General features: G+C 37.1%; 4 protein-coding genes and 1 long non-coding RNA gene across 5 annotated transcripts in view; 1 reads left to right on the top strand and 4 right to left on the bottom strand.

Annotated features, from left to right (window-relative positions):
* The window catches only part of LOC137709393 (uncharacterized), a 2,775-nt gene extending 2,385 nt beyond the window's left edge, over positions 1-390 (top strand). Inside the window, exon 3 of the mRNA XM_068448485.1 lies at positions 95-390. Within this exon, the coding sequence (XP_068304586.1) occupies positions 95-175 (81 nt within the window). The 3' untranslated portion in view covers positions 176-390. The remainder of the gene's footprint in view (positions 1-94) is intronic.
* Positions 391-5,363: 4,973 nt separating this feature from the next.
* Positions 5,364-6,481, bottom strand: LOC137708582 (uncharacterized). The gene is made up of 2 exons (XR_011064812.1): positions 6,343-6,481; positions 5,364-5,830 (listed from the first exon to the last, which is right to left on the bottom strand). It is a non-coding gene; the product is annotated as an uncharacterized lncRNA (long non-coding RNA).
* Positions 6,482-9,583: 3,102 nt separating this feature from the next.
* Positions 9,584-51,055, bottom strand: LOC137708596 (profilin-like). The gene is made up of 5 exons (XM_068447711.1): positions 50,984-51,055; positions 34,797-34,844; positions 17,235-17,305; positions 12,191-12,257; positions 9,584-9,738 (listed from the first exon to the last, which is right to left on the bottom strand). The coding sequence occupies exons 1-5, from the start codon at positions 51,053-51,055 to the stop codon at positions 9,604-9,606; spliced, it is 393 nt and encodes a 130-aa protein (XP_068303812.1). The 3' UTR covers positions 9,584-9,603.
* A 3,315-nt stretch (positions 51,056-54,370) lies between these two features.
* On the bottom strand, positions 54,371-57,254 carry LOC137708137 (acid phosphatase 1-like). The gene is made up of 3 exons (XM_068447139.1): positions 56,827-57,254; positions 55,141-55,350; positions 54,371-54,715 (listed from the first exon to the last, which is right to left on the bottom strand). The coding sequence occupies exons 1-3, from the start codon at positions 57,222-57,224 to the stop codon at positions 54,538-54,540; spliced, it is 786 nt and encodes a 261-aa protein (XP_068303240.1). The 5' UTR covers positions 57,225-57,254; the 3' UTR covers positions 54,371-54,537.
* Positions 57,255-72,047: 14,793 nt separating this feature from the next.
* LOC137707633 (uncharacterized) overlaps positions 72,048-72,089 on the bottom strand; it is a 2,187-nt gene continuing 2,145 nt past the window's right edge. Inside the window, exon 2 of the mRNA XM_068446549.1 lies at positions 72,048-72,089. This exon is cut by the window's right edge and continues 846 nt beyond it. The gene's annotated coding sequence lies outside the window, so the exon portion shown is untranslated.

Consider the following 72,089-nt stretch of genomic DNA (forward strand, 5'->3'; position numbering starts at 1 on the left):
CTTTTTGGTTGCAGAAATTTTTTGGTTAAATTGAAGATGTGTTTATATCATCAAAACTAATGATTTCTGGTTGTTCTTCTATGTGTTGAATTAGACGGGCAATCAAGACGGAGAAGTTACAACTCCGCTGAGGCGATCAAGCAGACTTCGCAACAAAATGGTCACATCTCCATAAATCATCCGGGCGGAAATCTACATTCTGACATGCACAATAACACACAGCAACTAGGTCGTTTTGTAGTTCAGCATTCTTCCACTGAAGAGTGTCTGGAGAATTTTGGCTGTGTGATGCTAGTTAGTCATAGAGAATTTGATGTTTTGTAAGCATTTGGTTCTTCATTTGTATTTCTATATTTTTATTTGAATCAATATGTTCGGTATCTTCCCTTAGAAACACCCCAAAAGTTCTATACAAAAACGCTTCAATGGCTTATAAACCCCACAACGTACCGCAAGGCCAAAAACGCACCCAGAAATCCAAAACAAACTAATAAAAGCCAAGCGAAACAAATCAACTTGCAGCAAGGCCACTCAAGTGCACTGCTAGCTGAAAATAAGATTTTCGTGCTTTAGTTTAGTCCTCGTAGTTCCTCCGTCATTCCGTATCTGGAGCCCTCTTTCGTAGGCTACGAATTGGCGTTGGCCACCAGGGGAGCATGAACGAGTACAGCCACAATGGTTGGTCGAGTGTAGTGTTTTCTACAATCTTTCACCACTTTCTTGTACGAATGTTGCACATCATGATATCTCCATCCACCTCTGGATAAAAAATGGAATCATTTGGGTCGAAATTTAGCCTCTGAACGACTTCTGCATCATCCGGATACATTTCTTGATCTAGGGAATAAACCTAATGTTTACTCAAACACAATTTGCTACCTCCCTCAGCCGTAGAATCATCATCTCATTCTTTCAAAATCCCAGACAAAGTTCTGATATCTCTGTGAAAGTCACTCATCCGCACAACCCCTCCAGACACACTTGAGCACTCCACTACAAAATTCACGTCTTTAGGATAATCAAATACAGTGAAACGACATTCATGATCAGCGAATGGATCCAAACCAAGATCCAGAAAACAGCCATCACAGTGACCCGACCAGTACAACACTCCATTGTACACAAAGGCCATATGATAGAGAGTATCATATATAATTCCTTGTGGGGAAGATACAACTAACTCTCTCCATTTGCCCGTCTCGGAGAGAAAATCTCCACCTTGAAGTTGTAGAAATGTCCATCAGGATCATAGTTAAACTCATCATTAGGATGAAGAATTCTCACAACCTTGTACCTATACTTATCATTAAGGTCCACAGTGTCACTCTGATCGTCTTCCTTAAACTAAGGACTGTCGCAGATGAGTCCCATTGGCATGAAGCCCAGGGCGTCTCTATATAAAATCTTTACTCCAACCATGTTATCTAGGTTAGGAAGTCATAATGACAAATGCCGAACATGAATAGAGTTTTTTTTTTTTTTTTTTGGAGATATCAATTTAAATCATATTTTGTAAATCATATGACGTGATTGTTAATAATTAAATTGTTAATTAAGTATTAATTAATGTGCTTAATTTCTATTGATGACACTTATTTACAAATGTGATTTAAAAAATGAGAAATTAGATTCTCATCCCTCTTTTTACTATTTCATTGATCAAAACCTTATTCCATTTCAATTTTTTATCAAGGTCCTTAGGTTTTAATAAATGTCATTAATTATTTCAATAAATAAAATATTTTTTTTATTTCTAAATATATTTATTTAGTGTTAGAAATGTTACATTTGAAATATTTATATTTATGACTAAATTTTTTTTCATATATATTTTTTTAGTTTGTACCCATATTTAATTGCAACCCTTTTTAAATTTGTACCAATTTTCTTTTCATCTCTAATTTGTACCCATATATTAATTTCTTTTTATGCCCATATTTTTTAAAGTTTTATTTGTATTATTTGTACCCATTTTTATTTTTGCTAAATGCACCCATGCTAATTACATGTATTTATTTTATGTTTTAAAATCTATCATTAGTTATTTTGTAAAATGTGTTAATAATTATGTGGGTACATTATTTTTTGCTATAATTTTGTGAAGAAAAATATTACTCCAATATTTATTTTTAAGTATTTATTATATTTTAAAAATATTATTTGAATTTTTTTTAATTTCATAATTTGTGGGACATTAAATGCATAAATGCATAAGTAAAGTCCCTTAAATGATGTTAAGGACCTCGATCAATATATGTAACTAAACAAGGTTTCAGTCTAACAATTAGGTTGATCAGGAACCAGAACCAAAATGACCCTTTAAAAAATCGGTCTACCTACCATCACTCTTTTATTATTTATCGTGAGGATATGGTTGTTGAATTTGAAAGTGATTCAGTCGTGCTGTTGGCAGCCTTAGAGAGCTGTAAACAAATGATATTTCTGCGTTGGGCCCAGTTGTTAACGATGCAATGTTCTTCTTGAAGTCATTTCATCAAGTCAAGTAAGCCAGACGAAAAGTTCAGTTCTTAACGTTCCACCTGCAGATAAAAAATATCCTCATCACTTGGGTCGAAAGGTAGCATCTGAACAACTTGTGAAACCATCCGGATACATTTCTTGGTCTAGGTAGTAAACCTCGTGTTTACTCGAACACAATTTTCCAGCTTCCCCAACCTTATAATTATGATCTTATTCTTTCAAATCCCAAACAAAGTTCTGGTATCTCTGTGAAAGTGAAAGTCACTCATCCGCACAACCTCTCCAGACACACTTGGTCACTCCACTACACACGTCTCGCCTTCAGGGTAATCAAATACAGTGAAACAACATTCATGATCATTGAATGGATCTAACCCAAGATCCAGAAAATAGCCATCACGGTGACCGACTAATACAACACTCCATTGTATGCAAAGCTCATATTATCGAGACTATCATATAAAAATTCCTTGTGGGGATGATACAGCTAACTCTCTCCATTTGCCAGTCTCTGAAGAGAAAATCTCCACGTTGAAATCGTATGAATGTCCATCAGGATCAAAGTTAAATACATCATTAGGAGTTTTCCTTATAGTAAGGTCTCCTCTCGCAGATGATTCCCACTGGCACGATGTTGAAGCATTGAGTAGGGGGTGGAGGAAGAGCAACCCATTCCATGGCGTACGGATTGCGTAGGTAGTAATCATTTTGATAATACCAGCCATTGGCGCACAAAATCAAGTCATCATACGTGCCTACCACAACTGGCTCGTTTTTTAATCCATGGAAACTCTGGAGTCTTTACAACATAAGAGTTAACACTTCAGATAACAGGGACTGAACTCTGTTAAGAAATTCCTCCCCATTGCGGTCTATCAATGGGCGCACAACCAGCATTTTCTTTTCAATTCAGAGACGCAAAAGGCTGTCAATAAAATTAGGTGTGGAGATGAGAGTGAACCAACGCTTACACACAAACTTGTTTTCAACCAGCGTTTTAAAGGATTTTTATAGAGTCCATGCAAATCTGTAGGTATTCAAAAAATCCATAGATTTTGAAAGATTTCCTTCAATAAGAGATTTTGTAGGATTTGAGAAGGAATGGTAAGCATAACAAAATCCTACCTCCACCCCTTTCAACCCCTCACTTTCTTTCTCTCTCTCCCCACACTGCTACTCCAACTTTCTTTCTCAATCTCTATTTTTTCCGAGAAACCCATCCTTCCTTCATTCTGGCGTCTCAGCCACCCACCACATCCTCTCCATATACAACCAATATATGATTGTATACAATCGTATACAAAGATAGCAAAGTTGATCATACCTTTGGAGATAGGACTTGGAGAAGGCGAGAGAGGGGGTGTGGATAATTGAAGGATTTGAGTTGCATTTGCTGATGGGCTTTCATTTTTCCTACCTTTGCAGCATCCATTCTTCTCTCTCGCATTTGTTGATGGACTCCTTCATTAGGGTTTTGGTTTCGTATCTTTTAGGGTCAGGGCTAGTTTATTATAAATAATGTGCTTGTTATTCAGTTGAGAATAGTTAGTCACGATGTAACTTTTTGAGGTTTTGTAGCCGTTTCTACATTCTTGGTTGTTTAATAATATTTTTATTACTTTGTAGTCTTGTTTTTTATTCTTTTAGATCTAATCTGCTTCTGTTTGTTCGTATCAGTTTGCCTATGTTTTTGTCCAGTTTCGTTTTCTGGTTTGAGTTACCCTTTCGTTGTCTATACAACCAAAACAAAAAAACAAGAAAGAAAAAGAATCTGTTAAAGTCTGAAGCCGGAGTCGCGCCAAGCGACCAGCCGCTGCCCCTGCTGTTGCCCACCGCTGTGTTTGTTCCTGTTCCCTCCGCAATGACGAATCCACCACCATCTCACGCCTGTCTTGAACGTCCTGACGAACCCAGTTCCGTCCCGTCTGGCACCACCATCTGAAAACGCCATTGTCAAAACGCTTGCATCCCTCCCGCATACCTGAAACCCCAGCACTGAAGGAACCTGCAACCCAGATCCCAGCCCGCGCTACTATTGCCTGATCCATCACGTCCTGTCACCAAAATTGGCCCGTTGCTGTACCAGATCACAGCTACTCGGATCAGGTCACCACCGCGTCATGCCGCATTCATTTTGTCTGCCCCACTATTGCTGCCTGACCACCCCACTGACAGAACCACAACTGCAATCTGATGAACCCGCGATTTCACTCGCGATCTGACGATCGATTGCCGCATTCATAATTGTTTGCCCTAAAGTAATCTATCAACCTTTAAACGTTTCCTCAATAGTATATATGCGTAGCTGACAGTCACCATAAGTAAAACATTTTTAGGATCTAAGGCAGTCGGTGTGATATTGATCAAAGGCGGTATTCATGCATGGTAAATGAATGAAAGAAATTGAGGGTTCATCTCATGTTATCTTAATCATTGATTTATTCGACACATGTGGATGATCAAATGCTCTTCAAATTGAATAAATTTTTTTAGAGATAACCTTTAGATGATGATAATGAGTATAAACAATTTCAATTATACTTATTGTACAGTAAAATAGCGGGGAGGAGAGAAGACCTCATTTCCAGATTGGAAAGAAGTATTGTCATTTAAATCAAACTTTTATGGATGATATGGAGAACCAGATCCTTTTTGGGAATCCATTCCCTGGGGGTGGGGGGATAGTTAGGGGATTTCCCGGATGGGAGGCAAGCAAACTCAATCCGCTCCATTGTCATCCCTATTTATAGAGGTTGAGCTTTCTGAGACAAACCGTTAATGTATATTCAATTAAGATTCATCCCAATCTTCTGTCCTTTTTTCTTAGATCATGCTTGGAATCTATGCCTATATTCTAAATTCTAGATGTTAATATACGCAGCTGAAGAACAAATATAATATCTGTTTTTTCTGTGTAAAAGCCAGTAGCAAGGTCCACAGACGGGAGACGTTCAAAATACTAACAAGTATACTTCCACCCAAAAAAAAAGAAATATATTAACAAGTATACACTGTGTAGTTTACGTGCACACCGGCACACGTACGTATGTAAAACTACTTTCTTACTGGAATTCGAGGGAGCATATTGTTATTTATGCCGAAAGAGCTGCCTCTAGATCTGCTGGAAAAAGATGTAGTAGTTGATGGCTTCTTACTCTTAGAAATGGTGGCCTTCGGAAGTGTGCACGATCTGTAAGAACTCAAGCCACCGCCATAGCTCTTGCTTGCTTTTATTGCCTTTCTTTGTTTATATGGAGACTCTTTCTTTGCAAGATCTTCAATGCTCTTGGCCTTTGATAAAGATGTAAAGGATTGGCACTTGCCTTCAAAATACTTTGAAAGTCCTCTCCTGTACATATATCATAAGAAACTTATCAAAATACTAACAAATCTCTTGACATACGATATTCTAAACAATTGGAATATATGGTAAGACATATTTAAATTTGAGTCTAAGAGAGCGATTATACTGCCCTAACTAACTAGTTTAATATTTTTTTTTTTTTTGGCCTACTTAATCAAATGGAAAATTATGATGCTAATTAAATTATACGTTTCATTTTTCTATGAGAATTGTTATTGGCATTCCAAAACTCATTGTGCACTCCTCACAAGTGTATTTTCCCTTCTACATATAGAAAGTTTATGGTGCAGAATGAGAATTTTGGAGTGCTAATAACAATTTTTTTTTATTACATAATATAACCTTTTACGGAAATTTGGAAATATATTAATAATATCTGAATGCAAAAACTATCCAACATCCCAAACCTAAAACATATATCGTGGTTATAAATTAATGGAAAAGAAATTAGAAATATATTTTTTATGAAATGGCTTTTCCTTTTTCTATATTCTTACTTGATGGGTAGCTGATCCATGAGATCTGACAAGTCGAACAACGATCCATGAGAATGAAGGGAAGAAGAACATGACGACCACATTGATGATGAAGATGCATCATCTACTAAGTCCGATGAAGATGTCGATGATCTGTTCGAAATCGACGTCGAGGATGTTGTGTCGTACATATCATCATGATCTCCTTCCATGATTACCCAGCTATCTTCCCTTTTTGTGTAGTTGTCATATTTTGTGATCGAGCATGGACCTCGAAGCATTTGTTCTTTACTACCTGCACCCATAGATCTTGGTAAAGAAAAAGAGAAGGAGAAGAGAAGAACAAAAGAAACTTATGGATAATAATTCCAAAGAAGTTTCATGTAAATGTATTTAAGTTTGAGCTAATCGGCACATTCTTTTGGGGCATATATGTATATATACAAAGAATATATAACACATGTACATAAGGAGTTTGTGGATTAGATTGCTTGGTTCCTATAAAGGTGTATACCTATGACAGGCGATTACATGGAAATTCTATGATTTTTGGGTAAGCAAGCAACCACATACACTGGTTTTTAATCTAAAAAGTTAAAAAGGATAATGCTTCATATTTTTGGGAATAACGTATTTTCATTGTATAATTTTAAAATTAGAATCGTTCATTTCTTCATTTTCATTTGAAAATCATCTCCACATAAAAATTAACCAAATATGATATTGTTTATGCTTCCAATCCAAATGTATAGAATAAATCAACAGTGTGAATACCAAGTAACATATCATGATCGTCCATTTATTTGAAATATTTGCATGACTAAATCTTTGATTTAAATTTTGTGAATAATCATCAAATGAAGATTAAGAAATTGAACTGTTCTAATTATAAAATTTATGTGGCGGAAATACAATATTCGCAGTGAGTGAGACATGAATGCAAGTATATTAAAAAATAAATTAAATATGCAATTGACAATTTTTCTTAATTTTAAATTTTGGGTAAATGTGGACCAGTAGCTAATCTATATAACATGTAAGAATCCATGTACTCCACTGTCTCCCAATTCTTTTTTTTTTTTTAAATAAAATTAAGAAAATATGCTCATTGCCCTGGTTGTTTCCTTTTCATACATTGCCTTATCCTAAGATTCTTCATTATCTTCTCACACATGGTTTGAAATAATTGACTTATGTTATGGTACGAAAAAAAGAGGATAAGCTCTATATCCTTTTAGCCACCCAAGCAACCACCCACGTACCTACCCGAGTCACCTTTAATTGGACCATATTGTCTAATTTTCAATGATTCTGATTAACTCGTTCTAAGAGTGGGGTTGTTCTCGATGTACCAACATTAGGACACATTGTTTGGATAGGTATGGACTTATTCCAACATATCCCCTTAACCTACTTCCTTATCAACATTCATACGAGTTACTTAATCAGATTTTATTGTTCTTGATCACTTAGACACCCCAATATATAGTTAATAGCTATTAGAGTTTTCCCATAAAAAGGCTTCGACAATTATTTATTAATTTGTTTTCTTTTCCTAGGTTAATTTTTTCAATTCATTCATATTATAACACGTAATAAAATATATTGCTATACAACTCGCCTCTTTGTTTTCTCTTGAAAAGTATTGTCGGGGTGTGATTATTTACATCTTTCTTCAATCAAGGGTGAGAAGAGTATTGAGAGTTTGAAGATGATTTGACGTGTAAGGTTATCTCACATTAGACATGGGTGAACCAACAAAACACATAAAAACTTGTAGGGCATAAATAGTTATTTCATATTTGTGCGTACAAGTCATATAATATTAAAAATTTTAAGTGAACATGTTTAATAAATTGTGGGGTGTCTGTAATCATCCTAAATATTAATGTAGAATATATAGGGATTAGGATCAGAGAGCGCTCATTTTTTACACACATTTTAACACCTATTTTGTAAGGCTCACTTTGTAACATTCTTTAAGGATCCAAACCACTTATAATTCAATAATTTAACCGTTTATTTTTAAGGTTTTCTCTCAAAGATCATCTTTACCAAAAAGTCATCAACGCAAGAAACCATATAAATGTTCGATTAAATGGTAGTCATTTTAGTGTTTCTTTCAAGCACTATATTCGTCTATTTTCTTCACTTTAATTGAACGCTTTTGTGGTTTTGAATTTGTATAACAATGATATACAAATACATGAATTATAATATAAACTATTCGGATCACTAAACAAAGTGTCACCTCTTGTGTCTCATCGCATGAGAAATCAAGGTCCTTGTAAAATTTGAGCTCCATATTTATCTTGATAAGGTCAATCGATATAAAAGATTTATAGATAGGACTTGACGGGCAAAGGAACCTTCTCACATCAACTTAGAATTAGTCCTTCCTTGCGGCCGTGGCCTACCAACCATTATCTCCCTCCCCTTTATCCATCCATATTTATTTTTCCACCTTCAACCCAACCCACCCATCAATATCATACGTTTACGATGGTCACATGGAGTTAAGGGTTTCTACTAATTTATATTATTTTGTGTCTTTCTTCAACATATTTTAAGTGCGTGGGAGAAGTAGTCAGTTTCAAGGATGAAGTCAGAATAATTTTTTTTTTCATGAACTAGCTTGTATTTGTTCTATTTCGTTATTTGCTACTTACCCATGGTGAATAAGGTGTACCTTTTGAGATTATGGCACTAAATTCAGTAACGCAATGTAATGCATGACATGAATCAAACACACGAGTCAACTACCGTATAATTCATTTTAGCATTTTGTCGAATACTTGGATCACATTGCTCAATTATGTCGACAGATGGGCACAGGCCTGCCAAGAGGAGATGAGTTGGACATTGACAAGTTATTCTCCAATCTCCACGGAGGCTCGTTTTTGTTAAACTAGCCCCAATACTTGGTTGCGGTTCGGAGTCTATTATACACTAAGATTTTCTGCCATCGCAAATATAATACAAGAACATTTCTCCCTTGGCAGAGAAAAAATAATTTTTACCACATCTTAATAAGGTGAAATCCAAGGATACTCAGACATCAAAAGCAAATAAAAAGCAAAGTGAATAAATACACAAATTAAGAAAACACGAAAATCGGAGAAATGAACAAATCCTATAACACCAAAGGACAATCCTTCCGTCCGCACACAGTTATTTTCAGTAACACTACTAGCAGTGCTAGTTCAAAACCATATAACCAACAACTGTATGCGAGCTGAAAAAGAGAGACTGAGAATATGAAAATCATGACGATGATATGAGTTACAGGCCCTGATCAATTAGGTAGTCTCCCAACCTCTCCACAATTATATTACATTGTCCTGGAGTCAAGGGCTCCTCATATATACCGAAAACCAGAGCTTGGCCGGTTTTCTTCACGGTAAAGCCACTAGAGCCCTAGACAGGAATCAGATTAAACTTTACTACTGTCTGAATGACGCGATCCTTTTAAAAGATCCAGAATGTCACTAACATATGGACCAGAACCACTTTGCATAGACAACAAGCAATATCATAAAGGCACATGAAAAGGGCAATTCAGTGGTTGCAAGTGTACATGGCTCCATCTGCAAAGTTATGGACCTCATAATTCGTGAGGGCATCCTGTTGTTGGGAAGAGTTTGGTGCTAAACATTACTGAAGACAAATCATATGCAAGTATGTAACCATGTGTTTACGTAATTTAGCTATGTCAGACTATTATCAACGATGACATTGGGACTCTTGAAGCTCTATTATAAAACAAGGAACCCAAAAAGAAATCTGAGTACACAAAAAGAGGAATATTTAAGGTGGTTCACCTGTAGTTGTAGGACTCTTGAAGATCTATTATTATTCTATTAAGGTGTTGACCCTAAAAGTTACCTAGCCTACGTGGCTCGCAGGCCGAATAATTAATGAGGTAACTATGTCATTCGGTTGAATGTAGGGCGTGTCAACTCATTGGCCGAGTTCGGCTGGGGAGTAAAATGTATGTGGCGTTGGGCGCACTGATGACTTCTTGATCTCGCGACGGTGGCCAAGGAAGGAAAAGTCTTGGCCTTTAGGTTCTAGAGCCTGAAGACAAGGTTGCTAGTTCTGTGAAATTCAATATCAAATTCGGCTTTCAGTGTGCCAAATGTAGTAACCTGGTAACACCTCATTTCACTAAGAAGGCTAATGAGATGACCTCCACCAACAAGGACTCGGAAATCTAAACCTTTGATTTCATAGATGATAAGGATATGTTTGAGTTATAATTGCACCAGAAGTTGTCAACTATTTGCTGACCCATACCTTGCATGTTGCATGCATAGAAACCCATGCAGAATAAACCTCATCAATCAAATGCATCATCATCCATCTGCCAGCAAAAAATAGGATTGTATGGATAGGAATATGCCACAAAACAATCCAACTTGAGTCAAATATTGATCTCGTTTGCTCTTTATCCCAATTGCAGTTTAATTGCAATACCATCTCATCTTCAAACCACCAGCTAGGATATAGACCATATTAGGTTTAAATCATTCAACATATATTTAAGAGATAATATCATGATTAAAACCACAATATTATTCCTTAATAATAATTGAAAATCATCTCAACCATTTTTTCATCCAACAGTCTAAACTCTACTTATCCAACAGCCTCGATTGCTTAGACCGATGGTGTAATTTTGGGTCCAAACATAAGGACATACTATTATCTGAAGTCCTATAATTAGCAGCAAATGAGAAGGTAGAATGTTGACAACAACAAGAAGAAACTTCAACAAAGGGAATCGATTGTGAACAATTTTATAAGTCAAAAAGCTAAAACAACCATTGTTGGAATCTCACATTGGTGGGTGAAAAGAAAATAATGGGGTTTAAATATGATTATCCCACTCTAACTAACTTCGAGGCCTTTTGTGATAAAACCCCACACCTGACGGATTGGGCAGGTGATAAAGTGGGGACATTATCAGTGTTGTTAGAGTAGGGCCCCAGGGGCCTACCGATCCAAAAATCTAACAACCATGAGGACCCCTACTTATAACATGGGTGCACATATACTGCTTTGCAGTCTTCATAGTATACTTCAATGAGCATTCATGTTGTTAATTCGTTGTTCCCAAATAATGACTGGAAAAGAAATGACCCTTTCTTTCATAGAAAACCTAAGCTCGGCCACTACTTTTCTAGGAATCTAGACCCCATCTCTAATCAGCTTTACAATCTAGTGCACAATTTTGATATGTAATTAGATAATATCTGTTACATGAAGCTCGAACTTAAGATCTTTTCCACAAGCTTTCATTCTGCCTAAAAGCACACATGGTGAAGATTAAGAAGCAGTTCATTAGTGAACTAATTTGTTTATGCTTTAGTGCCAGATCCATCTCTTGAACATAAATTTTCCGCATTTCTTATTCACTTGTCATTTGAGAAAGCAAGCGTAATCTATAGACGTGATTTCTTGAAAATTAGGGTTCTTCATGCAACTTCTTCTACTTTATAATCTTGCATTACAAATGTAACAATATGCTCACATCTTACAACTGATGTCATGCTTCTTAGAAGTTCCATTAGATAATATACATTTTCTTAATCGTTTCTTTATTCGTTAAAAGAATTTGTATTTACTTATTTCTTCTTCTTCTTATTATTATTGTCAGGCAAATACCTAAAACCTTTTGCAGACACTGTGTTAGTCATGGACTAAAATCTAATCAAGTAAAACACTTTCGAAAAGGATTTTTCTCGAAAACATTGGTTTCATTCAAAACAAATACACCCCTAACCCGAATTACACCAAAAATAATTCAAAGCAATGATATCAATGACCAATTAGTATATGATGAAGGAGAGGAGCAAGATAAACAAGCCTTCTTGCCACAAATCATAGCTTCGCCTTCGCCCTGAATAACCATGTACTTTGTCCCACCAAGGTGTTATAGAGTGATTCATTGGTTGATGTATTACATGTGGTATTATCTAGTGACTTGGGTAGTTATAAGGATTGCTTAGTCATTAAACTTTGTATCTAGTATAAGTATTGGTAAGAATATTCTTTGAAACTAACTTTGATATTTTTTAGTAAAGCTTGCAAGATCCTTCCATTTTCTATCTCTCTGAATTTTCGTCACATCTTTGATTGAGCTTCTTTAATGGTGTTATTATAGTATCAAGAGCTTCAATTTTTCATCGGGCCTGAATCTCAATGATAATCTACACTGATTTGTGGAGAATTCGATCATCTGAGTAAGAAATTTTGAGTTGGCGATTTAAGGTCTTTTGGCTATGGTGATTGTTGTAGTTCAGGTCCATCCTATTGTTCTTTAATTTCTCCATCTTCCTCTATAATTTCAGATATTTATTGTGATTTGCTGATGAGCCATGAAGCCATTTCTTCTTAAATACATAGATTAAAATCTGGATCTTGATAAATCTTGATGAATATACTATTTCTTGATGAAGATGTCTGTTATGGATATCTTTGTTGATTGAATTTTTGAGAAATTGAGCACAAAGCTCTGTTGATAGAGTGTCTAAGGCATAAAGCCCCAAACTTATAAGAAAATTGAAGTAATTTGCGTTTGTTAGGGCATAAAGCTTAGTTCTTTTTGTGAAGCATGAAGCTGATTTTTTTTTTAAAATTGAGCACGAAGCTCTATTGATTGTGTCTAAGGCATGAAGCCCCAAATTTATGAGAAAATTGAAGTAATTGTGTTTGTTAGGGCACGAAGCTTAATTCTTTATGCGAATCACGAAGCTCCTTCTCTGATATAGGCACGAAGCCATTGCTTTGTTGAGTATATTCTTGACCTGTTGTTCGATTCCATTCTTGAAATTTTTCTTGGCTCATAGTTGAAGACTATTATTGTGCATTTATGTTACAATGGCATCTCAATGACTTAAGATTGACGGATTGCTTGGTATGCTTACTATTCGTCTAAATGATGATAATTTTGCTAAGTGGTCATTCCAATTTATGTTAGTTCTTGAAGGCTATGATCTTTTTGACTATTTTGATGGGACTTATGTGTGTCCTCCAAAGTATGTTGTGTGTTTGGAGAAAGGGGTAACCAAGGAGATTACTGAAGCCTATCGTGAATGGATCAAAGCAAACAAAGCCCTTCTTAGCTTGTTGATAGCTACCCTTGGTGATGAAGCAATTGAATATGATGTGGGTAGCAAAATTGCTCATGAAGCGTGGACTCACTTGACAAATCATTATGCTACTGTCTCACGAACTCAAGTCAATCATCTCAAAACCGAAATTCATACCATAAAAAATGGAGCAGATTCAGTGGAGAAGTATCTTAGACTTAAACATCTTAAAGATCAACTTCTTGCCGTAAGAGAAAATGTTTCAGACAATGACCCCATTGTTGCAACATTAGCTGGTTTACCTGCTGAATACAGTATTATTAAAACTGTTATAGTTGCTCGAGAGTCTCCAATTACACTAAAGGAGTTTAGAGCTCAACTCCTAAGTGCTAAAAAGACTGTTGAAGACTTACAATCATCTGTTGTGTTTCCTATGGTTGGAATGTTGTCCTAAGGGGAATCGTCTGCAATGGTAGCTAATTGACCATTTTATCAGGGAGAGTCCTCTATTAATGGAAGTTAGCATCAATTTTATCAAGGGGAATCTTCTAATCAATCTGCAAATCACATCTTCAATGGAGGCACTGGCTATGTGGGTCAGTTTCAGAGGTTTAATGGTGATGAAAATAGTCAAGGGAATGGAAGCCAGCCATTTAACAATGGACAAGGTAATGAAGGACAATAGTTTAACAACAGAAAGAATGGTGGTGGCAATTCCAGATTTAATAATCGAAATAATGGGGATTTTTCTAGAGCTTCTAGAAGTAATTCTAAGAATGGTTCATCATAGGGTACTTGGAATGATAATATTGGCCAGAAATCACACATCATACCTGAGTGTCGGATTTGCAGCAAAAAGGGGCATACGGCTCCAAATTGTTTTTACAGAAATGATCAACCATCTACATTTGGTAGAGCAATTCATGAGTGCTAGATTTGTGGAAAACAAGGGCACACTATTTTGAATTGTTTTCATAAAAACAATTATGATTTCAAGGTGCACAACCACCTTCCTCTCTCAATGCTATGATTGGTAGTTCTTCATCTAATTTTAATTCTCAACAAGCTTGGATTATAGACACTGGTGCTACTCGCCATTTTCCTTATAAATGGGATGCCCTATAAATCATTAGCTATGCAATCACCTTATTTCAAAATTTTTGGTTCACATCTTGAGTTGGGGTCTTTAAATTTTTTTGATACAACAGTGTATCCTTATCTTAGACCTATGACACTACAAATTAGAGCATAGAACAAAAAAGTGCATATTTTTGGGGTATGCTTTGGGTTATAAATGTGTGATTTGTTATCATAAAGGAAAACAAAGGCTGTTTATTTCAAGGCATGTTATACATGATGAAAATGTGTTTCCCTTCCATACACCTATGGTCCTTATTTCTTCCAATGCATCAGTACATGTACATCATCCTATATTTTTCCCTATTGTTCTACCTTCACCTCCTGGACATCTTCACTTTGTTGCTACTGCACCTGTTAAACATAATGATGCTGGTTTTGATGTTCTTGATGAGAGTTCAGGTTTAGATGGTACTTCAGAATCTACTACCAGTTTATTACAGTCTTCTACTACAGGGTCATTTGAGCATGGGGATACTAGTGCAGATTTAGGTTCCTATCACAGTTCACCTAGCATTTTGGTTCAACACTCTGGGAATATGTCTTTATCCCAGGCCTTTCTTTCTTCAACTTCTATTACATTTCTCCAACACTCCACAAAACCTTTGTTGCCTGTCCATCATGCATCTCAGCTTGAGGTAATTCTTCCTCTAGTCTCTTATCATACCATCGATTCCACTACACGCATGTTCTCTCATCCTATGCAAACTAAACTTCATACATGTGTGATTTCTAGGAAAAATTATGATGCTATGACTTTGACTAATTCTGCAACATCTCAGTTGTCTAAGTTGCCTGATTCCAACTCTGTTTCATCTCAAGTGTCTCGATTGTCTCTACCTATTCAAGATATTGTTTTTAAAGGGTATACTGCAGTTTTGAGCATAGTGGATACTAATGAACCAACATCCTTTAAGGTTGCGGTTTCTCAATCTCATTGGCGAGAAGCTATGATAGAGGAGTTCACTGCTTTACAAAAGTAAGGTACTTGGGAGTTGGTACCTCCTCCTACTAATAGGAATGTTATAGGTAGCAAATGGGTTTACAAGATTAAGAAGGATCAAAATGGAGTTGTTTTTAGATATAAGGCACCATTGGTGGCTTAAGGCTATAGTCAGGAACAAGGCCTCAATTATGATGATAATTTTAGTCATGAAGTTCGTCCTAGTACTGTCAGAATTGTGCTTGCTTTAGCTACTGCACAGAAATGGCCATTATGCCAATTAGACGTTAAAAATGCTTTCCTTCACGGTGATTTACAAGAAGAAGTCCTTGTGAAGCAAACTCAAGGATTTCATGATTCTGACAAGCCTCACTATGTTTGCAAACTTGTTAAGTATCTTTATGGACTTAAACAAGCTCCCCAAGCTTGGACTTCCAAGTTTACCACATATTTGCCTAGTCTTGGGTTTGTTGTTTCTGATTCAGATCCTAGTTTGTTTGTTAAGCTACAAGATGGCAATGTAGTTATCCTTCTTTTGTATGTGGACGAAGTTATCATCACTGGTTCTAATTCTATTTTGGTTGAACAAGTCATTGACAATCTTGGTGAAGTTTTTGATATGAAAGATATAGGTCATTTGACTTTTTTCTTGGGTCTCCAGGTCCCATACAAGGACAATGGTGATCTTTTTATTTCCTAATCAAAGTATGCTAAAGATTTGCTCAAGAAGGCTGCTATGAAATCCTGCAAGCCTTGTCCTACTCCTTATAAACCACATACTCAATTGCTCAAAGATGAAGGTACTCCTATGACTGATTCTACTTTGTCTAGAAGTCTTGTGGGTGCTCTGCAATATTTGACTTTCACTCGGCCAGATATTGCATTCGCTATGAATTATGCATGTCAGTTTATGTCAAATCCCACAGATGCACGCTTTCATCTTGTCAAGCGAATATTCAAATATTTATAGGGAACTTTAGATTGTGGTTTAACATATTCATCTGCGGATTCTTTGGATATTATGGCGTATAGTGATGTTGATTGGGCATCTGATATTAATACACGGAGATCAACCATATGTTATGTAGTATTTTTGGGGTCTAATCCTGTCTCGTGGCAAGCTAAGAAGCAAAGTAGTGTTTCTCGGAGTTCCACTGAGGCTGAATGGAAAGCCCTAGCTAATGATGCTGCCGATGTCGCTTGATTCGTTTAATCTTGAAAGATCTTCATGTCTTTTTGCGACAGCATCCTCTATTGTACTATCATAATGTTTCTACTTTTGCTTTATGTTCTAATCCGGTTTGTCACACAATGATTAAACATTTGGACACGGACTACCATTTTGTTCGTGAAATAGTCCACAAAGGTGATCTTCAGGTGGAGTATATAGCTACTGCATACCAAGTTACTGATGTGCTCACGAAAGGTCTTCATGGTCCTGCTTTTCTTCAGCATTGCTCCAATCTCAAACTGGGTTTCCCCAATTAAGATTGAGTGATATGGTTTTAGATGATAACATGTGTCATTGGTTGATGTATTACATGTGTCATAATCTAGTGAGTTGGGTAGTTATAAGGATTGCTTAGTCATTAAGCTTTGGATTTAGTATAAATAGTGGTGAGAGTATTCTTTGTAACTATGATATTTTTTAGTAAAGCTTGCAAGATCCTTCCATTTTCTTTCTTTTTGAGTTTTCATCACATCTTTGATTGAGCTACTTCAATGGTGTTATAAGGTGTAATCCAATTGGGGCAATAGACCCTGGCTCATCGAAATCTTTAATTATCGTTGTAATTTCTTCTAGCTTAAACTACACATCAATAATAAATAAGTTGTAAACACGAAAATCTTGCAGGAAATGAAACAAGAACACGTGTACAAAGAATATATGTATTAATGTAAATGTAGAGTTACAATCTCTTTACAATTTGAATCCTCTGATTCGATCTCTAAAATATAAGGTGTCTAGTGTTGTTGATTCAAGGGTCGCGATGACTTGATTTTGGATGAACGGATGTCGCAAGATTTTGACTCTTGGCAATGGAGGAACCAGCATGTGTAGGGGTGCTTGGTGGTTCTTCATGGGCTTGATGAATAACACGGAGGTTTTCCGAGTCTTCTTTAGTGTTTGGAGGGTTTTAGTGCTTGAGAGCTTTAGAGTTTCGAAGTTTCAGCGTTTGGGCATGAATGATTTTCTAGACTCTTTTCTTTATCTTGGAGCCTCCTATTTATACTCTCCAAGCCTTGACTACGGATGAATTTAGCTCTATTTGTGGGCTTGATTAATTGATGAAAGAACCAGGACTCGATTTGTGGGCCGGTTCATGATTTGACTCCATTAGTTAACATTTGATTTAATTAAATTAAAATCAAATAATTCATTTTCGTCAAGTGTTGACACGTGTCCTTCTTAATGACTCTTCTGATTTTGATGAGTCACATCAATGTATACGATTTGTGAGACACATGGCACATGCCATGTATACCCTGGCATGTTGAAATTTTAATGTGTTGGTGAACATGTAATTCACCGAAATTTTGATGTCTACAAAAAGGCACGTCGATTTACGATGAAAAGTGCATATCATGTGGCATAAGGAATTCTAAGGGATCCGTTGCTTGTTGAGCCGTCCACTGGGACCAACTCATATGCTGAGTTATTAAAGAAGATCTGGGCAGCAAAAGTTCTCCCCAAGGTTAAGGCCAAAGTATGGAAAATCTACCATGACATTATCCCCAACCGTTGAAGCGGCTTGCCAGATGGTAGGAGGAATTGGGGTGGTCATTCGGGATGAGGATGAAGGCTTTGTAGCGGCTTGCATCAAGACCTTCGAGTATGTATCATCGCTTATTCACATTGAAGCCCTTGCAGCTCATGAAGGGTTGTTGTTGGCAAAATTTTATCCTTGAGTCTAATTCACTCTAGATCATATTATCATTAAATTCAATCTTCCCCGACATGTCATTTATTGGGCATATCGTCGAAGATTTGAAAGCTATGTTGACCGAGCTCACTGGAGCTTCTATTGCCCATGCTCGTCACCAACGAAACGAGGCTGCTTACCGTCTTGAACGCTCTACTCTCTTATCCTCATGTGATTGTGCTTGGTTCGAGGAACCACCGGACGTTATTCTTGATATCTTACTATCTGAAAGCAGTAACTAATGCTTTTTTGTAATGGTTTCTTTTTCTAGCCTTTTATTTTGGTTTAGACTTATTGTTGGTGTTAACTCCTAGATTTTTTATACTGGTATCCATGGACTTTGTCCTTTTGAAATATATGCCGCAACTGTAAAAAAAAAAAAAAACAAAACAAAACAAAAAACAAAAACAAAAGGCGTCTTATGCATGTGCTTGTCACGTGGCCGATAGGGAATTGGCTCCAGGTATAGATAGGGTAAAATCTGCAGGGGGTAGAAGATGTGTTTTGAAGTCCTCGCATAGTGAATGTATTTGACCACTATGCTTTGAAGTCCCTCGACGTAGATGTCGAATCAAGGGTTGTCGAGGTTTGATCTTGAATTGGGCTAGAAGTTCTTCAAGGGCTGTAGAGGCTTGGTCTTGAATTAGGCTGAAGGTTTCTTCAAGGGACGTCGAGGCTTGGTCTTGAATGAAACAGGACCACGAGGAGTTTCACGTGGTGGGTGATCTTCTGCTTTGGCAATGGATGAATCGGCACGTGTTTGTTATGCTCGTTGATTCTCCACTAACTTGATGAAGAACACTGAGTGTTAGCTTTGGCCAGAGAGCTTTCTAGCTTTCCTCCAGAGGTTCTAATTTACTTCATTTCTCTGGAGTCGAATTTGATTCAAGGGTGGTGGACACTTGATCTTGAATCAGACCTGTGATTTCTTCAAGGGCCGTTGAAGCTTGATCTTGAATGAAATGGGGCCATGAGGAGCTTCACGTGGTGGGTGGTTTGCGTCCTTGGGGTGTATGAATCGACACTTTGTTGTGCTTGTTGATTTTCCACGAGCATGATGAAGAACACGAGTATTTGAATTTGAATTTGGGTTTGATTGTGGTTGTGTCTAGAATTTGGTACTAGATTACCTACATACCCTTTGTGGGATCAAACCAATGTAGATCGAATTCAAATTCTTAGGGTGACTTTATGCCATTTGATTAATTTGGTAATTAACGGGACATTGGTCCATTAATTTGTCGTGGTTCACATCCAAAGAATTTGTAGCGATTCAAATCCACTTAATTGTGGCGGTACGAGAGCATCATGTTTTAATGCCGTTGAAGTTGTCTCCACACGTCATTGTGTTGATGGGTCACTTTGAGCCAGTGTGCCTTTGTCCAGCAGCTTAATTCCATGCATGCAATATTTCAAATGGTCACGTGAGGGCCATTCCAATTGCTTTGTTGCAGTTGTGTTTTAGGGCTTGAATTTGCATAGGATATCATTCCTCTTTAGAAAAATGTGAACTCCACCCCTTGAATTTGCATGCGGCAAACTATTGTCTTCTATTTGCAATCCCATTCCTAATTTAGATAGGAATTATGAAGGGAACTTTATAACTGAAGTCAGCAGCCCCGTGCCAATACCCTTGTAATCGGTGCACATTATTGAGGAATTTGATTGATTTTCTAGGAATAGAGCAATCCCGCTAATTACTTGCCACAATTACTAGAATGACGTCATTTCATGTATTCTTCGAGTAATTTTTCATTATGATAGAAACACGAGTGGTGTTTTTATATAAGTGGTGAGAAATTTTATTTTTTAAATTATTAACTTTTTAACACACATATCCCACCATTTGTATAGGAATATATAGTATACAATCCTGTGTTCCGATCACAATGAAAAATCTCTCGTATTCTTCGAGTTGGATTTGAGTCGCCAATGCCATCACTCTTCTCTTCACTTATTGTTTTCCTTCAACTTAGCACTCCCATTGTGTAGCTATATCTTTTCTTCTTCTTTTTTTTTGTTTTTTTTTTCAATTCATATATACCAACTTTTGGAATGAATTCATATATACCAACTTTTGGAATTCCTATTAGCTTTCGATCAAATAGGAATGCTCGTGGGCATCACTCATTTTCAACTATAAAGAGGGGCTACATGTTTGCCCTACTTGTTTAGCAATGAGTCTTGGTGGTGTAGCAAACTTGCTAGCCTTGCGTGCTAGACACGATTCGAGACACGTGCATGTGGAGGAATATCGCTACTGCCTTCCTCCGTGAGCGTCATCAACGATCGTCGTGCCTTTCTCAACGTCATCAACAATCTTCCCGAGCCCGTCTTGGCATTGATGTAGGTGATCTCCTCTCGGTGTGAAGGTGCAAACAAACGCGTTCATCTCCATTGTTGCAATCGCTGATCATGAGGTTCCATCAGTACAACAATCCGTAACTGGTTTTTTTTTTTTTTTTTTTTTTTTAAAGGGTAAATTTTAGTTTACTACTCTCAAGTTTCGTGATTTTCAACATTTAGTACAAAATGTTTTTTTTTCATCCCACAGTCATTCTTAAAGTTAATTTTGGGACAGTCTAATACATCCTTTAGTCTGGCTATTAAGTTTCCTGTTAACTGATGATGTGGCGCTCATGCAGACAATGACTGGGCGCTACATGTCATTAAGATGTCAACGTGGAAATTAAAAATTAAAAATTAAAAAAAAAAATCTAAATTTCAAATAAACCAAAACATTAAAAAAAAAATTAAAAATTAAAAACCTAAACAAATGAAAATTGACCTAGAGATGCGGGCCTTCCCTTTCCTCCACCCACACCAACCCTTTTTCTTCTTCTCTTTGACAACCACCAAAGCTGATCTGAAAATCAGCACCACCATGGTCTCCCTCCTCCATCCCTCTCCCCATTCGCACCTGTCGTTCTCCTAATCCGACCCATCCCTCCCCTAGTCCTTCCATACTCAACCCAACCCGACCCATCCCTCCCCTAGTCCGTCCATACCCAAACCCGACCCATCCCTCTCCTAATCCTTCCATACCTAACCCAACCCAACTCGATCTCCCTGTGTTTGAAATCGAGAAAGCTTTCACCTCGTTGAGGAAGATCACACAGACCCGAGAAGATGCTTGGGCCCGACCCTGCACCTTGCAGTGCGTGGGTCCTTGGATTTGGTCTGCTATTCCAATGGCAGAGAGCTTCATTGGTGCGATGTGTTGTTGTGATGTGCTAGGCTAAAGGTGATGCTCAGCGGAGAACATGAGGGAGGACTTTGGGCGTCCATCAATCCCCCTTTTGCCCTCCCTATAGGTCTCTTAGATCTCTTGAAATTTTTTAATTTTTTTAAATCATTGGTGCGATGTGTTGATTATCTTTTTGATTAATAGGCCTCTTAGATCTCCTTGGATCAAATGGTTGATTCCCTTTCCTCCACCCACACCAACCTTTTTTCTACTTCAGGTGGTGCTCAGCGGTCAAAGCTAATCATCTTTATTTTTTTATTTTTTTAAATTTTGATTTTTTTTTTCATTTTTAATTTCCATGTGGACCCCTTAATGACATGTGGCGCCCAGTCATTGTCCACATGGGCACCACGTCATCAGTTAACGGGAAACTTAACAGCCAGACTAATGGATGTATGAGATTGTCCCAAAATTAACACTTTAGGTATGACTCTAGGACGGAAAAAACTTCATGTACCAAATGCTGAAAACCACAAAACTTGAGGATAGTAAACTGAGATTTACCCTTACTGAAAATATGACTTTAGTCCCTAGAATTCAATTTTACACATAAAAAACCTAACATGACTTTTTTACTCTAGAAAAACCCAGCGACTAGGATCCACATAAGCGATTTCAATAATTACATTCAACTTGACACATTTTACATATTTTGGATGCCGAAAATACCCTATTGTATGTTTGATTTATAAAAATTAATTACATGCAAATTATATGGGAGAGTTAATGACTTTGAGAAATAAAAAAAATAATAAATCAAAAGACATTAATGTACGAAATTATGGAGATGAATGCACAAAGAGGCGAATTAATGAGCTCATAGTTGAGGAATTCCAAATGACTTATGTTGTCCCTGACCATCCTCCATGCTTGTTAAAATCTGATTTAGATGTGCATGTGTTGCATTTGTTACGTTATAATGACAAGCAAAATTCAGTGACTATTATTGTTAACGAGTGTCATTCACCATGTGAAGGTAATAGTGGTGTTAATGGGAATAGATTTTCCTTTAACGTTTGGGATGGTGCTACACCTAGTAACACCAATGATTTCATTGGAAAATATGCTGCACCACTGCCACAAACTTATCTATCTCGCCCATGAAAAACCTATATTAATCGGGTTGGGCAAAGGTTTACTGGGGGGGGGGGGGCTGTCTCTAAATTTAGGGACAAACTTCGTAAGTATTCCATCGAGAAGGGGTTTAGCATAGTTTTTTTTTTTAATGAAAGGGAGAGAGTGATAGCTGAGTGTTCTAAAAAACTGTTTAAAGGTTGTATGTGGTGGGTGCATGCCACTTTGTGTCATGCCAATGGTTTTTTTTTTTTATATTCGTACATTGAACAACACACACAGACTTGCAGCGGGTTGATTCGTGAACGGAAGGGTGGCATGATGTCATCCAAAGTCGTCTCATCCGTTCTCATGGAGCAAGCTTCTTCCAAGCCAATGTTGAAGCCTACTGAGATCATAAAGGCTTTTAAGAAATATTATGGATTGGATATTTCGTACTATAATGCATGGTACGGGAAGGAATCAGCCGAAAAAATGATGCATGGTGACGAATCGTTGTCATACAATCACTTGGCTTGGTACGTCAGAGCAATTGAAAGTTCAAATCCTAGCTCACATTGTGTTGTTGGAGTGCAATGCAGAATCTTCCCGATTTGAAAGGATATTCGTATCTTTCCATGGTTGCATAGAGGGATTTGCATTTTGTAGGTAAATTATGATTCTTCGTATTTTTTTTTTTTTACATCATTTCTCATTTTCCATGAATTGCATATGTGGCAACTCTTAATTTACCTACCCTTATATTTCCAGGCCTATGTCGCTTGCCGCTACTGGGAAAAGTGGAAACCAAGGTACTTATATCCAAATATGATATATTTATGTATTATTTTATTTTCTTAATACATTTGTTCAATCATGTCTTACATATATATGGAGAACATATAGTCCCTATAAATTATGTGTGTGTTACATACTGTATACGTTCATCAGTATATAAACTAGGTCATTTTGTTGGAAGATTATCCACTGCTATGTATAAATTTTATTGGTGTCAAATTATTTTTTCTGCCTATATTTTAACAAACTGCTATCAGGTTTTCCAGTTCACAATACTACTATATTTATAACATACTGTCTTATATGAAACAGGTATATATCTTTTAGCCTTTGCGGTTGTTAACTCTAAAAATGAGGAGAACTGGTCTTGGTTCCTCCAAAACTTGTCAAAAATCGTCACTCTTCAAGGAAGAACCCTTACATTCATATCTGATAGACAAAAGGGGTTGATCGAAGCAGTGGTATCAATATTTCCAAAATCACCGCATGCATTTTGTTACCACCACTCGAAGCAAAACATACTTCTTAAGTACCCATCCTCCCTGGGTAAGTCGTATCGCGACTAGATCATTCAGCTTTTTGGGAAATGTGCATATGCTCCTACCGAGGATGCATTTGAAATGCATCTGAGGATGTTTATGGAGGAAGGTGGTGCTGTAATGAGGGACTTCTTGAAAACGCTTCCAAAAGAAAATTGGGCAGCCGCTCATTTTCCAGGCCCAAAATACGAAATGTGTTCAAACGTAGCTGAAACCTTCAATGCATGGATTGTCGATCAACGTTTTTTGCCCATATACCAGATGTTTGATGGAATTAGGGCCAAAATCATGGAGATGAATGCACAAAGGAGGCGTGTAGCTGAGGGTTGGAAAACTTTCCTTTGCCCAGAAATGGAGACCATTATGCAAGATTTGCTGGAATGCGGGCGCCATTGGGATGCTGGTCGTTCAAGTGAGTTTTAGTTTGAGGTGCATGGTGAGGACTCTATAATGGTTGATCTCCAATCTCGCACGTGTTGCTGTAGAATGTGGCAAATCAAAGGGTTTCCCTGCGCCCATGCACTTGCTGCTATACTTAAGTGGGAGGGGAATCCGTATGAGTACGTGAAAGACTATTTCATGGTCCATTTTTTCAAGAGTTGCTATGATATAACAATTGTTTCGATTCCAGATATCGATAGGCATGCACAGGAGGAAAATGAAGAAATACTGATTAATCCACCATTGACAAAGAAACCTCCCGGAAGACCAAGGGTGAAGCGAATCAAATCATCGGGGGAGCGGACAAGGCCAATTACATGTTCTAGGTGTGGAACCTTGGGTCACCACAACAGAAAGACTTGCACTGCCGAAATCTGATATAAACTTGCTCGGAGCTTTTTACTGTTTGTGTTTTTTTCGTTTTTGTATTCGATTTTCTTGTTTGTTTTATGTTCAATAAAGAATGCCTCTGGCATCTCGATTGATTGCCACCAGAATTAGCTCTTTGTTGTTTTTCCATGTCATCAATGTTATCAAGAAGTTTGTTTACACATATAGGTTCATATATACCAAAACGGGTTTGAATTGTCATAACTAGGATTAGATGCAGTTTTTTCTTCCCTTACGCTTGACTAATTCGGACTTTTCCTTTTTTTGCGTGCACAACAATTTACCTACCCAATATGAAGTGCTGGTGTAATACAATATCCGTTTTAACAAGGATGCTAATTATTTGTATATATACCAAACATATATAATAATACATTTTTCGACCAAAAGAAAATCCAAATATAATAATACATGGATGCGAACGATGCGAACGATGGACTTATAGGTAAATTACAGGTTTGATACAACTCTAACGTATATGTCAAAACACTCCTTATATGGAGGTTGGTAACGGTAAATAAATTGTATTCCAATTATTATCTTAGTTTCCAACATGAAATATTATGAGTAGGCAAAATAAATAATTCAGCATCAATTTGAAGGCAATATTATTGGAAAAGGATTGGCAAAAATAAATTTGTAGGCAAAATAAATAATTCCAATATATACAGGAAAAAAAAAATATGCTACACCCATGTCATATATTTTGAATCAAGAAACATTTGTTCAACTTGTAGGCAAATTATTTTTCCATTTTTCTTACATATGTTGCAGAAATGATTCCGCAAGTACATCCACACTGACATGCATGAAGGGTCAAGTGTTACACCAATTCTTTGTTTCCCTTTGACTGTGTGACGACCAATAGCTTCTGATCCTATCTGAGCCTTCCCTTCAGTAGTGTCTACAATCTCATCATTTTCGGCGGGATTCACAACACTAGGTACTATCTCATTAAGCTTCGCCTTTTTGGGTTCCCTCCAAGATTTCATCTCATCATAAACAAACCCAGTCAAGCGTTTCGATTTCCTTCGTTTCCTTTTCAACCTTACAATCCATGTAGCGATCTCAGGGAATGAGGCATGTTTGTTTTCACCCATTTCCCTTTCTATGCATTCTCATAGTTGCGTAAGGTCGGACGACAGATCATCATACTGATTGTATGCATCTGCAACGAGAGCTTTTTGGTATCGCAGCACATTTCATGGTACACCACAGAATGCAGTTGCGCTAACTCAACTTCAATTTTCAACTTTTTTATCTCTTCCTTCAATGACTTATTCTCTGAACGTTCCTTTTCCAGTCATTGTTCCACACTAAGTTCAGAATCTTTCGGTACATGATGTGCCTCAACTAGTTCGCACTCGTTAACACCTTTGTGGTAAAGATTGTCTTGTGAACTGATGAGTTGAAACATTTTGGACGGGTTGAACTCTTTTTCGGAAGTAGTACTCACCACCTCTTTCGTTCGAATCTCATCAAAATTAGAACCACCACTCACACCGGTTGTCAAACGATGATTCACAACACCAAAATTTTTCTGGAGTTCCAACATGTAAGAGTGTAAACAAGTTACTACACATATTACACCATACAACTATTCTATATATAACGAATTTCAAACAACATACCACCACAAAATTACTAATTTTACCTCTTCAGATGTAACACTAGCAATTGTAACTGATGACGTCATGTTTTTCGCTAAAGACTTATGGGCCGCAATTGGTTGTTGAGATTCATAGCTACGATACTTGCTCTTCAAAATTCCAATGGCAGGGGTCTCATGCACATCTTTTACGTACTCTGCGTGTGTGTGTGTGTGTATATATATATAGTAAACAATAAATTACAATACGCAATCATTAAAAACACGAGACAAAACATTAAAACCAAACCCTACATACCTGAAAGTCTTGATCATTGTCTCTGTGCGGGGACACCATAATGTGAGGTTCACACCTCAAACTTCTAGTCATGTGTGACTCTGATTCATCGCTAATCTAAAATAGCCAAAATGATAACCATCGTCAAAACATTCGTACCACAATAAAAAAACATGCAAAAAAAAAAAAACAAAAAACAAAAAAACACTAAAAAAAAAAAAAAAAAAAAAAAAAAAACAAAATTTAAGTTCAATTTTAACGTACCTGTAACCTATCAATTTCAATAGCTGACATAGCCTCATGCAATACCTGCAGATCCCACTTCATAAATTTGGGTGTCAAATCCATTCTTCCTCTTACAGGTTCAACCAATGAACTTTTCTCAAAAAACCAAAACTATTGACACACAAATATAGACTGGTCATCGAATTACAAAGCATAAAGAATGAATTATAAATTAACACACCCAATTAGTACACAATACATACCGGCAACAGAACAGCACATCCAGATACATGTGATGGTTTTCCGCAATTCTTGACCAGTTGTTTTTGCAAACAATCCGATGTTGCTTTTGCCCAATTGTAGCACGCCATTGTTCAAACATCTTGACAACGGGAAGTTAAGTTCCAAGAGATGGTACTAACACTATTACAAAATAATAATGTAATACAAAGATGTAAACACATTAGGCATACAAAATCCTCACGATTCTGTTGTGTTTTCCTTGTTACTATTGTAATCATAGCAGATTCAATATTTTGCCCGGTAACTCTGTCAAACGTTTTAAAATTTCTTTTAATGAAACCTTCCTCAGACTTTGAACATTGTTCATTAAGATTTATATCCCGACCGAAGTTAGGCAATCCAAGCAACTCCTCAACTTCAAACCCTGTAAAATTTTCACACCTATCACCAAATTTGAATTCAGACATCTCGGCGTTGAAACAATTAATTATTCTAATCATATCTACATAAGTCTTCCGGCACATATCATCGCTAACCAACCCTGCATCATAAGCTCTGAAAAGACCCCAAAATGGTGTTCCTTTTATAATTTCTCGATGTTCTTCCTGAATTTTCAATTTCAAAACATTCAAAACATTCAAAAATGGACCAAATGCAGCTCGGTATTGCATTTTTCTAAACTGTTTCCTGTTGATTTCCATTTCCAAATCTACAATGAAAAAGACAAAACAAAGCTAAAACAGGTTAGACAATGAATCTACCTACAACATATATTCCAAGTTACAATTAAAAGACTAGTTAAATTGAATGAGACTATGCCAAATTGCCAACATGGCACATAAAATTCATTCAGGACTTCCTCAAACACATTATGAGCGCACAATATAGAATTACACCGAAATGTAAACAACACAATTGAGTCATACCAAAAAAATATAGTATACTTACAAGTGAAATTTTGGTCGAATATGATCGAACGATTTGGAATAGATTACTTCCTCCAAATTTTTTATCATTACCCAACGGTATATAATGTACCTACGAAACAAACGAAATTAAATACTATGAAATACATACAGATTTTCATAAAATAAATAGGTAAAAACGTATCATAATCACCTGTTTAAATGCACAGATTATGATCGGATTCATTGAAGACCCACTATACACCATGTTTGACACACCCCGACCCAGAAAGTCCACTTGGACCCTGAATCGAGCTGTGCTGGCCGACACCTGGAAGGTGACGAAGCCATAAAATGTGATAGTGTATAAAAAGTGAATGAATTTGATTCCAAAAGTGTCTAAATACCAGAGTGCGCTACGAGTGGGAGCGAACCCATTTTACGCGTGATGTCAGAGCATAAGTAAGGTACAGTAATGTGGGTAAGAATCATACCCTCAAAAATATCCATCAATACTAAAATTCGCCACAGATTCTTGTCGATACAAACTCAGCAGCTAAAAACCTGGAGGGCACCAAACAGAAGGTGTGAGTAAGCAATAAAACCAAGTTTTCCAAAGTTACTACCTCTTTAAAAGTAATGCCCCTAAATGTAAAACCCGTATCGTTTTCCATAAGACAGTACAACATATATACATATATCCAAACCATACTCGGAAATGACCAAAACCACGGTTTGCCATCAATCGACCATACATTAATAAGTAGGCCAAATGAATTAAATCAATACAAAGTGATATATCAGTCAGAGTCATCTAAAATGACTTGTACAACTTATCCATATCTCATCAATCATGGCTAGCATATAAGTCGGAGTCACCTATAGTGACCTGTACGACTTATCCATACCTCATCAATCTGGCTAGCATATAAGTCGGAGTCACCTCTAGTGACCTGTACGACTTATCCATATCTCATCAATCTGGCTAGCATATAAGTCGGAGTCACCTCTAGTGACCTGTACGACTTATCCATACCTCATCAATCTGGCTAGCATATAAGTCGGAGTCACTTCTAATGACCTGTACGACTTATCCATATCTCATCAATCTGGCTAGCATATAAGTCGGAGTCACCTCTAGTGACCTGTACGACTTATCCATATCTCATCAATCTGGCTAGCATATAAGTCGGAATCACCTCTAGTGACCTGTACGACTTATCTATATCTCATCAATCTGGCTAGCATATAGTTCAATAAGTATACCTGCACACGAGTCGGAACCACCTAAAGTGGTCTGTACGACAGGACTAGGTGTAAATAAATACGCTCAAGTGCTACGATCACGTGAAGACTGGGCGAATAATCGCGGGTCACCTACGAGTCGGAACCACCTAAAGTGGTCTGTACGACAGGACTGTGCACCTACCTTGGATCCAAGGTGAGCGTACGGTGCGGAAGGTGAACATCACGTGAATGACTGTGCCCTGGCCACGGGCGGGAGCACTAACACCGGGGTGCAGGTTTATGAGCTCTCAATGAATCTCAATATAACATGTGCAACTCATGGCAACCAGTACGACAGTATCGAAGTTGCCTAACACATAACTGTAATCATGCTATAACGCAATCGATTCAACTAGTACCATAAACTCACCTGAACTTACCTGGGTGTCCTGAGTTCACCTTTGCACTTGAAAGCATTCCCAATAATTATATGCAAGTAATATACATATGGATATATCATGATGCAATCTACTACTCAACCATGTCGTAGCATGTTCAATTATAAACAATACAGTGAGAAGTGTACAATCAATAACGCCCTACTCCGAAACTACTTATTTTCAGGGATAATTATCCATGACGACCCAATTAACTCTAATTTAACTAACTAATTCACAAAACTAAAACTTGTCTTTACCAATTTCCTTCGCATTACTCAATTTTCCAAGCAAGGCTTTTGTCTCAAATATTTTATGGCTGCATCTAACGTCTCGTTAGACTGCCTACGTACCCTAAACAGGGATCAAGCCATTCGTAGTTCATATAAGTACTTCAAGCATTCACAATAATTATATGAAGGTAATATACCTAATCAATTTAAAAGTATCGATAGAACTCTTAATAATATGCACAATAAAAAGGAAAAGATCCACTCACCTGGAGTCCACGCTATACTTCTCTAGCACGCGCATCGAGGCGTCCTGAATGATCGGTCCCTGTGGCCAATTATCAAATCACATCTCAGAACTCATATCCGTAGAATACGCAATTCACATAAAACACAACCTCAACGACATTCTGAAATAGTTTGATACCCATTGACCACAAGTCAACCGTCGATCAAAGATCGACAGTAGGGTTTACAACCCTGTATAACTTGACCCGGAAGATCCGCATATCAGATTTCTAATCCGCAACTCCCAACGATCCACAATATGTTTCTAGAATAACATACTAAAATTTCATTACGATCCAACGGTCAGATCTCCGCCAATTGCCTAAAACAAGTGGCCATGAACATTTATTTTACTAACTTACAAATCCAATTCAGGAAGATCCGTAAGTCGGATTCCCGATCCATAAATTCCTATGATCTTTAAATATTACATATTATAATGTATCCAATTCTGGTGACGATCCAACGGTCGGATCATCGATTCACATTTTTATCAAGTAACGTATCATAACGAATTTAGGTTCCAACGATCAACCTACGTCATTCAAATGACAAAACTGAATTCAAAACATTCGACATAGCCTAAAAATAGCATTGGCGGCTCACTGGCCACGCGCCGCCGCGGGTGGCGGTCGGCCGCCACGACTCGCCGGAAAATCCAACTATTTCCAAAAATTCTCAAACTTCACAGAAATGAAGATCTCAGTGAGTGGAGCAACTTTCATACCTGCCACGAAGTCCAAAAGTGGACGGAAGATGGTCAATTTTGCCCACGAAGCCGGCGGGTGCCTAAAACTTCCCGACGTCGATTCGTCGTCTACGGTGGTCCAACAGGGTCAAGGTTGGTTGGGTTTTTCTCCTGGGATGATGGGCTACAAAGCCCAAGTGGTGGCATCGGCCATTGCTTTGCCGATTTGCCGGAAAATCGAAAAGGGTGGCCGGAGCACCATTGATTTTCGTCAACTTTCGTGGCCTCAAACCGCCCCATACCATGGTTAATCAAGGTGGTTCTTGGGTGGGTTTTGTAGAGGGGAATGAGAGCTTCAAGATGGTGGTGGTGGCATCGAAAAACTCCACCGGAGTTGGCCGGAATCGGCCTTGGAAAATAGGCACCCGCGGTGGGTGCGGGTGGACGAAAACCCATTTCCCCTTTTTTTTTTTTTTTTTTTCTTTTCTCCCTCCATTTCTGATTTTGCTTCCCCCACAAAGTGGGGATTTAATTTAAATAAACACTAACCTTGAATAACCAATTTCGAACGTCCGTAACTATACCGTTATAATCCGGACTCGCAAACGGTTTTCGCCTATATGTTCGTACCAATGAGTACTACGAGGATATGCTAAAAGAATAAGTCCCACATCTTTCAAGTCGATGGTCAACGGAAGTCAAAGTCCTTGCCTCTAGGGCAATTTCGTAAATTCACGCTTTTAAAATAAAATAAAAACGTAAAATTTGGAACGGGTTGTCACAATCTACCCACCTTAAGAAAATTTCGTCCTCGAAATTTAAAATCATAAGTCCAAAGTAGAATACTCAAAATTAAAGAGATATATGTATGTAAATACATACACGAGGAAGACACAAAGTGATAGCGACTACATAAAAGAGGATGACATTCCGTCATTATCGGAGTGTTATGACTCTTCTTTCATGCCTCCAAATTCCTACTTTCCTTCTCTTTTACATAAACGTGTTCAAAGCGTAACGCACTTCGCAATTTAGCATGTAGTATTTTTGGGTCAAGCCTAAACAACAATTAACGAATTAAATAAGTCAATACAAATATTAACGTAGAATAATCTACTTGTTTACTTGCTTAACAACCCAACGAATAATTTATTAATATTACGGTCTGCACCCCGCAAAACCGACAATTCACTGTTGTCTTGATAAGCAAGTAACAATTCCTGAGGGTGCAATATTACTATCTTGCCCCTCAATGGGAAATACACATACCAGCCTCGATCGTACTCATTCACTACCTTCTGAGGCAACATCGTCAATAACATAAATTTTCTACATCACAATCTCAATCAAATATTTGTTCGCAATAATCTGCTGTAAATCACAAGCTGCACATACAATATTTGTATTATATTTCGAAGGATACCATACTCCTAAACAGGAATGTAACTGTAGTTACAAGTGACTAGAATGGAGATAAGGATATACTGCAACCATGCTACTGGTGGGACAAACAAGATGCAACTCGTCCACAAAGGTCTGAGTAACTCACTTCAAACTAATCGTTAATCTAGGGATAGAAATGCAATAAGGAATAACTTCTAATACTCAAAACCTTCATAACGACTTCCAAAGGCTTGGAAGTGAAACATGTAACACGATGAAATATAAATACACCAAGATGATAATCTTGTCAGGTTTCTGTTTACTGAATTTGTATAAAAGTCTAGGAGTAGTTTTCTCAAAAAGTCATCGTCCTCTGGACGCAATTAGAAAATTGTAGTTGTCCAGAAAATTTGAACTCTATATCCATAATATCCTCACAACATTAATCAAAAGCAAGGTCCATCTAGAGTGAGGATTCATTTAAAACACATCAAAGGAAGCCTCGATTTTATCTCTTCCCTACTTCCACTTTTGATCACGTCACAAAGAGAACTTCTAAATCACATCACCCGAAGAGGTTGACTACATCCCACTTCTATCTTAGTGGTCTTCACAAGTGTCTTGTTGTTGAAATTTCAACACCCATTTTAAGGAAATAACTATTGCCAATACTTCAATTTTTAGAGCAAGAAGAATATTGTTTTATACTTAAGTAAACAACCACCAATTAGAACATCATATAAGCATATCATTGGTTTAGCATCACGATTAATGAATTTCACATTCTTTACATATACCACATATCTCGAACTGCGCATATAAAAAGATACTTCCTAACTCCATTCATACAAAATGATTAATATCATTTGAACCATTTCTTGATAAATTAAAGGTAACTCTATATCAATACTCATATTTCCCAACTAAATAGAATAGGACATGCTGGAAGTGTGCGAGAGTAGATACACGATAGTGCACTCATAGATGCTAATTTAATTCTACTATTGCCTCGGACAAAACTTAGCTTGTTCCAAAAAGTAAATGTAATAAAAAAGTTCGAAGATCAATGAAGATTTGGACACACTTTTCCACATAAGAGTCACAATCAATATTCCAATGAAATTAGAAATTGTTAATTCTAGGTCATAAGTATGATGGTTCATCTTTAGCGGTTCTACCACCGAGAAACATAAGCGTTAACATACTAAGAAAGTCTGAATCCGAATTGACTTATCACATCAATCGATAATCACCATGCATCATCAAAATCTCCCCAGAGAAGTGTCATCTAGCCTTCGAAATAAGGTAATGACTGTTGACTTTAGGTCAATGAATAAGATGGTTCGTTTCAAACGGTTCTAATCGTAAAAATAAAAGCAATACTCCGTCATGTTGCCATACCAACTTAACAATGTGGTGGTATCCGCGGTAAGATTTTTGGGATATGACGCCAAAAGTATACGTCCTCGAAATTTACAGTACTACTAACCAACTCTACAACACGAACTAAAAGGTCTTCACAGTTTCCTCGACACTTATAACAATCTAACAGTGAGATATCATCCAGCATTTCGATTCTAATGTCTATGGAAGTGATCGAGAGGTGGTTAGTCAAAGGGTTTTCGTTTACCTAAATAAGTGATAGGGTAAAAACAATCATGAGTTTACCGTCCCATTACAAAGCTTATTCCTAAGCTTCCACGATCCTAATTTATTCGGCTCAAGCGAAGTAGTTCATTGATCCTAGGAGGATTTGATGATTGCTTTTCGGATTTCTACAACTCCCAGGATATGACAACTTACATTCGCAAGCCTATTCTCACACATTTAATAAGTACAACCACGAAAGCAAAAATCTGGAATAGCGTTGATTGAAAAATCCCAATGCTAGAAAAAGACCTTGCCTAAGATCTACTTCCAAAAAGACTTCATCGACAGTCGATCTTCCTCCTAAAGATCCAACATGAACCCAAGTATGCTTGAAGATATTAGTGCTAATAGGGACCGAACAATAATTATCCCTGAGATGATCTTCCGCGAAATGTTACTAAGAAATCAAGACTAACTAAGATTTCCAATCTTTAAAGAATCAATACTAACGGCGGTAGGACAATGATAGAATTATTTGGTAATATCTCTGGCGATACATGATTATCAAAACATTTACTTAGGCCATCAACTCGCCTCACTTTTATACCTTTCCTCCACAAAGAAAATCTTCGTTTTAATTCTAAGGACAACCGCCAAAATGATTTTATAAAATGTCGTGAAGACAACATAATTGTCCAAACTTAAGAAAAGTTAGCATATTTTTCCATATTCGACGAGGTGGCATCATTTGAACGTCAAACACAAAAATCAAGAGTGCTCACATCACGCGTGTGATGAACACAATACTGCCCAACATATGCTCTGATACCAAACTGACACACCCCGACCCAGAAAGTCCACTTGGACCCTGAATCGAGCTGTGCTGGCCGACACCTGGAAGGTGACGAAGCCATAAAATGTGATAGTGTATAAAAAGTGAATGAATTTGATTCCAAAAGTGTCTAAATACCAGAGTGCGCTACGAGTGGGAGCGAACCCATTTTACGCGTGATGTCAGAGCATAAGTAAGGTACAGTAATGTGGGTAAGAATCATACCCTCAAAAATATCCATCAATACTAAAATTCGCCACAGATTCTTGTCGATACAAACTCAGCAGCTAAAAACCTGGAGGGCACCAAACAGAAGGTGTGAGTAAGCAATAAAACCAAGTTTTCCAAAGTTACTACCTCTTTAAAAGTAATGCCCCTAAATGTAAAACCCGTATCGTTTTCCATAAGACAGTACAACATATATACATATATCCAAACCATACTCGGAAATGACCAAAACCACGGTTTGCCATCAATCGACCATACATTAATAAGTAGGCCAAATGAATTAAATCAATACAAAGTGATATATCAGTCAGAGTCATCTAAAATGACTTGTACAACTTATCCATATCTCATCAATCATGGCTAGCATATAAGTCGGAGTCACCTATAGTGACCTGTACGACTTATCCATACCTCATCAATCTGGCTAGCATATAAGTCGGAGTCACCTCTAGTGACCTGTACGACTTATCCATATCTCATCAATCTGGCTAGCATATAAGTCGGAGTCACCTCTAGTGACCTGTACGACTTATCCATACCTCATCAATCTGGCTAGCATATAAGTCGGAGTCACTTCTAATGACCTGTACGACTTATCCATATCTCATCAATCTGGCTAGCATATAAGTCGGAGTCACCTCTAGTGACCTGTACGACTTATCCATATCTCATCAATCTGGCTAGCATATAAGTCGGAATCACCTCTAGTGACCTGTACGACTTATCTATATCTCATCAATCTGGCTAGCATATAGTTCAATAAGTATACCTGCACACGAGTCGGAACCACCTAAAGTGGTCTGTACGACAGGACTAGGTGTAAATAAATACGCTCAAGTGCTACGATCACGTGAAGACTGGGCGAATAATCGCGGGTCACCTACGAGTCGGAACCACCTAAAGTGGTCTGTACGACAGGACTGTGCACCTACCTTGGATCCAAGGTGAGCGTAAGGTGCGGAAGGTGAACATCACGTGAATGACTGTGCCCTGGCCACGGGCGGGAGCACTAACACCGGGGTGCAGGTTTATGAGCTCTCAATGAATCTCAATATAACATGTGCAACTCATGGCAACCAGTACGACAGTATCGAAGTTGCCTAACACATAACTGTAATCATGCTATAACGCAATCGATTCAACTAGTACCATAAACTCACCTGAACTTACCTGGGTGTCCTGAGTTCACCTTTGCACTTGAAAGCATTCCCAATAATTATATGCAAGTAATATACATATGGATATATCATGATGCAATCTACTACTCAACCATGTCGTAGCATGTTCAATTATAAACAATACAGTGAGAAGTGTACAATCAATAACGCCCTACTCCGAAACTACTTATTTTCAGGGATAATTATCCATGACGACCCAATTAACTCTAATTTAACTAACTAATTCACAAAACTAAAACTTGTCTTTACCAATTTCCTTCGCATTACTCAATTTTCCAAGCAAGGCTTTTGTCTCAAATATTTTATGGCTGCATCTAACGTCTCGTTAGACTGCCTACGTACCCTAAACAGGGATCAAGCCATTCGTAGTTCATATAAGTACTTCAAGCATTCACAATAATTATATGAAGGTAATATACCTAATCAATTTAAAAGTATCGATAGAACTCTTAATAATATGCACAATAAAAAGGAAAAGATCCACTCACCTGGAGTCCACGCTATACTTCTCTAGCACGCGCATCGAGGCGTCCTGAATGATCGGTCCCTGTGGCCAATTATCAAATCACATCTCAGAACTCATATCCGTAGAATACGCAATTCACATAAAACACAACCTCAACGACATTCTGAAATAGTTTGATACCCATTGACCACAAGTCAACCGTCGATCAAAGATCGACAGTAGGGTTTACAACCCTGTATAACTTGACCCGGAAGATCCGCATATCAGATTTCTAATCCGCAACTCCCAACGATCCACAATATGTTTCTAGAATAACATACTAAAATTTCATTACGATCCAACGGTCAGATCTCCGCCAATTGCCTAAAACAAGTGGCCATGAACATTTATTTTACTAACTTACAAATCCAATTCAGGAAGATCCGTAAGTCGGATTCCCGATCCATAAATTCCTATGATCTTTAAATATTACATATTATAATGTATCCAATTCTGGTGACGATCCAACGGTCGGATCATCGATTCACATTTTTATCAAGTAACGTATCATAACGAATTTAGGTTCCAACGATCAACCTACGTCATTCAAATGACAAAACTGAATTCAAAACATTCGACATAGCCTAAAAATAGCATTGGCGGCTCACTGGCCACGCGCCGCCGCGGGTGGCGGTCGGCCGCCACGACTCGCCGGAAAATCCAACTATTTCCAAAAATTCTCAAACTTCACAGAAATGAAGATCTCAGTGAGTGGAGCAACTTTCATACCTGCCACGAAGTCCAAAAGTGGACGGAAGATGGTCAATTTTGCCCACGAAGCCGGCGGGTGCCTAAAACTTCCCGACGTCGATTCGTCGTCTACGGTGGTCCAACAGGGTCAAGGTTGGTTGGGTTTTTCTCCTGGGATGATGGGCTACAAAGCCCAAGTGGTGGCATCGGCCATTGCTTTGCCGATTTGCCGGAAAATCGAAAAGGGTGGCCGGAGCACCATTGATTTTCGTCAACTTTCGTGGCCTCAAACCGCCCCATACCATGGTTAATCAAGGTGGTTCTTGGGTGGGTTTTGTAGAGGGGAATGAGAGCTTCAAGATGGTGGTGGTGGCATCGAAAAACTCCACCGGAGTTGGCCGGAATCGGCCTTGGAAAATAGGCACCCGCGGTGGGTGCGGGTGGACGAAAACCCATTTCCCCTTTTTTTTTTTTTTTTTTTCTTTTCTCCCTCCATTTCTGATTTTGCTTCCCCCACAAAGTGGGGATTTAATTTAAATAAACACTAACCTTGAATAACCAATTTCGAACGTCCGTAACTATACCGTTATAATCCGGACTCGCAAACGGTTTTCGCCTATATGTTCGTACCAATGAGTACTACGAGGATATGCTAAAAGAATAAGTCCCACATCTTTCAAGTCGATGGTCAACGGAAGTCAAAGTCCTTGCCTCTAGGGCAATTTCGTAAATTCACGCTTTTAAAATAAAATAAAAACGTAAAATTTGGAACGGGTTGTCACAATGTTGCTTGAAAGTATCTCCATTGAAGTTGAACGGTGTGATTCAAATCTCAAAAACAGTTGGATTTTCTTATTGTCAATCTCTCCCCATAAACATGGTAATTATTAAAATCAATGATGTTATTATGGATGGTTTTCTGCAAAAGGGCTGGATTTGAAAACGGTCATGGGATGATATTCTGAAACGCTTGCGGTTGTATTCTGAAACGCCGGGGTTGTACTCTGAAACGCATGCTGAGGATGAGTGGCATAGGCGTAATACTATTGTATTACTAGGTCAATTGTTTTTCAATATGGCTACACATTTTAAATTGGAAGTTTTGACGAAAAGCCTGCGGTACTGTTTACTTTAACGAAAAATTACATTTTTACATTAGTTTTCAATCTTGATTCATTAGTTTTCCTTTTTAAAATTCAAAGTTTAATCCTGATTAAAATTCAAAGTTTTCAAACTTTTTTCATTAGTTTTCCTTTTTAAATTTGAGTTTATATTAGATATTAATAGATACATGGGTTTTAGTCTAAGGATTGTGAATTGCAAGGGCTAAAATCTAATGGACCCTTTTTTATTGTTTTTTTTTTTGTACATCTAGTCGTTGGAGAGGAAAAATTCGGATAATTTCAATCCTCCAACTAGTAAATCTTGTAATCACATCGAGAAGCCAAACACCATTTTCGCTTGCCATCAATGAGGAAGAAGGTGGACCTACAAGAAAACACTCTTGACACTCAAGTCAGTCGTTGTTCAAGATGCTTGTAAAATATAGAAGGATCTCATACCTCTCTCTCCTCATGCTGATGGGATTATTGCCCTTTTATAGGCATTCAAGTCTTGAGCTCCAAGTTCCACTCTCCTCCTATTTCTCCATGTCCCATGAAATGGTTATTATGTTGCTTGATTGTAGCTCCACTCCTCATGTTTGGTGTGCTAGTGGCTTATTTAGTAGAGGAGTCATTTTTGGCTCCTACAGTAACCCAAACCAATTCCTGGCGCAGTGGAGATACCCTTGAGAGTTTGATAACGAGCTGTAGTGATGGTGTTGATCATGAGCGATGGCTCGACGACCTGCAGCGAGGTGAATAGTTGCTGCCAATTTTTGTTACTGTTCAGCGACGTGGGCACGAGAATGAACCAACAAGTCAACGGTGATTATGGTAGCCGCTGCTAAGAATGCCAGCTGCGTCCGTCGACTCACGCTTGTGCTGCAATTTCTGCTGCTGGTACGTCCACCGCTGCACGCGCGATGATTGCTGCCTGCTGCAATTCTTCTGCCATTGCAAGTCTGCTGCTGCCTTCACAAATTCAAACCCAATTCAACGAAAGGATTTGTCCTGATTGCGGCACCGACTTGGTTTCTAGTTGAAGAACTATGATTCCATCCACTTCCTTTGGTTTGGGGACGGCATTTAGGTGGAGCAATATCCCACTATACATAATGTGTATATATCTTCTTCTTTTTTTGTATTATTTTGTTTTGTTGCTCTTTCTTTAGATTTTTTTTTTTTTTTTTTTTTGGCAGGTGCTCACAACGTTCATGGATTTCCTTGCTGTTTTGGCGGAGATTTTTTTTGCCCGTGCTTATAGTCCAGTGGCGGCTTCCTACAAGTTTGTAGTTAGTGACGACTTTCTGCAAAATTTTGCAGTTAGTGGTGGCTCTCTGCAAGTTGCTGCCTTCTACAAATCAAGTTTGCGTGTCATCTTCGAGCGCAATTTCCAACCGTAGGTGGCGGCTCCCTTTTTTGGGTTTCTGCGTCCTTTGACATTTGCAATACCTGCTGCTACCGTCACTGTCTTCTATTGTCATATATGCCTTCTATTGCCATCACTGTCTGTTGTTGTTGCAAAGTCATCGTTGTTCGTCGTAGAATTGTCATTGCTGCTATAAAGGAGTTGTTGGGCTACATTGGAACTGCTACAGGGCAGTTGTTGAATTGCACGCACTGCCACTGCTGCGTGGGAAGCTGGACTGCTTGCACTGTCATGCTGTGACATGTCCCAACCCAGATATCCAAATGACACCTGGATGGCACATGCTAGCCAACACTCGAAAGTGATAAAAGCCATAAATTTATGAATATGCAAGAACATAAGGGAACATGTAGTCCAAAAGTCATGCAACAAACAATAATCATAAGGAATATACAAACACTAACAAGGCAATAACAACAATCCAAATTAAACATGAATGAAACGAAATGTCCAATAGTTACAAATCCGAAAGAAAAAATGTATGAATATGTCCAGAGCATACCACTAAATGGCTGTACTAGTGAAAGGTAAGACATCAAGTTACAATTATTTATAAAGAAGCCATACGCAAGTGGAAGAACGCAAGTTCACTGATAAGGAAATGCCTCGAAGCTCGGGTCGTATTCCTCGTCACAAGGTCCTGAGGGGGCGCAAATACAAAAAGGTGAGTGGACTATAATTTATAATACTAGTAATAATAAGAAACCAATTTCTTTATGAACATACTAACCCCTTGTCACGCCCCAATCCTGATATACGTTCAAAATTGACACGTGTCATCATCGAAAATCCGTATCTATCATACCCCACCTCCGGGATATGGGCAAGCACAACTGAATAATCGAATCACATAGTTATTTTTCGTATGCTTTATGGGTGCATCTAACCTCCCCGTTAGACTGCCTACGTACCCTAAACAGGGATCAAGCCATTCGTAGTTCGTCATGCACAATAATTGACATATAACACTGTCCGATTAAGTTGAAAGGTATAACATTTCTCAATCAATCAATAGAACTTGACAAGCATGAAAATACTAGACTCAGGGTTACATAACAAACCCATCTGAAAATCATGATTTTCCCTCCATCAATATATAGGCCATTATGTTACAACATGATACCGCAATTCACAACATATATCATTTCAAAGAACCAACGATGTACAATACCATTCTCTAGCCACATTTATCAATAAGTCTAGTCATAACAATAACAATGATATCCAACATAACAATCCCACATGACGATTAACATTTCCACTTCATCCATCACATAAATCATCACGTTTCCCACATAAAATTGCGTTTCATAGCATGTAACATATTTAAGAATTAACAAAGTACATATCATTCTCTAGAAATATTAATCAACTAAAATACTCATAATAACCACACTCCTATCCAACGTCATTCCACAATCCCGTCAATTAATAATGCCAACCATCACATCATCAATAACACATACAACACATCGAAACACGTGGGCTAGAGCGACACAGTTCGGCCGAAGACTACATCTTTGAAAAAGGGAAATTTTGGACCACCCAACGGAACCAAGGCATCAAAGGGGATTCCGGACCATCACTCAACGGAATCCAAGCAGAACTCAGTTCCGGACCACACAACAGAACTGAACGGAAGTCCAAGAAACATAACAATGGCTCGAAGGAACAAGACATGATTCAAGTTACTCAATTCCCAAAAACTCAACGAAACGAAACAATATCGAGCAACAAATCCACATCACAATGGCTTATCGGTCCATTACTAGACCTCACATCTCTCAAGCAATTCCATATGCATTACAATCGTGTGTCATAACCATTTCCAATACCCAAGTTAAATCACATTTCACTTCATCATACTAATCACTATGCTTCCAACATTATATCCCGATCCATAGCTTGTAACATATCAAGGAATTACGAAGCACAATAATAATATTTAATTACGTTAATCAATCAGTGAGATAACATATCATTTCATGAATTAATTAAAGAACTCTACATAATTCCCTACTTGGGTTATGAATAATAACATGGCGATTCTAATTTGTATTCACAATATCTGTTGTGGTAATTCCCATCTATTCGAATTTAGGATTCTAAGATCACCTTACGGAATGAACAAGAGCAAGGATTTCGGACAACTCAACGGAATCCAACAACATCGGGTTCCGAACCACTCAACGGAACCAAAATATCAAGCGGTTTCTCATAATTTACCCAGACCTGTCATATGTAAAGTCAATGCCAATATTATGGAATTGGTGCACTGGCAAATCAGGCACTCAGATAAGCTAAGAGGCTCAAGTGAGGGACAATAAAATAAGCCTGTGATACAATAATAAAACCAGCCATCAATCATAATTTATAAACCTTGAATATAAATCTTTCATAAGAAATCAATACCAAACTTTTGAAAACTCCGAGGGAGTCACCTAGACATCCAAAAGTTCATTTCAAACAACCATAACATCTCACACCCATATTTACATACACACAATGAAAGTAGAATTAGGGCGACACAGTTCATCCAAAGCCTACACCTTTGCAACCATCTCAAACTAAACTCAATGAACTAAGGTGGATACAATCCCGGACCATCACTCAACGGGATTGCGGGGTAAGAGGGATTCTAGACCATCACTCAACGGAACCCAAACCAAGATACGATTCCTGACCATCACTCAACGGAATCGCGGAGTACATTGCATAACCACCAATAAATGAAACAACACATGAATCAAGTTACTCAAGTTATAAAGGCTCAACGAAACAAGAAATGAAATAATGAAACGAGCATTGACACATGTTTCAAAGCAACAAACCCCATGACAATGGGTTAACGGTCCACCACTAGCCCTCACCTTCATCAAATCAAGCCAATCATACAAAACAACCCATATTTCCAATATGCACGTCAAATCCCACTTCATATAACTATATCATTGGCTAAATATGAAAATTAACAATTTATAGGAAAAATGATTATAAAACCATTTCATATTCACATATATTAAAGTCACTCACATTTCATCATATCATACCATCTATGTAAATCAACCACCTTTCGAATTTGCACGTCAAATCCCATATCACGATCATCATCAGCACACAAGCCAAATCATGTTTAATAAACACAGGTTTATGGCTATATATATATATATATATATATATATATATATATATATATATATATATATATATATATATATATATATATATATATATATATAATCACATTTCAATAGAATCACATTATAAGACCAAGTCAAATTCACAGATGATACCAATATAAGAAATCAAGGTAATAACCATATCACATATGTTCAAATCACTCTCTAACCAATGTAGGTCCACTAGACTTCACTTAAGTCTCCCATAGTACTAAATTTTTATTATTTAGAACGTTCCGAGACATGTTGACAATAATTCAACTCTCGGTCAACGATGGGGTCCACAACGATCCGCAAATCAGATTTATGATCCATAACTTCCCAAAGTCTACATTATGCTTCGAGAATAACATACTAAAGATGGAAAAGAAATGGGGAAATCTAACATCACAGAGATGTAGGGCTCATCAAGAGCTTTCCATGGACACCAAGATCACCCAAAACGGAGCTCGGATGAAGAAGATACAAGCGGGTCAAGTTTGGTGGGTTAACGGGTCCAATTCTCCCCTAAAACGGGTTAGTGCAGTTTCCCCCCTTCCATTTTCAGAAACCTCCCTCTTTTCTGGAGGTTTCCCTCCCATTTATAGCATTTTGGTAATATTACCAAAATGCCATCAACTTCAAACGACTAACTTTTCCGTTTCGACTCGGAAATAAGATATGTTTACACGTACGCACTCATGGAATCGAACTCTACCTAACCAATTCAAGAGTTGACCGAAAAGGTCGAGAAAATTTGAAATGACTAAAGTAACCCTCACTTCGTTTTTCTCAAATTTGGAGAAATAAAGAACTAGTTCCAACCAAATCTGCGAAATACGTCAAAAATAAAATAAAATAATAATTTTGGGGACAGGATATCACACCCCTTGTTTTGAAAATGTATATAATACTACATAATAGGTTTTCTAAAAACTCTACATGTTATAAGGACGTTCATACAATAAAATCATCTCTAAAAGTGATAGTGCAACGCCCAAGGGCAAAACCAACGAGTCTCGAAAATCAACACGACGATGTACTCAACTAGGGGTATCATAGTTGCCCGAAAGCATAACCATCACTTGAAGGTGAAGCTGTACGACATTGTGTTACATCAGTGAAGATATCTGGTAGGTCCCATAACCTGAAGGTGATGCTGTATAACTCTAGGTTACGCCTAAGAAGAAATATATATATGTATATATATATATATATATATATATAACGCACCGACACTAGCCATGGCTAGTGAAGCTGTTCAACAGTAGTTTTGCCAATAAAGTTGGGAGTATGTCATAAATATCCTCAACTGTACCTATGACCATAGACGTATTACACACTTGTGTTGTGTGTATGTGTTGTATGATAACCCACTAGATAAGCACAGAAAATGTAACCAAATTCTCTTACCAAATGTAGAATTCAAAATCTCAATATCCGAAATCATAAACAAGCCATAAAAGTGATTTCTTTAAATGTGCCATTTTATAAACTGTAAATAGGTAAGCCATAAATATTTCGTAAAAACAATTTAAATAAATCATAAGTTCTCTATAACCCTAATTATAGAATTCCGTAAAACATATTATAAAACATAATCAATTCATGAAATATGAAATGCATGCAAGCCTAGTAATTTATAAAAATATGCAATTTGAGAAGGGGTCCACTCATAAATATTCCGCTACCGGGGAGTCAATCGAACTAGGGAGGATGGACTCACTTCCAACCAACGCACCTAAACACAAATAGAGATCATTTAGTAAAACTCCACTATAATGATCAAATTTGGCAAAAAAAGACAGCGTATTCGAATTTGGCACGTCGGAAAACTTAGGGAAGAACCTCGGGTACCCCCATGCGCCGCCACGGGACTGCGGCCCAGGTCACCATGCGCTATTCCACGCGCTGAGATAAGGTCGCCAAAAAATTTGCAGGTGCCATTGTCCACGACAGCGGAGCACAGTGCCTCCAATGAAGGCGCATGCACTCCACGTGTTGGCCTTTGGCAATCCCACGTCGGCCCACGCACCGTAAGTACAACTGTACTCCCCGTCCTCAATGTTCTAGAATTTTTCCAGATTTTTCCACCAACTTCAAGAACTCGTTTCGAGCTCGATAGAAGCCCAAATTGAGTGATTCAAAAGAAAAAATGTAGTTAGGAATGTGGAGAAGAGGTTCATGTCCTTAGGATCCAAACAAAGATCGGAGTTGGCCGAAAAAATGGCTAGAAGATGGCCAAATGACCACGGTCTGGAAATTTCTAGATTTGAACAGCGACTTTCTTCGAGTTTTTCCATGTTCCTACATCACCAAAACCAACCCAAAACTTACTAATAGTGAACCTAGACATGATCTATAATGAGAGGAAAAAAATTTCGAGGCTTACCTTCACCGGAAATAGCACGAATTCGCCGGAGAAGTTCCTTGCACAGTAACAGCGCTGTGTAGTGCGGGGAGGGAGTTTTTAAGTGGTTTTTCTTCTATTTTCTTGTTCAAGAACTCCTAGGGGATACAAGGGATGGTGATGGTGCTGTCAAATTGTTGTTGTAGGTGTGTGGATGTGTGTGGGTGGCTCGGCAAAGGAGGAAAAAAGAGGATGAGAGAGATGAGGGAGAATGAAGTAGAGAATAAGAAGAGGAGAGGGACTAGGCCTGGCAAATCCTAACATGACCCGATAACCCGACATGACACGAAATTAACAGGTGTTCAGGTCGACACGATAACGAATCGGGTCGTTATCGGGTAACTCGATAAGCACCTGTTAAGATAACAGGTTGGTTCGGGTATACACGTGGGTAACTTGATACATGATAAGAAAAATATTAATTTTATAATTTTATAACCCTAAAAAAATACTATAATAATTATATATATAATTAAATATTAAAAATTGGTGACCATTGGATCGGCTTAAATATACATACCATTCAATTTCTTAAGTGTTATATGTACAAAATTAATAAATTTAAATCTACTTAATATATACACACACACCATTGAACTTGATAGGATATGAATTCTACGAAACTAATTTCAACGATCCAACCGTCAACCTTGTTTGTATATGCTTTGACATCGCATCAGTAAAAAATCACAAAAAAAAACATTCAGAGATCAAGTAACGGGACAAAACTTTTTTACGGTTATCAACGAAAAATCACGATTTAACGGTTATTTTAACTCCAATTTTGATAAGTTTTTATAGCTACACTCCTTGACCCTATATGAATATACTGAATGAACTTGATCTTCAATTTAAAATATTTACACTAGTGGATACCATAAAATCTTATGTTATACTTAATTAAAGTATGAATAAACTCTTAAGTGTTAGTGAATCTATTGTTTTGATGGGATACACATTCTACGAAACTAGTGTCAACAATCCAACCGTCAAACATGTTTGTATATATATCGAGATCGCATACGCCAAAAATTACAAAAAACAAACATTCAAAGATTAAGTAACGGGATAAAACTTTTTGACAATTATAAACAAAAAATCACGATTTAACGGTTATTTTAACTCTGATTTTGATGATTTTTACAGCTACACTCCTTGACCCTATATGAATACAATGAATGAATTCGATCTTCAATTTAAAATATTTACACTAGTGGATACCACAAAATCTTATGTTATAGTTAATGAAAGTATAAATAAACTCTTAAGTGTTAGTGAATCTATCGTTTTGATGGGATACACATTCTACAAAACCAATTTCAACGATCTAACCGTCAAACTTGTTTGTATATGCTTCAAGATCACATATGTCAAAAATCGCAAAAAACAAACATTCAGAGATCAAGTAACGGGACAAAACTTTTCGATGGTTATCAACAAAAAATCACGATTTAACGATTATTTTAACTCCAATTTTGATGAGTTTTTACAACTACACTTTTTGACCCTATACGAATACAATGAATGAACTCGATCTTCAATTTAAAATATTTACACTAGTGGATACTGCAAAATCTTTTGTTATATTTAATGAAAGTATGAATAAAATACTGAAGTGTTAGTGAATCTATTGTTTTGATGGGATACACATTATAAGAAACTAGTTTCAACGATCTAACCGTCAAACATGTTTGTATATACTTCGATATTGCATATGCCAAAACTTGTAAAAAATAAACATTCAGAGATCAACTAACGAGACAAAACTTTTCGATGGTTATCAACGAAAAATCATAATTTAACGGTTATTTTAACTCCGATTTTGATGATTTTTTTTACAGCTACACTCTTTGACCCTATATGAATACAATGAATGAACTCGATCTTCAATTTAAAATATTTACACTAGTGGATACCACAAAATCTTATGTTATACTTAATGGAAGTATGAATAAACTCTTTAAGTGTTAGTGAATCTATCGTTTTGATGGGATACGCATTCTACGAAACCAATTTCAACGATCCAATCGTCAAACTTGTTTGTATATACTTCAAGATTGCATATGCCAAAAATCGCAACAAATAAACATTCAGAGATCAAGTAACGGGACAAAACTTTTCGACGGTTATCAACGAAAAATCACGATTTAACGGTTATTTTAACTCCAATTTTGATGATTCTTTACAGCTACACTCCTTGACCCTATACGAATACAATGCATGAACTCGATTTTCAATTTAAAATATTTACACTAGTGGATACCGCAAAATCTTTTGTTATACTTAATGAAAATATGAATAAAATACTTAAGTGTTAGTGAATCTATTGTTTTGATGGGATATGCATTTTAAGAAACTAGTTTCAGCGATCCAACCGTCAAACATGTTTGTATATGCTTCGAGACAGCATACGCTAAAAATCGCAAAAAACAAACTTTCAGAGATCAAGTAATGGGACAAAACACTTCGACGGTTATCAACGAAAAATCACGATTTAACGGTTATTTTAACTTTGATTTTGATGATTTTTTTTACAGCTACACTCCTAAACTCTTAAGTGTTAGTGGATCTATCATTTTGATGGGATATGTATTCTACGAAACTAATTTCAACGATTCAACCGTCAAACATGTTTGTATATAAATCGAGATCGCATATGCCAAAAATCGCAAAAAAAATAAAATTCAGAGATCAAGTAACGGGACAAAACTTTTCGACGGTTATCAACGAAAAATCATGATTTAACGGTTATTTTAACTCCGATTTTGATGATTTTTTTACAGCTACACTCCTTGACCCTATATGAATACAATGAATAAATTTGATCTTCACTTTAAAATATTTACAGTAGTGAATACCACAAAATCTTATGTCATGATGATAGATGAAAATTGAGGATTTTGTAAAAGGAATAACATGCAAGCTTTGAGTTCCATTGGCAAGGTTTAAACCTTTGAGAAAGGCTTCACCAGCTTGAAAACAAAAACTCTTTCATTTTGCATATCCTTGCACATTTAATATTGTAATAGACTAGTAGTGTATGGATGTTTGTTTATTAGGCTCTTATTTTCGAGTGTAGATGTAGTACTTAAACGACAAATGTGTTTTAATGTTTTGAAGTAATATTTATGTGGCAATGTGTGGTATGTGCAAATTTAAGAAATTTTTTTTTTTTTCTTAACTGGTCATAATGGGTGCGACACGACAAGACGCGTTAAAATAACATGTGTTACACGAAAACGACACGAACACGACAGACACGACCCATTTGCTAAGCCTACTCTGGACAGAGAAGGAATACCCCAGAAATGGGGGGAAAATTGCCACGTGGCACCCTAGGAATGGTCCAAAGTGGAGAAATATCTCCTATGTAAAATTACCAAAATGCCCTAGATATTTAAACATTCGTAAAAACTTCATTTTAGCTCTGATTTCAAATCTGCTTGCCCCTGCATGTTTGTATCAACGAATACTATGCGAATAATTTAAAAGAAAATTTCCTACATGTCGTAGAACGAAAGTCAACAAAAGTCAACAATTTCGTCGTTAGGGGTATTTTTGTAAATTCAACTAATTAAAACGTAATATTTTAAGACGGGTCATTACATGCTACAAGGGAGCCACTGGGTTGCATGCACTGCCACTGCTCAAGGCAGTTGATGGACTTCACGTACTGCCACTACTACAAAAGTGTGCTGAATTGCACACACTATCACAAGGGAGGCTACTCGCCGCAAAAGAGGATGCTCAATGCAAGAAAGGCTGCTCACCGCAAGGGAGTGTGCTCGACGCAAAGGAGGACAATCAACGCAAGGGAGTCTGCTCGCCACAAAGGAGGCTGCTTGGGGCAAGAGAGTTTACTCGCCGCAAAGGAAAGGGTCGCTGGACTGCACATATGATGTGATATATAATAGCACTCAAATTAAACCCTCTTGTTAACAATTGTAGTAAAAATGCAAGTGGGGATCGTTCTAGGCCGAGGATTAGGAGGGATTGCTAATCTACTTAAAACTAACTCAAAAAATACAAAACTAGGCTCATATGACTCAAAACAAACTAAAAGGACTCAAAACAACACAAAACAATCATATAGACTCAAAACAGAAACTAAGAATGATTTTGGACGAATTCTAACTTAACTATGACTCAAAACACTCAAGGACACAAACTAAAATAGGTTCTAACTAAGTAAAACACGAAATATTAAAGGGGAGGGGGGGGATTGGTTTTGACGAATTTAAAGTAAAACAAACAGATTTAAAGACTTAAACTAGATGAATACGAATTTGGTGAATTAATGGGTGATAAGCTAGCTAGAGAGTCCTTCTCCACACATGACACACTTGCATACAAATTGATTTCTAGTTGGTTTTTCAATAGACCATGAACCTTAACACCCCAGATTAACCGTGACATCACTAATTAACCCTTAGATTTTCCTCTTGGATGGAAAACGCATCGGCAACCAAATTATTCTTCAATAGTTCCCTCCAAGAAAAGGGTAACAAATCAGAATCCCATGAGGAAAAGGGAAGGGATTTGCGGCAGCATCCAAAGGGAAAGGGAAAGGAACTTGCACGGCAAGGAAAAACGGAGAAGAAGGGGAAAGGTGTGGCACCAAGGTGGGAATGTGATTTAGCCTTCTAGAACATATATCTAAGTGTCCCAATATATTTAGGAATCCCCTTTAACAGTTGGAAATTAAGTAGGAAAAGATTAGGATTGACTACGTCAAAATAAGGAAGTTTGACTCATATTTCCTTCTTTGTAGCTGATTCATTTTCTTCCAAGTCTTGAATTGATTTCTTCCATCTCTTTAGCAGATTCTTAGCCTTTCTTAAACTTCAATTTCGTCCATCCATCTTACTCCAAGCATGTACTAACCATTCCAAGCCCAAAATTACTCCCAAATGCTCTAAATTGCACTTTCTTGCCACTTTAACCATTTGGACCTACAAACACACGAAAATAGCTTAAAATACTAAAATAACGAAGAACTAACTAAGTAAATGCAAGAAAACAAGCTAACTAAGTTGCATAAATATGCTCCTATCAACATATTGCTGCTACTGCAAGAAAGTAGCCCGATTACACGCACTGTCGTTGCCTGCGAAGACGAAGACACACCACTACCTGCAAGGACGAGTCATTGTGACAACAAGCTTTGATGATGAGGAGGAGGACACGCTACTGCCTTTGAGAACACATTGCTACCTACAAGAACACGTCGCTGCCTATGAGGACGAGCCTCTATGAAGACAAGTTGTGATGCCACTATTGCAAGTACCATCTTTAGGTCTACACCGCCTTTGGGACTACATTACCTTTGATGCACATTGTACTTGCGACTACACCGCATTTGGAACTCTATGCTCCACATTGCTTTTTCTGCTTGCTTATCCTTAGAAGACACCTATTTACTGAAGGCATTGGAAGACTTGCTCAAGAGTTAATGGTGGATGGCTGCAACCGTCAGGTGGTGGCCGTCGATGTCACACATCAAGTGATCATCGACGTACACCTGCCATGACATTTTCTGATTCAATCGTGATCGTTGAATTTATTGAATTACCTTTGATTTTATAAAATATGATCAATTTTTTGGAAATTTTCTCTAACTCTTGGTTCGAATGAGGGAGGTAATATACACACACGGAGTTGGCCTAAAACTTGAAAGAAAAAAAGGAAGAAATTTTTTTTTTTTGAACAAACGATATTATCTGCACTAAGGGAGATCGTGAGCTTAGCCTCACAATGGGCTAACAATAATATGGTTCAAATTCGCCTTTAGCGAGAAACTTAAGACTTCTCACTTACAAGTGAAGATGAATACCACTAGACCGTAATACTAAGTGGCAGGAGGGAGGGAATTTGGTGGGGCCTACTAAATCTTGATGTGACATAAGCACGTTGGTGTTGTGCCAGTGATCTCTTCTCAGTCGTTGGATATGAACATGATTAATTGATTGCCTTAAATGTTCTGATACTTTATATAGTGGGGTCAAGCATCAATTTGGTTGGACCAAACCGGCCCATCAAATCGCGGTAGTTGGTTTTTTTTATTATTTTCTTAAGAAAAGTCAAGTGATCCAAAATTGAATTGAATCATATAATAAATTGCTTCGGTTAGAGAAAGTCCACTCGTTTTAAGAGGGTTTCGGCAAGGCAAGGGCAAGTAACTTGCCTTTCCTATTCACTCTGAATAATACTTGCCCTTGTGAAAGTCCACCTGTTTAATAAGAGAAAGGGCAATTAGTCTTCACAAATATATTTTTCATTGTTTGTAAATTTGTTCCATGGAAATAAATTAAATGATTGCTTTTGAATACCCAAGGGTCCAGATAATAACAAGTTAGTTACATTGAAATTTATTAATAAATATAATGTTAACCCAACACTCAAGAAAAATGTGTTTCCTGATGGACCAATTTTTCCTCTCTCATTTTTATTTGGAAAGTGGAAAACAAATATAAAGGATTGTAGTAAAAATGTATACAAAGTTGTGATGGGGAAATGAAAAAAAAGGTTGGGTATTATATTTTCTTATTTTTTTACCGTTAAATTAATCTTGACCGTTGATTTTCAAACTCATCTGAAATCAGATACACTAGAACGTTCCTCATGTCACAAGGTAACATTTAAAAAAAAAAAAAATATTGTTGGAAATCCAACGCAAGAACCAGTTTCAATTCCAACACAACATCATTTGCAAGTTTATATACAAGTGAAGTGTTGTTTTCGATGCCCACTTCCCCCATGGCCTCATCCACGCCGAGTTGTATCGAGTTTTTACTCACAACAAGCCCTGTCAGCGAGCCGTTTGTCTATGTTGTTAAGCTGTTGTAGTGGGGCCTGCTGTCAGCTAGTCTCTAGCTTTTTTCGTGTGTGACACATGCACCTGACAAAAAAAATAAAAAAGATGGTTGGCATCATCATGACGTCAACCCGTTGATGTAAGGCCGGGTTTATCTTGCTCACCACTTTGTCCTCCACAAATTCGACGGATGTAAGTGTTTTTTATACGGCTAAAGGGCTATAGCCCTTGTCTTGGCTTTTGTTGATGGGTGGACTTGCTCTTATAGTCTCGAGTTTTTATTTTATATGTGTCCTATTATTGGATAATAACTAGATAAAACTTGTGAATAAGTGCGGTCTTTTTATTGGCTAATAACTGGATTTTAAGGTTAGAGAAATTTCAAAGTTCTGACAGTGTTATAATACATGCAATAATTACAGAGACGATTTCAAATTAATCTTGTAATCTAAACGGCATGTTGAATTTAGCTAACAATGTTGTAAAAAAGGCTAAAGAAAAATTATTAGATTTACGCCCACACTATTCGAATCAAACAGTTGAACCTTAGTATGATTTCTTAACAGATTTTTGTTAAATACGAACATGACCAACATATTATGATGTAATTGGTTTGGTCGTAGTTTTGGGTAAAACCAATTCAATCTGAACAATGTCTTCCCATAGCATATATAAGTGCTTCAAAACTTCTGCATAGACTCATGATCACGTGGGATTTCCCACGCAAGTTAACTTGTCAAGACTTTATGTAAATTTAAAAAAAAAGAGTCATTTACAATTTTCAATTTTTTTATTTTTTATTTTTGTTTAGAAGAAAGGTAATTTTATACCAACATCACACCATAATTACAAAGGAAGAGGTCTAATTACAAGAAAAGCACAAAATAAGATATGAACCACCAAAACAAAGGCCAAACAATGATTTTGAGCCAAAAAACAGACAAACCATAGTCCAGCAAGAACCACTGCCGCTAAGGCATCTTTGAGATCCCGCCAAAAGCCAAATCTCCAAACAGACTCCATAGATCCGACCGACCAACTTTGCATAATTGATGGAAGAGATGACTCCAACATCCTCCATAAAGCACCACACTAAACAAAACCACAACCACAAACCAAGGGAAGCTAGTGAGAGATGACCCACTAGCAACAAATCCACCAAGGGCAACAAAGCCACCGAAGAAAAATCTATGAAAGGTGATGGTGTGAACACCTGAGTCGAAGCTCTAAGCACTTCCCAAGATAATCGCATCAAAACACGTTCATAGATTGTGGCTACATATATGAAATCAACAATTGAAATCACTCTTGCATTTACAATGTAGGCGTCTGTTATTTGCATTTACAAACCACACTTGCACCCTTGTTTTTGTTTTCTCGCTCAATTTAGGTCCAAGAAGAAGCTCAAGTCTTAAACTGCGCTTAACCTTAAACATTTAAATTGAAGCACGTTAGAGATGTAGGGTTAGCTTATTTTAGGAGTGCGACTTGTGTCAGGTCAAAATTCAGTTGCGCTATGGTATGATTGTGTTTAAATTCAAAAAATGGGTCATGCACTTGTCACGTTAATAATTTATAGATCTCCACGATGAAATGCAAATTAACATTTTGAATACTTAGCAATAATATGAAAAGATTGAAAGATTATGTTTAATTAATAGATTAACTGTGACTGTTTAATTAATATATAGGTGATTTATTGATTTTTGTTGTCTCTTTTATATCCAAAAGATTGAAAGATTATGTTTAATTAATAGATTAACTGTGACTGTTTAATTAATATATAGGTGATTTATTGATTTTTGTTGTCTCTTTTATATCCTTCAATGTAGACTATGTAGTCTCAACTTCTAAACCATATCGAATTACGAGGACATACCCTTCATTGGTCTTTTCTAATCACTACATTCAGCTCCAGAACATTTTTTTATTTACTTTTAGCATAATTTGCTTTCTAGTTGACCTCAAGTAATCTTAAAGTTTTATTTGAGATTACTTCTAGAAAGTTAAGTGTGTTTCTTGACAGTTAAAAGCATTTTTAACAATGTAATCGAATTCACTTCCACAAGAGTATAGCAACAGTGCTTACATTTTGTCAAATTTCACTTGTAGTACCATTTGTCTAGCACATTGACATTTTTTACTTTATTTGCTGAATTAAAACTTCATTCAACACTTGCACAAAAGCTAAAAAGCAGTGATTAACTAACGTAATAAAGTGGATCAGGCAACTTGAAGGTCCGATTGCCGACAGTTGTACCCAAAATATCGCTCCATTGATCGCCCATGTTCCCAATTATTCTAAATCCATTTTTCTCAAGCTTCTCCCTCTCTGCTGTTTTATACACGTACGATGTCTTCCCAGAATAATTTGATCCCCTGCAAACCAAAAAAGTTACTAATGTTTAGACAACAAAAAAAACAATACAATAAAATTTATTTATGCTAGGAGAAAATTTTCAATAGTTAACTGAGACTGGGGTCCGAGAGGCTCGAATCCAAATCAGGATGATCACAAGGGTGCTTGATTTGTACTATAGTGCTAGCCTTCCACTTAACAACATAAAACATTCACATTGATTTTTTTGGGCTTTTGCTAGGAATCATATGGAGGACCACAAAAGCATTCACGTTGATTTTTTCCATGACAAGTTAAAGAATAGGCATGATGCACTGATATAAGGTTAAAAAGTAGGTCAAGATGTATACGCGCAAAAATAGAGAAAATTAGGGTTGAACCACCACATGTAATGGTTCAGCCTTAGCTCGTCAAGCGTTAAGTTAACTCGTTAACAGGTGCTTACTTTAGAACAAGCTTCTTCCAAGTATGATATCCGGCATTTTTGAGATTGGTGGTCGTGACACTTCTTAGATCTTCTCCTCTTCCTGTTATGAACACAACCTTGACTCCAAGTCTCAACAACTTCTTGTACAGCTTAAGACTCTCGGGCAAAGCTGGGGCTGTGCCTTCGAACACCCATTCATTGAATGCAGTAGCATTGTATACCTCCGTCCTGAAAATATTATATCCAAAAATGTTATATAAAATATAAGTCTTACTTAAGGTATCATGTGATTTGCCAATAATCTACATTATCTAAAAAGATTGTATTTCTCAGATTTCTCAATTATTGCTTTTCTTTTTAGAAAAATTTTCCATTTGGATGATCAACTTCTTTGACTTATTAGTACTTTATTTTTCTATTTATGCGTTGGGTCATGTGCATCCTCTTGCTTTATATCTAATCAAATCTTTGAAATAAATTTAGATTAGATTGCTTAGGCATCACATTATTGGTACTGATATGAGTGAGTTTCGTAGAGTATTTTTATAGTAGAGCGATAACTTTAGTGTGTTAATAATTAGTTATTATAGGGAAGGGGAAAATCAATGAAGATTAAATTTCACCAAGATGCATAAGTATGATTGTTTTTCGACGTTGCCATAAAGCGGCGTATGAGAGTTTCATACATTATTAAATCTTTCTTTTACAAAATAAAATTATCATTACTAAGGGAAAAGGGAGGGTTTGAAATTATTAACTTATTTAAAAGATGAGAAATTTTGAAGCTGGAAGACACGGATAAAAACATAGCATCCTATCTATTATAGGATATTTACCACATGCTACATTATATTCTTTTATTAATCAAACTATTCGCGTTATATAAATTCCATTATTCTTTTTTTTTTTCTATCAAACAAGAATTGTGCAATCCTGGGGTCCCCCTCATAGAAAGAAAAAAACAGATGCAAAACCTTTTTTTTTCAACATTAATAAAATAGTGAATAATATCGTGAAGGTGATAAATATGATATATCATCGATTATTACGATTTTTAGTCGAAGTTGTTTATCATAATTTTAATATTGAGAATTGGAATGTATGCAGTATAAAATGAGAAACAAACCAAAAGATGGAAATGAAGAACTCCATAATTAACAATGTTGAGCAGCGTACATTCGTGGGTTTTCATATATATAAGACACACACACACATACATATTTTGTTAAATTATGACAATCATAGCAATCGTCAAAGTTCATATGTGATTATTACATATATATATATATATATATAATCGCTTATATAATATTACACATAATTAACATTAAATAAACATTAATTTAGTGCAGACACCTTTGCGTAAAAAACAGTTAATATGCAGATACCACAGTGGTGGAAATGTGTTGTACCCTTATATGACGGCGTGAGTTCGAATTTTGTCGGTGACTAATCTAACATTTAACATTTAACTTACTCCGCTATCGTTTTGCTCAAAAAAAAAAAAAAAAAACAGTTAAATGTCATTTTTTAAAATATTGATCTTACAAAAATCATATTTTTTTAAACCACATGACGTGGCGGATGACATTTTAATGATTTAAAGAATAAATCCAACTATTAATCTTCACCTCATATAGTTTACAAAATATGATTCAAAGAAGTAGTCTCTCAAGTATCACCCTTGATTAATTAACAACTTACCCGAATCCATGACGAGCATAATACGGTAGATTAGAGAGTGTAGTTTCGTCTATATCAAAGACCCAAACGTTCTTGCCATCCTTTGTAAGATTGAGGCTCTGAGCATGGAGCCAAGCCTCATCAGTGACCACTTTTGAGTCTTTCCTGTACTGGTGCCCAAGCATGTAGTGACCAACGTAGCTTTCACATTCTGCCGGAACAGTCTTCCAGTTGATAATGTTCCTAGTTTCCACCCCCAAACGCCAACTCAGGCAAGACACGCCAGGAACGCTGCCGCCACCTGCCCCGGATTTCGGCCTGAGGAGATGGATATGGTGGTTTATAAGTGGCTCATAAGCTTGAGATGTTGAGAAAACTAGGGCAAGAAAGAAGAGTAGTACTACTGTCGATCTTTCCATGGTGTGTGCAGTATTCGGTGAGTGGAGACTTCGTTGCTTTCGATTGCTAATTTTCCTTCTTTAAATAGGGTTTAATTAAGATATTGACCCTTGCTATTAGGGACTATTAGGGACAATTACGTCGGTGCCCCTTAGTTATTCAAAAGGAATATTATTCCGGATGTTTTTTTTTTTTTTTTGAACAAATGATAGTATCTACACTAAGGTGGTAGAAGAGTGAGTTAAGCCTTACAATGAGCTTGCTTATAATAATGTGGTTCAACTTCATCTTTGGCGAGAATTGAACATAAGACTTCTCACTTACAAGTGAAGAGGAATATCATTAAACTGTAATAGTTAAGATGCACATGACCTTGAGTTGTTTTTGAAATTAATTGTATGATTTTTTAAAAATAATGATATATTTACACGAAAAAGTGAAGAATAAATTAGTATTGAACTAATTATTTACATATATAAATATTTTACAAATAAGTACAAATGAATGCTACTAAATTGTACTAGTTAAGTAGCTAACTATATATTCAGTTTTAAATTTACCTATTTAAGCTGATTAGCTTTTTCTTGTCCCTTCTATTTGGTCGGTAGCTAAGCTTGAATTGATGGATTAAAATATCCTTCACATTTCTCACATTATTGGTACTAGGCATTTTCTGTTTTCTTACACCAAATACACAAAAAAAAAAAAAAAAAAGTTGAAATCAACCAAACAGAAACTCCAAAACGCAAAAGGACTTAGAATTAATAATGTCATAATATGTCGACACATGCAAAACGTACAACATTACAAATTGTAATAATTAAACATTTCAAGACAGCTTCAAATATAAGGAGATGATGTATGGGATAATAATATATATATGCACTAGTAGATATTAGATAATAATATATTGTTGTTTATTTATCCTAAAAAGATATCATTGTTGAATTTTTTTTTTTTCAAAGGAAAGAATTTATTAGATCCGAATTGAAATATTTGTATCAGAAGTCAAAATGTTTAACAACCACTTTGACTCAAAATAGTTCCATTCATACTAGCCTCTCTCCCATAATGCCAAAGCGACCACTAGATGCGCTTGGTTGGTATATGCTTTTTTTGAAGGGTAATAATTCGTACACTACTTAATTCTGCAAATGCCCCTCAATTTATTAGGTTGCGTAAAACTTGTCCAAAAAATATTGAGAAATGAAGAATTGGTCCCAAATTGTATGAATATAACAGTAGGTGTACTGAACCAACTAGGAAATTTACTAAATCATTTACAAAAATAAAAATAAAAATGAAGAGTTACTTCCAAAGATTAGAAATTTATTTTTGACGCTTTTTTTCTTTTTGCTTTGCCAACTTCCGAGAAATTTTAGTCTCCACAAAAAATCAATACACCGCCAACTGTTTATTAATATTCAAGCATTATAATTTATATATAACAAAAAAAACATTGTAATTTATAAGCCTCACACATTTATATAATACAAGAAAAAAGGTGCACGGAAATACCCATTTTGTGAATTCATGTCAAACACTTTACGCAAATTGTTACACAAATAATGCAAATAAACAAAGTCAAAGAACGAAAAAAATTCTTATATTAGCATTTTTTTTTCCACTTTGAATTCTCATTTGTCTTTTTCTTTTCTTCTACAATCTCTTGGTTAACTTTGGCCTCCTATATTGTTTTTACTTGGAAAATTTTTCTAGGAACATAATAATGCATTTGGAAAAAAAATACCGCTTGTATTTGTTAACTACATTGCAAAAGATGAAGAATTGGTACAGAGAAAAAGGAAGACAATAGAGAGAAACAAGAGATTGTACTGATTGATTAGAGAAAATGTATACAACTGAACTTAAAGAAATGATAGCTATACAATCCATTATATAGTCATATATCTCAATTACAATAATACCTTTCTAACTATATTAACAAACTCAACCACTAGAATAATGGTATGTGGCATTTTTGTTATATCAATTATTACTCCCCCCTCAAACAAAACTTGGAGTATCCAAGTGAAGTTTGAACTAGCTAGGTATTTGAGACTGATTTGGAACTACGAGACCAAGATGTCTACAATGCTTCAAGAACATTGGACTGTGCAATCCTTTTGTAAATACATCTACAATTACTGTTATGAAGCTAAACACTGCAGAAAACCCAAACCCCTGTCTCTTGCAGTTTGGAGTAGTGTATGATAGTCTGGAGTTGTTGACATTAATGAGTAGGAAAACTGTAAGGTATTTGGACAACCCCACTATCTAAAAAATATAAGGTGATCCACAATTGAATGTTCAGTCCCACATATTTGATACAAGTTCCACTTTTGATGCTAACAGTAACCATTTCGAATAAAGTTGATGATCCAACATTGTAGCACTTTTAACTACACCAACTTTGGATTAACCTGACAACAAGCTTGTTGGAACAAATGCAAAAAGTAACTCTCTACATTTTACTACTGCTGAAGTTAAACCGTAGTCCCATGAAGGATGATAGTATGGTAAGAGCCACTGCGTTTGTTGCTGGGGCACGCGTTGCTTTTCATTCGGATGCTACATCACTTCTCAAGGCTGCAGGTAAATAATGTTGTCCATATCATGCCTATAGTTTGTTCTTCTACCCAATCGGTTAAACCTGGTGACATGTTTACCCACTCAGAACTTCCTGCCAAAATAGAGTTAATTTCTTGATCTATTCATCTCCCAATCGGAGGATTTATATAGGAATACAAGCAATGATGATCAGGTATGAAACCAGTACAAGAAGTCATAAAAACACTGCTATGAAACTACTGCCTATACCTAACTTTACAGCTTACAACTACTTTATTAATTACAATGGAAAACATGTCTGATTTCCTAATTCTTTAGTCAACAATGGCTGATTTAGTTAACAAGTCTACAATGGCTGGCTGCTACAAGTCTACAATGGCTGGCTGCTTCAGTTAACACTCCCCCTCAAGTTGGTGCATAAATATCTCGAATGCCCAACTTGCTGAGTGAAAGATGGAAAATCCTACTTGACACTGCCTTTGTTAAAATATCTGCTAGCTGATCATCACTCTTCACATAAGGCAAGTTAATGGTACCATCAACCAACCTTTCCTTAATAAAGTGCCTATCCACTTCAACATGTTTAGTACGATCATGTTGAACTGGATTATGAGCAATGCTAATGGCGGCTTTGTTATCACAATAAAGATTTGATGGCTTTGTAGAATTGAAACCCAATTCTCTCAACAAAATCTTGAGCCATAACAATTCTTGCACGCCGTGTGCCATACCTCTAAATTCAGCTTCAGCACTGGATCTAGCCACTACATGTTGCTTCTTACTGCGCCAAGTAACTAGATTTCCTCCAACAAATGTAAAGTATCCAGAAGTCGATCTGCGATCAGTTCCTGACCCAGCGCAATCTGCATCAGTGTATCCTTCAACTTCTTGATGTCCATGATTGGAAAACATCAAGCCTTTTCCAGGAGTAGACTTCAAATACCTGAGAATGCGTTGTACAGCATCCATGTGGGCTTCACTTGGCCTATGCATAAATTGACTCACCACACTTACAGCATAGGCTATGTCAGGTCGTGTATGAGACAAATAAATCAACCTCCCAACTAATCTTTGGTATCTTTCCTTGTTAGCCGAAACTTGATCAGGATAGTCTCCTAATCTATGGTTTTGCTCAATTGGTGTGTCTGCAGGTTTACAAGCTAACATCCCAGTCTCAGTTAATAAGTCTATAACATATTTCTTTTGAGAAAGAAAAATGCCATGCTTTGATCTTGCAACTTCAATACCCAAGAAATATTTCAAAGTACCCAAGTCCTTCATTTCAAATTCCTTGGCTAGATACATTTGAAGTTTTTGAATTCCCTCGACGTCATTACCTGTAACCACCATATCATCCACATAAACAATTAAGGCTGTAAGTTTACCTTTATCATGCTTAAGAAATAAGGTATGGTCAGCCTGAGTTTGCTTGAACCCATAATTTCTCATGGATTGAGCGAACCTGCCAAACCATGCCCTTGGTGATTGCTTCAATCCATACAAGGACTTTCTCAACCTGCATACTTTGCCAATATCACAAGTGGTAGTGAATCCAGGAGGAAGATCCATGTATACCTCTTCATCCAAGTCTCCATGTAGAAATGCATTTTTCACATCAAACTGTCGTAGAGGCCACCCCAGATTTGCTGCCAATGACATAAGAACCCTAATAGTGTTGATCTTTGCTACCGGCGCAAATGTCTCTTGATAATCAATGCCATAGGTTTGAGTATAACCTTTGGCTACCAATCTGGCCTTGTACCTCTCCACTGAACCATCAGCTTTATGCTTTACTGTGAACACCCATCTACACCCAACAGGTTTCTTGCCTTCAGGAAGTTTAACCAGTTCCCAAGTGGAGTTTTTTCGAAGAGCTTCCATCTCTTCAATCATAGCTTTTTTCCATTTTGGATTTTTAAGAGCATCCTGTAACTTATTAGGAATTGAGACTGATGACAATTGGTTTGCAAAAGCTATATAAGAGTCTGACAAGCGATGAGATGAAACAAAATTAGATATGGGATATTGAATACCCTTTGTAGAAGAATAACCATAACGAACAGGGGGTATCCCTCGATTTTCTCGAATAGGATAACGAGAAACAGACTCATGATGTGGTTCATTTGGATCAGCACTTAAAACAGACTCATGATGTGGTTCATTTGGATCAGCACTTAATGAAATCTCATGATTGGACTCATCAAATATAGTAGGCTGAAGAGAAGGAGAATGAGTGGTTACCTCAGGATAATTCGTATGAGTAGCAGCTGATTGGTCAGAGAGTTGGTCAATGAGGGGATCTATATGTGGGTGGTCTATCTCATCAACACCTTTTTCTTTTTCTTTTCCTTTATCTCCCATTTTTCTTGTCCTCTCATATACCTTCAATATTTTTCCACTCTTTGCCTCATCATTAGGCAAGTTTGGACCATCACCGGCATCAGACAAGTGTTCATCCGAAGAATACATACCACCAATGTCAAGTGGCCACTGCTCTTCCTCCTTACTCCCCATCTCCCCCTGAAGAGAAGTGACCGAATCTCCCTCTGAAAAATAAGCCTCTTGTTCCTGAAAGGTAACTGATAGGAGCATATTCATGCGACTTAAATGGCTTGTTCTCGTGCATTTACGTTATGTTTCTTTAGTTATTTTAGTCCTTTAAGCTAGTTTCGTGTGTTTGTAGGTCCAAAGGGCTAAAGGAGCAAAAAGATGCATTTTGGAGACTTTTGGAGCACTTTTGGGCTAAGGATGGATAGCTTATGCTTGGCGCCAAAATGTTGGACGAAATTGAAGACCAAAGTGTTGGAACTTTGTTCCCTTTAGTTTTAGGACATTTAAACCTTTCCAATTCCCTTATGCCGTGCATCTCCACCTTTCTCCCAAAACCATACACATGCTCCCATTACTTATCATAATCACATATCATATCACTTATCATTCACCACTTATCACTTATCATATCATTCACCACTTATCATTCATCAAACACATGCATTCACATGTTTTCACAATCTGCCATCATTCCAACCAAAACCGTGCACATGCTATCACCATGCATTCACATGCACTTGTTCCTCCATCATTCCATCCTTTAAAACATTGCACATGCACTTTAATCATTCAACACATGCACTCCCATTCTTTAATCCATGCAGCCACACATTCACCCACATGCATTTCCACCCACATGCTATCCCATTTCAGATTGCATTTCATTCATTTCACATGCATTCCATCCTTTAATTCACTCACACACACTCATAATCATTCACATTTTGCAATCACATGCACTTCCTTTAATTAATTCATCCTAGCTGTCAAAGCACATGTACACTCACCCTAATCATTCACATAGCTTTAATTCACATGCAAACACATTGCATTACCATTCACCACAGAAAAACACCATCATTGCCGAGCCTAATTCCCCTTGCATCCATTTCACATGCATTCACTTCATCATTGCAGCCACATTTCCACTCACATCCATTTAATTCACATGCATTTCAGATTGCATTCCATTCATTCCACTCTTTAATCACATGCATCTTGGCAGATTTAACATGCACACACAAGCATTAGCACATGCAACCTAGCTGTCATGTTCCTCCCATTTCACCTATAAATACTCATTCATTCACACTCATTCATACACAATTCATTTCACAACAGAAATTGGTCCCTTGGGGCCGTGCCCTTCACAAAGTCCATCCATTCCATTCATACACTTCATCCATTGCAGAAATGTAGACCATAAACCCCCCTTTGTGCCGTGACTCTCCCCTACAAATCCAAACACCATCCTTCCATTCCTCCACCACTACCCAAACCATTCACACCACCAAACTATCCTTAGACCTTGTGCTACAACGAAGAGGAAGATAAGAGTGCCTAAACGTTCATACAATTCAAGTTTGAGTTGTTGGAATGTTTAGGTGTTTCTTTGATTTCAATGTTTAATTTCAATGCTCTTTGTTTTGTACGAATGAGGAATGGAAGATAAGAGGGCCTAAACGTTCATACAATTCAAGTTTGAGTTGTTGGAATGTTTAGGTGTTTCTTTGATTCTCTTTGTTTTGTACCATGAGGAACTAAACCCCCCTTGGTTAGGGGGTGATTCGAATATATGTTTATGCTTGCATTTTGATTTGAATACTTCTAATTGCGTTTCATAAGTTGTGGATTCAATTTGTTTAACCGTTTGATTGATAACTTATTTATGTATGTTTATTGAGAATGCGCGCTTAATTTTCATGCATGAATATGACGCTAGAATATAAGTAAGTTTCACCTAATCGTTATGAACTTATATTCACAAGTAGTGGAGGTTGATTATAAACAATCGCATTAAACAAATTCTTGGCATAAGTTTCATGCAATCCATAGTAACGAGTGCCTCGTCAACACTTATAATTTTCATAAAGCGTAATGATTCTTGCTTGTATCTCTTCTATGCATTCATGTTGAGGACTTGTGGGGAATGTTTTGAATTGTTGTATGCGCTAACCCATCCAATTCAATAACGTTAGGAAGATTTGAAGGTTAATTAGTGCATCACGGTTAACCCGGGGTGTTGAGTTTCATGGTTTATTGAAATGCAATTGGAAATCATTTTATTATGCAAGTATAACATGTATGGAGATGAACCCCTTAGCCATTCTATCATCCATTCATTCCATTCCATCAAATTCGTTTTACAATCTGTTTAGTTTATTAACTTGTTTTGTTATTTCAATTCTCGTCAATTTAAAACCCCCCTTTACTTTCTTGTTCTTTAGTGTTTAGAATTTGTTTAGTTTATGTTTTAAAGTGTTTTGATTCAATTTTATTTCCCAATTTCGTCCAAATTCACCAAAGTGCTCAAAACTGCCCAGAAAGTGATTTTAAGGCAGTTTTGAGTGTTTTGGGTGATGTTTGAGTCTTTTGGTTTGTTTTAATGTTTTAAGTGTTTAGTTTTACATTCTTTGAGTTAGTTTAGTTTTTTATATTGTGTTTTTACGTTCTTGAGTCAAGTTATTACTTAATTTCGTCCAAATTTGTGTTTGTGCTCAAATCTGCCCAGAAAGTGGTTTTTAGGCAGATTTGAGTGTGTTTGTGTTGTTTTGAGTCTTTTGGTTTGTCTTAGTGTTTTAAAGTTTAGTTTTGCATTCTTTGAGTCTAGTATAGTGTTTCATATTGTTATTTTACGTTTTTGAGTCAAATCCAAGTGGTTAACAATCCCTCCTAATCCCCGGTCTAGAACGATCCCTACTTATACATATACTACAATTTGACGAAAAGAGGGTTTAATTTGTGTGCGTATAAATCACGCATCAAATTTTGGCGCCGTTGCCGGGGATTAGAAAATTTGCTAATCCCTTGGATTGTTTTATTTTCGTTTGTTTTTATTTTTCCAGATTCTTAATTTTGTTTTGTTTCTTGTTTTAGGTACTAGTTCATGACTCGGAGTTCTCATCCGATTCGTGAACATATCCTGGAGTGATTGGATTCTTCGTCCGGCTGCAAGACGTAAAAGAAAGTGCTACTTGGGAGGCAACCCAATGCACTGAAAAAAAAAAAAAAAAAAAAAAAAAAAAAAAAAAATTTCATATATTAAAAAAAAAAATATACTAAACATGGAGAAAGATGGTGCTTCACAAAGGTTGTTTACGTGAAGCCCCACTACGAGGCATCGAAGCGGGAGGCGTCGAAGCGGAAGGCATTGAAGCGGAAGGCATCGAAGCGGAAGGCATCGGAGCGGGAGGCATCGGAGCTAGAGCATTCCAGGCCTCAATACTTGGCCAAGCGCTGGATGAGCCAGGAAAAAGGTGCCTCTGGAGGAAAGACGAAAACCTTTGACGGTCACTGTGAATCCGACCTTCAGACTCTTGCAGCTCATCAAGCTTCCTCTTCATGCCCGTCGAATAGTTGTTGGCAAGCACGTGCAAACTTCTATTCTCGTACTTAAGCTGCTGGATCTCTTGCTTAAGACTCTCCACCTCTGCCATCAATGATTCCACCTGACGGGAGCGGGCAAGCAGGCGTTGGCCCATGTTGGACACAGAACTCGCACACTGAACACTAAGTGCTAGCGACTCTTGAACGGCCAACTCATCGGACCGTCCTGACAGCAGCCTACTATCTTTTGGAGTGAGGAGGTTCCTAGCTACTATTGTAGCTGTTGTGGCGTCCTGCATCACGGAGTCTTCACCTGAAAGAGGACCGTTAGAAGATAAGAAAGAAGGGCGCCATACGTTACCTTGACGCGGCGCGCCCGTATCACTGCTAAGGCTCAATTCCAAGCTAAGGTTCGATGAGTTTGCCATTTTTCAAAGGTGTTTAAAGATAAGGGTTGATGGAGTAAATTTTCAAAGGGTCGGAGTCGATTTTCAAGAATGGGAATTCTTCAGAGTGTGTTTGTTGTGGTGATCGATAGCTCTATAAGAAGCCAAGGCGACGCGTCCACCAATTCAAAAAACCGAAATTTCCGGCGTAATTTAGGCGACGCGTTCTCGGCTTTTCAGAAAACGCATTCAACTTTGTCAAAAGATTTCTGACAAAGCTGAAAACACGTGGAGGCCATCATCGCAACTACACGTCTTTAGCCGACAAGCGCAAAGTTCGGCGACGCTTTCTCTGCTTTTCAGAAAACGCGTGCAGCTTTGTCAAAAGGAGCCGCATCTGCACTACCACGTGTCGTTCAGAAAGAGAAGGGGCGTCGTTCAGAAATCGAAGGGGCGCCTGCTCAGAAATCGAAGAGGCGTCGTTCTGATATCGAAGAGACATTTGTCGACAAGGGTAAAAGAACAGTACCACCACTTGATATTATCTCTATATATGTCGACCTTCGTCTTTTATGGCAAGGCAAACCTGAAGAAAATGCCCAACTCTCCCTCACCTCTGAGGGCGCACTCCCAGCAAAGCCTTTCGAAATACTCAATTCTTTCTTCTTCCCCAAAGATGATACCAGATGCCTAGAGTACAGATGACCCAGGAGGAAATGGCGGATTGAAGTGTGCTGATTCATTCACCGCTTCTTCAAAAGCAAAGGTATCTCATATCATCAAGGTCAAAAGCAAAAGTATCTCATATCATGCTCTTTCCCTGTCTTTTTCTTTGTCCTTGTTCTTACTCGCATGGCAAAGTGAAAGAAGCAATCAGCCGGCACTTGGAGTCAGTCTTTTGATCTGGAGCCAACTGCCTGTAATCTATTCCTGGTTGCTTACCTAGCGTTGCTCTCGAGTAGTCATCTTCAACGGTTGATACACTTCCGGAGAAGGGACCACTTCTGCAAAGGGGAGCGAGTAAGGCAAGTGAAAATGATACATTGAAGCATGTGGAGACAAACATAGGCTGAGTTATCCTCCAACCCTTTTCAATACGAATTGGAAAGATTGAACAAAGAAACAGACCAAAGGGGTAAGCTCAGACCTTCGGGGAAGACCAAAAGAATCCTCCAGCCCAGTAGCACAAAGGAAAATCAACAAGTGGAGGAGACCAAAAGAATCATCCAGCCCAGTTCAAGAGTATGCCTGTGGAATCACAAAGATCAAAGCCTCAATGCAATCACCAAGGAGAAGAGGGAATTTACACTCCATAACCAGATTTGCGTCCCTAAACTCTTCTCTTTGTTAATTACATTCTGCCATGTTTAGTATGTTTAAATGCTTTTTGTGTGTTTACTTATGTTTTGTGTGAATCTATGCTTAAAACATTGAGGACAATGTTTGATTTAAGTGTGGGGGGGTAACTAAGTATATTTGATGCAAATTCGTGGGATTTTATCACCCATAACTTCAAATGTTGTTCCTTGCTGTTTTAAGGTGTTTTTAAGTTGTTTTAGAGTGATTTAGTATGTTTTGTTTTTATAACTCCGAAAATCAAATAAAAATTTGAAAAACATGTTTTAAAAAGCCTAAAAAGAGTGTTTTGAGTCGTTTTTGTGTGTTTGTGTCTTAGGGTACCTTCCAACACAATGATAAGGATTTGGTTTGTAATTGCATGACGGTTAAAAAGAGTTATTAACATAGAGAAAAGTTTGATTTACTCTTGGTATATGCTTGGTTATGGTTATAATGTATGACTTCACATGCAATCATAAAAGAAAAATTCGTTTTTGTAACATGCTTGAAGGAAGGAACTCAAACAAACGCTACAACCCTGTGAGACTCGAGCCATTACCTTCTTTGGAGAGTTATTTTCTGTGATTCTTTGTTTTCTAAAGTTGTTGCATGATCTCATTATTCCTTGCTTGGTTGCTACTTAGAATGCAATTGTATCATGATAGAACTAAATGCTAGAACTTATATCCGTTTCATTCAAAGCATGACATTGAATTGCATAATATATATCAAGATGAAGTTGTGTTGTTGCCACCATAGCCAAATAGCCTTACTTCCCATATTTCGTATATATTAGTTTTAACCCCGTTGAGCCTCGTTTAGCCTATTTTCTTTGCTAACCACATCACCCCTTACCTAGCCTAGAGTAGGACTTTCCTATACCCTTGTTCTTGAAGTATAGTGAGCATGACTTAAATGAATTCCTTTTGATTAATATGTTGCAGAAATTAAGTGTGGGGGAAGGGATTTTTGTGTGTATGTATGTGCCTAAGTCTTAAAGGAGGCACGGGAAAAAGAAAAAAAATGTGAGAAAAAGAAGAAGAAAAGAAAGAAAAAGAGTGAAAATAAGTGAGAATGGACTCACAAGTGTGATTGTTGAAGAAAGGGCCCAAAAAGTTTGAATATGGCCCTAAGTTTTGTGTGACTTCCCCTTGGGTGTTCAAAGTTGACTTCTGCGTTCTAAAGGGAATTCTAAGTGCCTAATTCAATACTTTGCTCACTATTGCTTAAAGAACGTTTGTTTTCCCTATCCTTTCTTTGTTAGCCAAACACCTTTAACCCCGTTTCAACCTTTATGCTTCTATCTTGATCGTTATGTGTTCAATATGTGGAGTTTGGAATTGATATGAGCTTATGGAATCACTGGTTCTCATTCTAAGTAGTAGCATTCCATTCATGAGATCATATTCATGTCATTATCGTAAATCCAGAAAATGCTTTCTTTGTTATAACATATGTGAGATACTAGTCTTTCATGTTTACATCACTCTCTCACATATAACTAGTGTAGGGTGTGTAGTCAGAAAATCTATGTGAAAATAGAGTGCATTCTAGTAAGGAATTGAGGAAATTCTCTAAGGCATGTTACTACATTCAAATCATGGTTTTAAATGCTTAATTGTGAACTAGTATGTGGTGACTATGAGTAAGAATGTACTTAAGTGTAAAGATGGCTAAAATCTGTGGGAATAATGATTTTTAACTTGTCATGTGCATTGGAAATCCGTGAGACGATTGTTGGAAGGTGTAGGTTGTGTTTTGTTCGTTTTGTCTAGTTTCGTGTTCTTTTGTTGTTTTGTTTTGCTCGAGGACTAGCAAAAGATAAGTGTGGGGGTATTTGATAGGAGCATATTCATGCGACTTAAATGGCTTGTTCTCGTGCATTTACGTTATGTTTCTTTAGTTATTTTAGTCCTTTAAGCTAGTTTCGTGTGTTTGTAGGTCCAAAGGGCTAAAGGAGCAAAAAGATGCATTTTGGAGACTTTTGGAGCACTTTTGGGCTAAGGATGGATAGCTTATGCTTGGCGCCAAAATGTTGGACGAAATTGAAGACCAAAGTGTTGGAACTTTGTTCCCTTTAGTTTTAGGACATTTAAACCTTTCCAATTCCCTTATGCCGTGCATCTCCACCTTTCTCCCAAAACCATACACATGCTCCCATTACTTATCATAATCACATATCATATCACTTATCATTCACCACTTATCACTTATCATATCATTCACCACTTATCATTCATCAAACACATGCATTCACATGTTTTCACAATCTGCCATCATTCCAACCAAAACCGTGCACATGCTATCACCATGCATTCACATGCACTTGTTCCTCCATCATTCCATCCTTTAAAACATTGCACATGCACTTTAATCATTCAACACATGCACTCCCATTCTTTAATCCATGCAGCCACACATTCACCCACATGCATTTCCACCCACATGCTATCCCATTTCAGATTGCATTTCATTCATTTCACATGCATTCCATCCTTTAATTCACTCACACACACTCATAATCATTCACATTTTGCAATCACATGCACTTCCTTTAATTAATTCATCCTAGCTGTCAAAGCACATGTACACTCACCCTAATCATTCACATAGCTTTAATTCACATGCAAACACATTGCATTACCATTCACCACAGAAAAACACCATCATTGCCGAGCCTAATTCCCCTTGCATCCATTTCACATGCATTCACTTCATCATTGCAGCCACATTTCCACTCACATCCATTTAATTCACATGCATTTCAGATTGCATTCCATTCATTCCACTCTTTAATCACATGCATCTTGGCAGATTTAACATGCACACACAAGCATTAGCACATGCAACCTAGCTGTCATGTTCCCCCCATTTCACCTATAAATACTCATTCATTCACACTCATTCATACACAATTCATTTCACAACAGAAATTGGTCCCTTGGGGCCGTGCCCTTCACAAAGTCCATCCATTCCATTCATACACTTCATCCATTGCAGAAATGTAGACCATAAACCCCCCTTTGTGCCGTGACTCTCCCCTACAAATCCAAACACCATCCTTCCATTCCTCCACCACTACCCAAACCATTCACACCACCAAACTATCCTTAGACCTTGTGCTACAACGAAGAGGAAGATAAGAGTGCCTAAACGTTCATACAATTCAAGTTTGAGTTGTTGGAATGTTTAGGTGTTTCTTTGATTTCAATGTTTAATTTCAATGCTCTTTGTTTTGTACGAATGAGGAATGGAAGATAAGAGGGCCTAAACGTTCATACAATTCAAGTTTGAGTTGTTGGAATGTTTAGGTGTTTCTTTGATTCTCTTTGTTTTGTACCATGAGGAACTAAACCCCCCTTGGTTAGGGGGTGATTCGAATATATGTTTATGCTTGCATTTTGATTTGAATACTTCTAATTGCGTTTCATAAGTTGTGGATTCAATTTGTTTAACCGTTTGATTGATAACTTATTTATGTATGTTTATTGAGAATGCGCGCTTAATTTTCATGCATGAATATGACGCTAGAATATAAGTAAGTTTCACCTAATCGTTATGAACTTATATTCACAAGTAGTGGAGGTTGATTATAAACAATCGCGTTAAACAAATTCTTGGCATAAGTTTCATGCAATCCATAGTAACGAGTGCCTCGTCAACACTTATAATTTTCATAGAGCGTAATGATTCTTGCTTGTATCTCTTCTATGCATTCATGTTGAGGACTTGTGGGGAATGTTTTGAATTGTTGTATGCGCTAACCCATCCAATTCAATAACGTTAGGAAGATTTGAAGGTTAATTAGTGCATCACGGTTAACCCGGGGTGTTGAGTTTCATGGTTTATTGAAATGCAATTGGAAATCATTTTATTATGCAAGTATAACATGTATGGAGATGAACCCCTTAGCCATTCTATCATCCATTCATTCCATTCCATCAAATTCGTTTTACAATCTGTTTAGTTTATTAACTTGTTTTGTTATTTCAATTCTCGTCAATTTAAAACCCCCCTTTACTTTCTTGTTCTTTAGTGTTTAGAATTTGTTTAGTTTATGTTTTAAAGTGTTTTGATTCAATTTTATTTCCCAATTTCGTCCAAATTCACCAAAGTGCTCAAAACTGCCCAGAAAGTGATTTTAAGGCAGTTTTGAGTGTTTTGGGTGATGTTTGAGTCTTTTGGTTTGTTTTATTGTTTTAAGTGTTTAGTTTTACATTCTTTGAGTTAGTTTAGTGTTTTATATTGTGTTTTTACGTTCTTGAGTCAAGTTATTACTTAATTTCGTCCAAATTTGTGTTTGTGCTCAAATCTGCCCAGAAAGTGGTTTTTAGGCAGATTTGAGTGTGTTTGTGTTGTTTTGAGTCTTTTGGTTTGTCTTAGTGTTTTAAAGTTTAGTTTTGCATTCTTTGAGTCTAGTATAGTGTTTCATATTGTTATTTTACGTTTTTGAGTCAAATCCAAGTGGTTAACAATCCCTCCTAATCCCCGGTCCAGAACGATCCCTACTTATACATATACTACAATTTGACAAAAAGAGGGTTTAATTTGTGTGCGTATAAATCACGCATCAGTAACATCCATAGAGACAAAAATTTTCCCATTGGGAGGATAGTAACATCGATACCCTTTCTGAGTAGCAGAATAGCCAATAAACATACATTTGATGGCTCGAGGATCCAACTTATCACGATTTTGCAAGTGGACATGAAC

This window comes from Pyrus communis, chromosome 11, assembly GCF_963583255.1.
Source record: "Pyrus communis chromosome 11, drPyrComm1.1, whole genome shotgun sequence".
NCBI classification, from domain to species: domain Eukaryota; kingdom Viridiplantae; phylum Streptophyta; class Magnoliopsida; order Rosales; family Rosaceae; genus Pyrus; species Pyrus communis.

What these genes read in the sequence shown, in the direction of transcription:
- LOC137708596 (XM_068447711.1), bottom strand. Translation starts at nt 51,055, where the DNA reads ATGTCATGGCAGGTGTACGTCGATGATCACTTGATGTGTGACATCGAC. An exon ending in ATCAGAGCATATGTTGGGCA is followed by an intron (nt 17,306 to 34,796) that starts GTATTGTGTTCA and finishes ATTGATGTGTAG; the next exon opens with TTTAAGCTAGAAGAAATTAC. An exon ending in TCTATTGCCCCAATTGGATT is followed by an intron (nt 12,258 to 17,234) that starts ACACCTTATAAC and finishes AATCACTCTATA; the next exon opens with ACACCTTGGTGGGACAAAGT.
- LOC137708137 (XM_068447139.1), bottom strand. Translation starts at nt 57,224, where the DNA reads ATGGAAAGATCGACAGTAGTACTACTCTTCTTTCTTGCCCTAGTTTTC. An exon ending in TATGCTCGTCATGGATTCGG is followed by an intron (nt 55,351 to 56,826) that starts GTAAGTTGTTAA and finishes TAATATTTTCAG; the next exon opens with GACGGAGGTATACAATGCTA. An exon ending in TGGAAGAAGCTTGTTCTAAA is followed by an intron (nt 54,716 to 55,140) that starts GTAAGCACCTGT and finishes TTTGGTTTGCAG; the next exon opens with GGGATCAAATTATTCTGGGA.